The 72,089-nt window shown below is 36.7% G+C and overlaps 1 protein-coding gene across 2 annotated transcripts; it reads left to right on the plus strand.

Annotated features, from left to right (window-relative positions):
• The first annotated feature begins 4,237 nt into the window (after positions 1-4,237).
• On the plus strand, positions 4,238-39,364 carry FAM174A (family with sequence similarity 174 member A). 2 transcript variants are annotated; one of them, XM_019940751.3, is made up of 3 exons: positions 4,242-4,841; positions 26,449-26,583; positions 38,800-39,364. In XM_019940751.3, the coding sequence occupies exons 1-3, from the start codon at positions 4,402-4,404 to the stop codon at positions 38,801-38,803; spliced, it is 579 nt and encodes a 192-aa protein (XP_019796310.1). In that variant the 5' UTR covers positions 4,242-4,401; the 3' UTR covers positions 38,804-39,364. The 2 variants fall into 2 exon arrangements, with proteins under 2 accessions (XP_019796311.1, XP_019796310.1); XM_019940752.3 differs by lacking the exon at positions 38,800-39,364 and having other exon boundaries at positions 4,238-4,841; positions 26,449-26,587.
• Positions 39,365-72,089: the final 32,725 nt, after the last annotated feature.

Raw genomic sequence — 72,089 nt, forward strand, 5'->3', positions numbered from 1 at the left:
CCAGCACTGCTTAATGTCTAATCTCTCTGTTCTGCTCTTACCTCTGTAACAGCCAGTCTCTTATTAACTTTGTGTGGCTGTGTTTGGTGGTACTGCCCAGCTCTCAGTCAAGGGTGTGTGGGAAACCACCACATGAACTTCATGACCTCCACAGACTCCTTCTCTTAATGCCCTGGTCCACAGATCCCAACCACTTCAAAAGCCCAGAACTCTGACCTCTGCCTCTTCAGATAAGAGAGACTTGCACATTCTGATTGAACTCCAGGTTGATGCACTATAGCTGGGAAATCTTCCCCAGGCAGAGATCCAGGGAAACTGTGGGGCTCACCTTGTTTCTTTCCTCTCAGGAACCATAGCCCATTTACATGGTCATTTTCTTTTAGATATTTAACCCTAATATTTATTCATATTCCTACTTGGTTATGTGGTACCTACCGCAACAACACTGTTCCTTCTTATTCTTGAACTGTTGCTCTTTAGTTGTCCTCTGACATTCCAATTCTGCCTTCACGTTTGAGCTCTTTAGTACATTCTCTTGACTTCCTGGTTTTGTGATCAGTTTGTATTCTCTTTTCATATTGAACTCTTTTTCTTTTTGGACTTCAGGGTATAGACAGTCCCACCTGATGTGGAAATAAACTGCCACTTAAAGTATAAGAGACTCAATCTATCAGATGTCGCTATGAATGACCATTCCAGTTGAGCCAACCTCCTACCTTCCCTCTTCCTTAATGGGAGGGGAAGAGGGAAGGTAGGGAATTCTGACACCAGAGAACACTCATTTGAGCCTTGTTCTCTATTAGATAGAACTGAAAATGAAATGCCTATCAATATAAATTGTCTTCTTTTTTGTTGCTAACATAAACAAATTTTGTCAGGGACTAGAATATGCCCATTTTAACATTAAAGTTCCAAGATTCCCAGAAGCTAGAAGTGGCCATGTGACATACCTTCTCTCTCCAGTGAGGTGTGTGTCAGGGCATCAGGTGGGACTTTGGGTAACCAGTTGTTTTCACTGTTTAAAAAAAAAAAAAAGACATACATGGCTCCTCATTTCTCCTTATGCCCATTCCCTATCCCCTTTTCACTTACCCACAAGGTCAACTTAAATTAGTCAATCCCACCTTTACCAAAAACACAGGAGAAAAAATAAATGTTTATTTGCTGTATGCCACAGATATCTTTATAGTTACTGGCTATGCAGCATTAATCTAGCAATAGCTGATTGAGACAATAAGCTAGACTCAAATCATGGAAACCTAGAACTAGGAGAAGATAAAATGCAGCACGCAATAGCCCACCTCTGTTGCTAGACTGCCTGGGTTCACTGCCCAGCTCTATTGTTTTTACTCATGTTGATTTTTACCATTTTGATTATCCTTGATCTCAGTTTCCTTAATTATAAAACAGAATAATGGTTTAGTTTTAGTTTGTTCTTTTCTGGTAAGGACTAAACAAAGATAGTCATTTAACATTTGATAAAATGATATCTGGTACACAATAGATGCTTAATTAATATTCAAAATTATTATTCAATACTAGAGCAGGGAGGGAGGGTTAGATTTTACTTATCAGGCCAGTGGTATTTTACAGATTTCCACGGAAGACTGTTGTTCTGTCAGCTGGAGTGTTCCCTGATAAATTAGAATAATGGTGGTCTTTTCCTAGTATGCAGATTAATTTAAGTAAATTGATATAAATTACTTGTTCTAATAATTTTTCTCCCCTATATGTTTTTAAATCTCTAGTGATTGGCACAACTTGTTTGTGAGACAAATTAAAACATGTAAATGAACAAATATCGTTATTATTAATAGAAAAAATTCAGAAACACCAATTATACTTAGTTTGACAATCTGTCTTTTAAATAGACATGTGTGCCCCCAAATTGTCACTTTATATTATACAAGCAAAATACAATATTTTCTCCCAGGAAACTTGCTCTTAGTTCCTGTGATTGAATTGAAAATACTGTTTCATGACACTTTACAAATAATACAGTATTATGCAAAAAACACAATAATCTGCAGGTTTAAGATCTCTAGCAATATAAAAATAATCCCTTGTCAGAGGCAGGGAACAGAAAAGAGTTGATTAGTGACAGAGACATTAGGAAAATGGAGAAAATTTGACAACATTTGGACATAGGTGGTGAGAGAGAGAAGAGATTCTTAAACTTTAGTGCAAATAAAAATTACCCTGAGAGCTTAATAAAAATGCATACAGAGTCCATGTCCCCAATCCCAAAAATTCTGGCTTAGAATTTCTGGAATAGTGACCTAGAACCTGCATTTTTAACAAATCCCATTTCTGATTCTGATTCAGGTAGCTAAGAATCACATTTGGAGAAACACTAGAACATGATACACTCTAACTATTTGGAATCACTAGTTTAACTCTGCTATTTCAGAATTATTTAGCACTTTGCAGTTACTGGCAAGCAATGATGCCAGTGGAAAGCCAAGGATAAAGGATGACTCCAAGATTTTATGCCTGAACACCTGAGTGAAGAATAATGCCATTAATCAAGACAAGGAACACAATGGTAAAAATGAGATACTGTAAAGAAAGAAAGATGATGATGAACTTTTTTTGTTTTTTGATTGTTGAATATTGGACTTTTTTGAGGAGTGGAAGGGAGTGGCATTACATACTAACTCTCTTCCACATATGACTCTGAATAAGGTTGTGAATAAGGGAGAGAAGAAACCCAAGGAGCCACTTCATTACTGACAAATGCCCAGGTTGGAAGCTAAAATTAGGGTGTGTCACCGATGGTCTTCCTCACACTGGAACCCAGCATTAAGAGGCCTAGTCCCTGCAATTCTATGTGGCAGGAGCAACTGCATTGCTCTGCTACCCCCAAGCAGCTAGAAGACACTATCCTCTCCACCTTACCTACAATAGTCCTTTACACAATTTTTACTGTGGACTCTGTACTTGTCATTTATAACACACACTTCAGAATCAGAATGAATGCAAGTGTTTATTCTGTTATCTCCATTTGAACCTAAGTGCTAAGAGAGCAAGGATCATATCTTACTTGCCTACTATTCAATACTCAGACCCAGTGCTAAGAAAGGAGTAGAAAGTCTAAACAATTTGTTGAATGAATAAGTTTTTAAAAGAACAAATACTAACTTTGACTTCTGGTCTGGTGTGTGTTTGTATATGCTCAAACCAAAGTTCCATGTTACTGATGTCAAAGTTAAACAGGCAGGGCTTCCCTGGTGACGCAGTGGTTGAGAGTCCGCCTGCCGATTCAGGTGACACGGGTTCGTGCCCCGGTCCAGGAAGATCCCACATGCCGCGGAGCGGCTGGGCCCGGGAGCCATGGCCGCTGAGCCTGCGCGTCCGGAGCCTGTGCTCCGCAACGGGAGAGGCCACAACAGGGAGAGGTCCGCGTACCGCAAAAAAAAAAAAAAAAAAAAAAAAGTTAAACAGGCAAGGAAGACTTATCCAAGATTACTGCAATAGAGAAGAGGGGCCAGGACTCTGAGCTCAACTCACCAGAAAATAACAAAAAGCTTATGAGATTTTAAGAGTAGGGAGGCTCTTAGGCCAATTCTGTTTACTAATTAGCCTTACCCAAAGAAAAAGTAAAATTTTCTCGTAGCTTCGTGGCAGGAGGTAGTTTTACAAATTGAAACAAGATGCCTGCCTAAGTTAGGCTCCTACCCTTCCAAAGAGACTGGGGAATAGGGATATCTTCTTTGTTGACATTTTTCAAAAGGATGGCTCCTTGTTCCTTAAGAAAGACAGCCCTGGGTTGTAACACCGGCAAAATTTTTTTTAAAGATTTATATTTCAAAAATGCAGAGAATCAATGTACAGTTACAAGTTTTCTAACGTAAATGCCCTAAGGAAAGAGAGGTCAAGGACCTAGAGGCAGGAAGAAACCTGTCTAAAATTTGTACCTGAGCTGAGGGAAACGTCAAGGCGGTCTTAATAAATGATTAGCTGTGTTTCTGCAGTTCTGCACCAACGAACTCAAATTACGAGCTTCCAATCTCTTATGTTTTCTTCATGCCAAGAGCTGCTACACACTTTAAACACCTTTTTTTTTTGCTTACTTTCTTACTTGTGAGCCAACCAAGGATCTCTTCCCCGCGCCTCTGGCAGGGCGCGTGCGCAGATGGTCTTGCGCGCCTGACGTCACGGAACGCGCCAGCCCCGGCATGTTAGCAACCGAAAGCGTCCCTGGTAGCAGTGGCTGCTGAGATGTACGAACTTCCGGTTATCCCGGCAGCTGCAGCCGCTGACGCTTCTGCCACCTGCTGTGGCCGGGTCTTAGCCCGGGATTTGGTCACCCTTCCGTTCTTCACTGCGCCCATGGTCCCACCTGGAGCCAGGGCGGCGGGCCCGGCAGCTCCCACGTGGTGAGAGGGCGGTCCGGGGAAAATGAAGGCGACGCACTGTAGCTGCTGCCTCAGTCACCTGCTCGCCTCCGCCCTCCTGCTGTTGCTACTGCTGCCTGAGTTGAGAGGGCCCTTGGAGGTACTGCTGCAGGCGGCCGAGGCCGTGCCGGATCCCATGCCTCCGGATCGTGGGCCGCGAACCCTGCCACCTCTGCCGTCCGGCCCCACAGCTGCACAGTCCCCGGGCCGCGCTCCGGCCGAAGCCGAGGGACCACGGGGCGCCGAGGGCGTCAATAGCAGCACTCCCAGTGCGGGGCTTGCAGCCGAAGACCCAGGCGGGAAAGCGGGGGAAGAAGGCCCGGTGGGTGGCGTCCTCGCTGTGAGCCCCAACCCCGGCGACAAGCCCATGACCCAACGAGCCCTGACCGTGTTGATGGTGGTGAGTGGCGCGGTGCTGGTGTACTTCGTCGTCAGAACGGTCAGGTGAGGCGAAGCCTCGATGAGCCTCCCTCGCAGGCCTGAAATGGGCTATCTTTTGACCTGGCGTTGTCCTCTTCCCACCCCCAGTATCATGGGTGCCTGCCTGAGTGAAAGACTGTGAGGATGAATGTCTTAAAAGCCTGTGGTACCTTTGGGAGTATTTAAACCACCAAGTACTTGCTCCCTTTCATTTATAAGTTATAAATTAGTACCAAACCTCTAAATCAATCTTTATTTGAGTAAATTAATACTAATGCAGAATGACCTTATTATATGGGTACTTTATTTTATAAAATGTAAAAGAAGAAAAGTTCTTTTAGCAGTAGTTTCTTTTTTTTTTTTACATCTTTATTGGAGTATAATTGCTTTACAATGGTGTTAGTTTCTGCTTATAACAAAGTGAATCAGTTATACATATACATATGTTCCCATATCTCTTCCCTCTTGCGTCTCCCTCCCTCCCACCCTCCCTAGCCCACCCCTCTAGGTGGTCGCAAAGCACCAAGCTGATCTCACTGTGCTATGCGGCTGCTTCCCACTAGCTATTTTACATTTGGTAGTGTATATATGTCCATGAAACTCTCTCACTTTGTCACAGCTTACCTTTCCCCTTCCCCATATCCTCAAATCCATTCTCTAGTAGGTCTCTGTCTATTCCTGTCTTACCCCTAGGTTCTTCATGACATTTTTTTTTTTAGATTCCATATATATGTGTTAGCATATGGTATTTGTCTCTTTCTGACTTACTTAACTCTGTATGACAGACTCTAGGTCCATCCACCTCACTACAAATAACTCAATTTCGTTTCTTTTTATGGCTGAGTAATATTCCATTGTATATATGTGCCACATCTTCTTTATCCATTCATCTGTCAATGGACACTTAGGTTGTTTCCATCTCCTGGCTATTGTAAATAGAGCTGCAATGAACATTTTGGTACATGACTCTTTTAGAATTATGGTTTTCTCAGGGTATATGCCCAGTAGTGGGATTGCTGGGTCATACGGTAGTTCTATTTGTAGTTTTTTAAGGAACCTCCATACTGTTCTCCACAGTGGCTGTACCAATTCACATTCCCACCAGCAGTGCAAGAGTGTTCCATTTTCTCCACACCCTCTCCAGCATTTATTGTTTCTAGATTTTTTGATGATGGCCATTCTGACTGGTGTGAGATGATATCTCATTGTAGTTTTGATTTGCATTTCTCTAATGATTAAGGATGTTGAGCATTCTTTCATGTGTTTGTTGGCACTCTGTATATCTTCTTTGGAGAAATATCTATTTAGGTCTTCTGCCCATTTTTGGATTGGGTTGTTTGTTTTTCTGTTGTTGAGCTGCATGAACTGCTTGTAAATTTTGGAGATTAATCCTTTGTCAGTTGCTTCATTAGCAAGTGTTGTCTCCCATTCTGAGGGTTGTCTTTTCATCTTGTTTATGGTTTCCTTTGCTGTGCAAAAGCATTGAAGTTTCATTACGTCCCATATTTTTATTTTTGTTTTTATTTCCATTTCTCTAGGAGGTGGGTCAAAAAGGATCTTGCTGTGGTTTATGTCATAGAGTGTTCTGCCTATGATTTCCTCTAAGAGTTTGATAGTTTCTGGCCTTACATTTAGGTCTTTAATCCATTTTGAGCTTATTTTTGTGTATGGTGTTAGGGAGTGATCTAATCTCATACTTTTACATGTACCTGTCCAGTTTTCCCAGACCACTTATTGAAGAGGCTGTCTTTTCTCCACTGTACATTCCTGCCTCCTTTATCAAAGATAAGGTGACCATATGTGCGTGGGTTTATCTCTGGGCTTTCTATCCTGTTCCATTGATCTGTATTTCTACTTTTGTGCCAGTACCATACTGTCTTGATTACTGTAGCTTTGTAGTACAGTCTGAAGTCAGGGAGCCTGATTCCTCCAGTTCCTTTTTTCGTTCTCAAGATTGCTTTGGCTATTCGGGCTCTTTTGTGTTTCCATACAAATTGTGAAATTTTTTGTTCTAGTTCTGTGAAAAATGCCAGTGGTAGTTTGATAGGGATTGCATTGAATCTGTAGATTGCTTTGGGTAGTAGAGTCATTTTCACAATGTTGATTCTTCCAATCCAAGAACATGGTATATCTCTCCATCTATTTGTATCATCTTTAATTTCTTTCATCAGTGTCTTATAATTTTCTGCATACAGGTCTTTTGTCTCCTTAGGTAGGTTTATTCCTAGATATTTTATTCTTTCTTTGCAATGGTGAATGGGAGTCTTTTCTTGATTTCACATTCAGATTTTTCATTATTAGTGTATAGGAATGCCAGAGATTTCTGTGCATTAATTTTGTATCCTGCTACTTTACCAAATTCATTGATTAGCTCTAGTAGTTCTCTGGTAGCATCTTTAGGATTCTCTATGTATAGTATCTTGTCATCTGCAAACAGTGACAACTTTACTTCTTCTTTTCCAATTTGGATTCCTTTTATTTCCTTTTCTTCTCTGATTGCTGTGGCTTAAACTTCCAAAATTATGTTGAATAAGAGTGGTGAGAGGGGGCAACCTTGTCTTGTTCCTGATCTTACTGGAAATGCTTTCAGTTTTTCACCACTGAGGACGATGTTGGCTGTGGGTTTGTCATATATGGCCTTTATTATGTTGAGGAAAGTTCCCTCTATGCCTACTTTCTGCAGGGTTTTTATCATAAATCGGTGTTGACTTTTGTCGAAAGCTTTCTCTGCATCTATTGAGATGACCATATGGTTTTTCTCCTTCAGTTTCTTAATATGGTATATCACATTGATTCATTTGCTTATATTGAAGAATCCTTGAATTCCTGGAATAAACCCCACTTGATCATGGTGTATGATCCTCTTAATGTGCTGCTGGATTCTGTTTGCTAGTATTTTGTTGAGGATTTTTGCATCTATGTTCATCAGTGATATTGGCCTGTAGTTTTCTTTCTTTGTGACATCCTTGTCTGGTTTTGGTATCAGGGTGATGGTGGCCTCGTAGAATGAGTTTGGGATGTTCCTCCCTCTGCTATATTTTGGAAGACTTTGAGAAAGATAGGTGTTAGCTCTTCTCTAAATGTTTGATAGAATTCACCTGTGAAGCCATCTGGTCCTGGGCTTTTGTTTTTTGGAAGATTTTTAATCACAGTTTCAATTTCAGTGCTTGTGATTGGTCTGTTCATATTTTCTATTTCTTCTTGATTGAGTCTTGGCAGATTGTGCATTTCTAAGAATTTGTCCATTTCTTCCAGGTTGTCCATTTTATTGGCATAGAGTTGCTCCTAGTAATCTCTCATGATCTTTTGTATTTCTGCAGTGTCAGTTGTTACTTCTCCTTTTTCATTTCTAATTCTATTGATTTGAGTCTTCTTCCTTTTTTTCTTGATGAGTCTGGCTAATGGTTTATCTATTTTGTTTATCTTCTCAAAGAACCAGCTTTTAGATTTTTTGATCTTTGCTATCGTTTCCTTCATTTCTTTTTCATTTATTTCTGATCTGATCTTTATGATTTCTTTCCTTCTGCTAACTTTGGGGATTTTTTGTTCTTCTTTCTCTAATTGCTTGAGGTGCAATGTTTGGTTGTTTATTCGAGATGTTTCCTTTTTCATAAGGTAGGATTGTATTGCTACTTCCCTCTTAGAACTGTTTTTGCTGCATCCCATAGGTTTTGGGTCGTCGTGTCTCCATTGTCATTTGTTTCTAGGTATTTTTTTATTTCCTCTTTGATTTCTTCAGTGATCACTTCGTTATTAAGTAGTGTATTGTTTAGCCTCCATGTGTTTGTATTTTTTACAGATCTTTTCCTGTAATTGATATCTAGTCTCATAGTGCTGTGGAAGGAAAACATACTTGATACAATTTCAATTTTCTTAAATTTACCAAGGCTTGATTTGTGACCCAAGAGATGATCTATCCTGGAGAATGTTCCATGAGCACTTGAGAAAAATGTGTATTCTGTTGTTTTTGGATGGAATGTCCTATAAATATCAATTAAGTCCATCTTGTTTAATGTATCATTTAAAGCTTATGTTTCCTTATTTATTTTCATTTTGGATGATCTGTCCATTGGTGAAAGAGGGGTGTTAAAGTCCCCTACAATGAATGTGTTACTGTCGATTTCCCCTTTTATGGCTGTTAGTATTTGCCTTATGTATTGAGGTGCTCCTATGTTAGGTGCATAAATATTTACAATTATTATATCTTCTTCTTGGATTGATCCCTTGATCATTATGTATTGTCCTTCTTTGTCTCTTCTAATAGTCTTTATTTTAAAGTCTATTTTGTCTGATATGAGAATTGCTACTCCAGTTTTCTTTTGGTTTCCATTCGCATGGAATATCTTTTTCCATCCCCTCACTTTAAGTCTGTATGTGTCTCTAGGTCTGAAGTGGGTCTCTTGTAGACAGCATATATATGGGTCTTGTTTTTGTATCCATTCAGCCAGTCTATGTACTTTTGTTGGAGCATTTAATCCATTTACATTGAAGGTAATTATTGATATGTATGTTCCTATTCCCATTTTCTTAATTGTTTTGGGTTTGTTATTGTAGGTCTTTTCGTTCTCTTGTGTTTCCTGCCTAGAGAAGTTCCTTTAGCATTTCTTGTAAAGCTGGTTTGGTGGTGCTGAACTCTCTCAGCTTTTGCTTGTCTGTAAAGTTTTTAATTTCTCCATCAAATCTGAATGAGATCCTTGCTGGGTAGAGTAATCTTGGTTGTAGGTTTTTCCCATTCATCACTTTAAATATGTCCTGCCAGTCCCTTCTGGCTTGCAGAGTTTCTGCTGAAACATCAGCTGTTAACCTTTTGGGGGTTCCCTTGTGTGTTATTTGTTGTTTTTCCCTTGCTGCTTTTAATATGTTTTCTTTGTATTTAATTTTTGACAGTTTGATTAATATGTGTCTTGGCGTGTTTCTCCTTGGATTTATCCCGTACGGGACTTTCTGTGCTTCCTGGACTTGATTTACTATTTCCTTTCCCATGTTAGGGAAGTTTTCAACTATAATCTCTTCAAATATTTTCTCAGTCCCTTTCTTTTCCTCTTCTTTCTCTGGAACCCCTATAATTCGAATGTTTGTGCGTTTAATGTTGTCCCAGACTTCTCTGAGACTGTCCTCAGTTCTTTTCATTGTTTTTTCTTATTCTGCTCTGCAGTAGTTATTTCCACTATTTTATCTTGCAGGTCACTTATCCGTTCTTCTGCCTCAGTTATTCTGCTATTGATCCCTTCTAGAGTATTTTTAATTTCATTTATTTTGTTGTTCATCATTGCTTGTTTCCTCTTTAGTTTTTCTAGGTCCCTGTTAAATGTTTCTTGCATTTTCTCTATTCTATTTCCAAGATTTTGGATCATCTTTACTATCATTATTCTGAATTCTTTTTCAGGTAGACTGCCTATTTCCTCTTCATTTTTTAGGTCTGGTGCATTTTTATCTTGCTCCTTCTTCTGCTGTGTGTTTTTCTTTCTTCTCATTTTGCTTATGTTACTGTGTTTGGGTTCTCCTTTTTGCGGGCTGCAGGTTCGTCGTTCCCATTGTTTTTGGTGTCTGTCCCCAGTGGGTAAAGTTGGTTCAGTGGGTTGTGTAGGCTTCCTGGTGGAGGGGACTAGTGCCTGTGTTCTGGTGGATGAGGCTGGATCCTGTCTTTATGGTGAGCAGGTCCACATCTGGTGGTGTGTTTTGGGGTGTCTGTGGACTTATTATGATTTTAGGCAGCCTCTCTGTTAATGGGTGGGGTTGTGTTCCTGTCTTGCTAGTTGTTTGGCATAGGGTGTCCAGCACTGTAGTTTGCTGGTCATTGAATGAAGCTGGGTGTTGGTGTTGAGATGGAGATCTCTGGGAGATTTTCGCCATTTGATATTACGTGGAGCTGGGAGGCTGCAGCACCAAGAGCCTTTCATCCACATGGCTCAGAATAAAAGGGAGAAAAAGTAGAAAGAAACAAAGAAAGAAAGAAAGGAAGGGAGGAAAGATGGAGATAAAAGAAAATAAAATAAAGTAAGATAAAATAAAATAAATATTTTATTTAAAATAAATATTTTAGTAAAATAATTATTAAGAAAAATTTTTTTTTCAAAAAGTAAATAAAAATACGGACGGAAAGAACCCTAGGACAAGTGGTGAAAGCAAAGCTATAGAGACGAAATCTCACACAGAAGCATACACATACACACTCACAAAAAGAGGAAAAAGGGAAAAAATAATAAATCTTGCTCTCAAAGTCCACCTCCTCAATTTGGGATGATTCGTTGTCTATTCAGATATTCCACAGATGCAGGGTATGTCAGGTTGATTGTGGAGCTTTAATCCACTGCTCCTGAGGCTGCTGGGAGAGATTTCCCTTTCTCTTCTTTGTTCGCACAGCTCCCGGGGCTCAGCTTTGGATTTGGCCCCGCCTCTGCATATAGGTCACTGGAGGGCGTCTGTTCTTCGCTCAGACAGGACGGGGTTAAGGGAGCCGCTGATTCGGGGGCTCTGGCTCACTCAGGCCGGGGGGGAGGGAGGGGCACGATGCGGGGCAAACCTGCGCTGGCAGAGGCCGACGTGATGTTGCATCAGCCTGAGGCGCGCCATGCGTTCTCCCGGGGAAGTTGTCCCTGGATCCCGGGACCCTGGCAGTGGCGGGCTGCACAGCCTCCCAGGAGGGGGGTGTGGATAGTGACCTGTGGTTGCACACAGTCTTCTTGGTGGCAGCAGCAGCAGCCTTAGCGTCTCGTGCCCGTCTCTGGGGTCCGCACTGTTAGCCGCGGCTCGCGCCAGTCTTTGGAGCTCCTTTAAGCAAGGCTCTTAATCCCCTCTCCTCGCGCACCAGGAAACAAAGAGGGAAGAAAAAGTCTCTTGCCTCTTCGGCAGGTCCAGACTTTTCCCCGAACTACCTCTCGGCTAGGCTAGCCGTGGTGCACTAACCCCCTGCAGGCTGTGTTAACGCCGCCAACCCCAGTCGTCTCCCTGAGCTCCGACCTCTCCCTGAAGCCCGAGCCTCAGCTCCCAGCCCCGCCCGCCCCAGCGGGTGAGCAGACAAGCCTCTGGGGCTAGTGAGTGCCAGTCGGCACTGATCCTCTTTGCGGGAATCTCTCTGCTTTGCCCTCCGCACCCCTGTTGCTGTGCTCTCCTCCGCGGCTCCGAAGCTTCCCCCCTCTGCCACCCGCAGTCTCCGCCCGCAAAGGGGCTTCCCAGTGTGCGGAAACCTTTCCTCCTTCACAGCTCCCTCCCACTGGTGCAGGTCCCGTCCCTATCCTTTTGTCTCTGTTTATTCTTTTTTCTTTTGCCCTATCCAGGTACGTGGGGAGTTTCTTGCCTTTTGGGAGGTCTGAAGTCTTCTGCCAGCGTTCAGTAGGTGTTCTGTAGGAGTTGTTCCACGTGTAGCTGTATTTCTGATATATCTGTGGGGAGGAAGGTGATCTCCACATCTTACTCTTCCGCCATCTTCCCCCTCCACCACCTTAGTAATTCAGTTGTACCATATGAAATTTCTTACATTCCACCTTTTTTAACCGGGAATACTGACAATTTTGTATGATTCACTCTTTGTCATAGCCCCTATTAGAAACATCTAGCATTCTTTTGCATGGCACTAAATATTTCAATGCGAAGTGTTACCGGTTGCATGATTAGATGGAAAACTGATACCTATGCGGGGGGGATGTCATAAATATGATCCTGTTTTAATATTGGTACATATGTTTAATATCCTAACTATCCTATCCTGATTTTAAATTTACGAAAATTTGAATTAGTAAATGGATAAATTTGATATCTTACACACAAAAAACCTTTGCAAAGTGAATTCATCTATAAATCTAAGTCATTCAAAAGTTGAAACTTACAAATGAATAGTTTTTTTAGCCTATTCTTACTACAGAATGTTAGATTATAGAATTACTTAAATTTCAGATTTGGTACAGATATGGACATGTAAATGACATCTTTCACTTTATGTATGATGAAACTGACCTAGAAGACTAAAGTGGTTTAATTTGTGTCCCATGGAGTCTATTGACCATCTATGATTGTAAAATCCATTGTTTGCTTTGTTTGACTTTTTTTCCCATTAACGTGATGTCTGTGTCCTAAGACTATGATCAACCTTTAGATGAAGTAGACCAGGTCTTTATGTTGTACCAGGTTATGAGTAAAAGTAGAAGGCTGTCACTTATTTTTCTACTCCTCTTAATGCCTTATCAAGTAGAAAAGGAATTATATAATTCAATTAGTGACACTTGTTACTGTTGTAAGTAACTTCCACTTGATACATTCCACTGTTACTGAAGTAAAGTTATTTTATGGCATCAACCATGATATTAAAATATTTCAACTATGTAGTAAGACTGATTTGGAAATCTATAATAAAACCTCTTTAACTAGGTTAGTTGTGTACCACCTCTCTGAAGAGCTGACATGCAGAGCCAAGACCTCACTGCTAAAAGGAGCCAGCCAAGAGAAGAGCTGAGGAAGCACTGTGTAGTTTCCTCCTGTATAAATACAGTAGAGGGTAGGTTTATAGGAAGGCACTGGTTTGTTTTCTAAACCATTTCACATTTTTTCCTGTAACTGCCTACCCTCTACTATTTCATATATTTCTTTAAGTGGATTTATTTAAACTGAAAGTTTCCTTTTAAACATATCTATTTATTATTTTGTGAACAGAAAACCAACATCCCTTGGCTTAAATAACTGATTGAAGAAGTACAATGTAAGCCAGTGGTAGACATGTGGTCCAGGGAACCCTGGAGGGTGGGAGGGTTCTCTGAGACCTCTTCAGGGGATCTGCAAGATCAAAACTATTTTCAAAATAATACATTCTAAGTTTATAGGGCACAAGAAGTTCATTGATACAGTTTCAAATTGCACATTGCAACTAGCTTTTAAGAAACTACTTCTTGTTGAGTTTTGGTGTACTATCAAAATAGCATAAACACCAGTATCTGAAAACACTATTAAAATGCACCTCCCTTTTCCAAGCTCATATCTACATGAACCTGGATTTTCTTTATATCCTTCAACCAAACAACACATTGCAAATGATTGAAGGCAGAAGCAGATATGAAAATCTAGCTGTTTTCTATTTTCTCTCTTTTCATTTTCTATCTAGTTCTATCCATTTAAGCCAGACATTAAAGGGATTTGAAAAAATCTAAATCTATGCCAATTTTCATTTTTCTGTTTTCTTTTTGATAATGTATTTTTCACAAAAAAACTATGTTAATATGTAGTGGATTTATTCTAATTTTAAAAAGCAAATGATATTTTAAAGTTTTCTTAGGTTTAATTAACATATTAATAATCCACATAATTGATATATATATATAATCCACATATTTATAAGCTCTTTGGGGTCCTGAATAATTTTTAAGAACGGAAAGGAATTTTAAGATCAAAACATTTGAGAACCACTGGTGGAAACAATATTATTTGAGTTATATACTGTTGGTTCACAAAACCCAGCAAATCCAGGCCCACTTTCTATTAAAGAGGAAGTTAGAAAATGAGGTGTTACAGACATATTACCACTAAACTGAGACTTTCTTCTTGATATAAAGAAATATTAGAAGAAAATTGAAGCAGTAATTACTTTCCCCACTATATAATTGTTAGTTAATGGTATCTGTATATTTTCTATAAATATCCAGAGTATCCTAAGTGTTATGTTTCATATACATATAAATAATGGGTCTGATGATAACTTTTTGGGGATGATCTTTTTTCATTTTGCTTCCGCCTTATGTATAATCTTATATATAATTTTTTATCGCCATTGATTTTCTATCTTCATTTCTGTAAAGCTCAGAAGGGTACAGTCTTTTCAGTCTGATTCTGTTGGATGACTCACTAATATTGTGTGTTAACAGCCAAATTCTGAACCTATGGCTAAGAAAAACTGGACTCTTTAACCAGCATCTAGCACATTCATTTAGTCCAAGTCCTAAATTTAGTTGGCCACCTGATGTCCAAAGCTTGACTGATGCTTACAATGTCTGGGCAATGTTCAGAACTTATGCTTTTTGCTTCCAGATTATGGGATGAAAACTATTCATTTTGGTGAATGCCCATTTTGACCCCCCAACTTCCAAAATAGTTGTGACAACAAAGCAGCATTATTTATTTGTGCCAAGGGGGAAGAATGGGCCAAAATCATCATTTCATTAACTGATATGTGAAAACACAGAATATTTTACTTGTAAAGTAGTTGAAGTCCATGAAATGTCCATATTGTTTTACTTTAATCTAATTCAGTTATAATGAATGTGTAACTAGAGATAACTTTCACTTTGAGTCTGGAAATATTCCAAATAACAATTAGATTCTCTCTGTAGAAATTGAAATATATATAGAGAGAAGGAACAGAGTAGGCTTCCTAAGATTAATACATAGTCTTTATGAGAAGAGGCTGTCTCATTCTCTATTATATCCCCAGTGCTGAACGTTATGTACAAAATAGGGTAGGCACTGAGTCAGTAGTTGCCTAATGAATGAGCGTTCTTAGTTCTTGTCGGGGATCAGTGTGAGTCTGGGGAAGACTCAAAAACATGAGAACAAAGGCTATTTACTTATATTTTCTTTTTTTTTTTTTTTTTTTTTGCGGTATGCGGGCCTTTCACTGTTGTGGCCTCTCTCGTTGCGAAGCATAGGCTCCGGACGTGCAGGCCCAGCGGCCATGGCTCACAGGCCCAGCCGCTCTGCAGCATGTGGGATCTTCCCAGACGGGGGCACAAACTCGTGTCCCCTGCATCGGCAGGCGGACTTCCAACCACTGCGCCACCAGGGAAGCCCTACTTATCATTTTTTATCCAAGGCTAAGTACAGTGTTTGCACTCAGACATTTAGTAAATGAACTAAGTTTGATTAGACTGAGAAAATAAATGTTTGGGTAGGGAAAACAATTATTTTATTACGTTTTTCAAAAGAAATAACATTCCCCATCTTTCTCCTCCTGTACACTTTTCCTTTCATGCTTCATTCTAATATTAAAGGAATATTAGATTACTGCTTCTATCAGTTACTATTTTAGTTAAACAGATAGAACAAGCCTGGCTAACTTAAACTAATGGGGATTTACTGGAAGAATGTTGAGATCTCAGAAAGTTAAAGAGAAACTGGAGAATCGGTTCTGGGAACAGGCAGAAACTAAGTCAGCTTAGGAGACAAGACATCAAAATACCACACAGGTTTCTTTGCAGGAACATACCATTGTATAGATACGCAGTAGTTTTCAGTTTCTTTGTCCCTCAGCTTAGGAATCAAATTCCATGGAAGGAGAAATAAATTAAGTCTCTCTATTGGCAGAGGTGGTGGGAATCTTAATTATCATCTCACCAGACAGTTTATTGTGGTAGAGATACTACCAATAAAGGAATATGGGTGCAAAAAGAAAAGAATACTATCACCGAAACAACATATTTACACCTCCCTGATCCATCTTTGCTCTAGGAATCAAGGAGGAATATGAACTATTCATACCCACCTTGCTAGATATTTCTTAGCCTAGCGGTTTAAAATGCCTATGGGTGGCATTTGAGCCTATGGGTGGCTCAAAAAGTGTCATGCAATTTGACCAGCAGTCTGTAAGGTCACTAATCACCTCCAAGCTACCAAATGTTCTTTATTCTACCAGAAGGGTCTTTATTCTGAATAGCTCTACTGCATTTGTTACCAATCATTTAATTCTTGAGTAATTTTCCTCTATTGACTTCTGATCCTTTTTACTATTTTAACCCCTTTTCAGTATAGTCTTATGGGAAGTCAGACTTTCTGAGTTCTAATCCCAAGAGCTGTGTACTCTTGAGTAAGTTACACAGCAGCTCTAAAGTTCAGCTCAGGTTTTGTAAAATAGAGAAAATGATAGTATTTACCAGAACGGATTGTTTCAAGGACCTATACCAAGTACTTAGCACAGTTCCTGGCACATAATAACTGCTCAATGAATTTTACTAGTGATAATGATTATTATTTTTCTTATCACTCTTTTCTGGTCTTTTCCATGGATCTTTTCCATTTTCTCTTATAATAAGGACAAAAATCTAGGCTTCTGAGAGTGCTTCTTTTTATTTATTTATTTGTAATTGAATGAAAGAGTCCTTAAATTCTATAGTGATTTACAATTTTCAGAAGTTTCACACAGATGATTTCGTGCTTCTAAAGCTATCTCTTTAGTCTGTTCTTCTACATATGATAATGGGGTTTTCTGTATTTAAACAATATTTATCATGTGCAGTTCTGGGAGATAAAAGTAATGAGGTGAATTTGTTGGGGAATTTGGGCCAGGGTAGTGCTCCCCCACCTTTTTCGTGCCATGCCACACTTAGAAATTGATATTCATGTAGGGTAAATGCTTGAGACTATTTGCTCTGATCTCTGTCTACGTTGGACCCTGTTAGCTACTCCAAAGGGCTAAGGAGATCTTTGTTTTGGCACATCAGTAAACCATTTGCGTGTATGACACAGTCGTTGGGAAGTGTTTATAGAATGGTGCTGAATATGGACTATGTGAAGAAGTAGTTGGACAAGTTATCATATGGGCCACCTTTAAATCCAGATTCTTAAAATGAAGAGAATCATATGGAAACATACAAGTGGGTGATGGAACACTGGTAACCTAACTCAGAGAAGCTAGGATGCTCAACACCCTTATCAGTTAGGAGGTTTTTACCTGTGAGTAATAGAATATCCAATTAAACGTGACTTTAACATAGGGACATGTTTTGTAGTTGTTTCTTATCATGAATATGAGCAGGCTTAGGCTTAGTTCAGTGACTTTGTGAGATTATCAAGGATTCTGGCTTTTTCTTTCCTTGTCTCACCATGGGTTGGCTACCTCAGCTTTAAGCATTATGTTCCCACACAACAGTATCTCAAATAGGAAAGAGGGCAGGGGGCCTGAAAAGAGGCCTTCTCTTCCTATGTTCTTTTTTTATCAAGGAGAAAAATCTTTCCCAGAAACCCCACTACTTGAGTTAACCCCTTCTGTCTCATTTGTCTGAACTGCTTCATCTACTTAGCCCTAGACAATGACTGGCAAAAGGGAAATTATATTTTCATGATTGGTTGCACCAATTATTATGATCATTATATATCTCTTAGGGCTGGGCTCAATTGCTGTCTAACCAAAATCTTGGTACTGTTAAGGCAGAAGAGAGTTTCCTTTAGGATAAACAAAAAGCAGATACTGTTACAGTGATCAAAACTAAGAGAGGCCTAACCAGAACATCATAAATGTACTTATTATTGTAAGTAGCTACCAAGTCATTACTTTTTACCATGAAAGGATGAACCCGAAAATGCAATTCACTTAAAACAATATATCCAGACTGGTATAAGGCAAGATCATTGTATAAGGGATCAGAAGACTGTTTGGTAGCTAATTTTGGACGTTGGTTAGAATTACTTTGAATCATTAGGAAGACAGTATAGCTTAATGTTTAAGAACCTAGACTTGAGAATCAACCTGCTTGTATTTGGATCCTAGCTCTACCATTTACTGTCCCAAATTTAATTTTTCCTGAGCTTTGACTTTCTATGTTTAGAATGAGGATACTTATAGGATTGTTGTGAGGATTACATCAGGTAATGCTTGCAAGCTGCTTAGCTCAATGCCTGACATATGTGCACACTCGGTAAATAGTAATATTCTTAGTGAAATTTTTCTGTATCTAGAATTGCTATTGTAATATATTTGGGGTTTTTTTACAGTATTTTCTGTAAAAAAATGTATTTCCCCCATACCATACTCTGTGGTGTTTGACCTCTTAAACTATAATCAGCAAGAGGTTAGGTCTGACAAGGCTAGAGATGGGGTGGGAGCAAGGAGAAAAAAGGAGGTTGTAAGAGAAATCTGCTAGAATGTTGGTCATAGAGCCAGTCAAAGGTGAGGCGGGATGAATCTTAGAGGCGCTGGTTTGTAAATAAGACTTTAAAGTCGGTTGGGGAATAAACCCATGCTGAACTGTTAGAGGTGGAGGTCAGGAGAATTATCAGTCTTCACATCCCAAATTCTAGGGCCTAAAAGAGAACACTAGGAAATCTATATAAAGACAAAGAGGAAAGATGACAAGGGAGCTATGTGCTGTGCACCTTCATGTAGGATACTTCATAGCTAAGCTATATGACATTTACTTAAGGTTTACTTCACCTGGGGGTATCTACCAGAATACCATCAAATGGGAGACAGATCTAAACACAAGAACTGATCGTACATGCTGAATTACAGGGAGCTTGTTTAGAAAAGGGGTCTATCAGAGAAAGCAACATTCCAATAACCTAAACATAGATAAACATGCATTTGATCTTTTCTTTTTTAACTTTTAGGTATTAGCAGTGAACACGGGAGATGAAGAGTGGCAGGATACCTTGCTGGGGAATCTTCTATTTAGTGCTGCACTTGGTCAAGCTTGTGATAGTGACAGAGCCTGGTAACTTATAAGCCAAAAGAGAGGACCCAAGAATAATTATGAAAAGAAGCCAAAAAGATTCAAAAGTTCTGTAGTCTATCAACTTGGAGTCAATAACTTATGACAGCACCATTGCTTTACACTAAAGTGGTATAATTACAATGATCCTTGAGAGATCAAAAAGAGGAGAATTAACTCATTTTATCCTATATATTAAGGCATGGATAGCTCTAGTGTTGGATATGGCTCCATGTAGAATGCTGAGATTTTAAAAGAAAAACAATAGTTTGGCTTTTGAAAGGATAAACTTCAATTATTTAGTGTGTAAATGAAGAATAACTACCTGTTATAATATGGTAAATTTACATACCCAAAAGATAAAAATGAAACTCCACAGCACAGGATACAAGTTGAATATTGGTGGTTCTAATTGAGGTAGCATATGAGAATCACCTGGGCTAAAGCAGGTAGGCTAATCTACCTAAAACATCCTAAATGAGTATCTTAGAGGTCCTGGAGTGAATGCATGTTTAATATGCTTAATTATTCTAGCAGTGTGTGTGTGTGTGTGTGTGTGTGTGTGTGTGTGTGTGTGTGTGTGTGTGTGTGTGTGTGTTGTGTGTGTGTGTGTGTGTGTGTGTGTTGTGTGTGTTGTGTGTGTCCTGAGCCAGGGGGCTATTATCCAAATTACAATATAAAAATTGGCTAGATCCCTTAGGTTTTGCTGTGGTATGGTTCTGGAGATGGTGTTCTTTCTGGCTTCTCTTGTACCAGAGGTGATGATTTGCATATAAAATTGTAGGTGTCTTTGTTATACAGAGAAAATGCAAGACCTATTGCGAATCTGAATATTTCAGTTAAATAATTTAACAGATATTTATTAGGCATATGCTTTTTTTTTTTTGCGGTACCGCTGCGGCCTCTCCCAGACGTGCAGGCTCAGCGGCCATGGCCCACAGGCCCAGCCGCTCCACGGCATGCAGGATCCTCCCAGAACAGGGCACAAACCCACGTCCCCTGCATCGCCAGGCAGAGCCCCAACCAGTGCACCACCAGGGAAGCCCTAGGCATATGCTTTATGCCAGTCCTTGTGTGCTGTAGGCAGAGGGATAAGAACAGATCTATTTCCTGTTCCCATGAAATTAATGGTCTAATAGAGAAGATAAAAAGTTACAAAAATAAGTGTGCAAGTACATCTTTGATAAGTTCTTCAAAGGATATGTGTATGGGTGGTATGGAAGCCAATAATAGGTGCTTGTGACCTAGGCGGGTAGATTAGGGAAGGCTTCCTTGTAAAATGAATAGGCAGTACCACAGCAATATTGTGGTGCCAATGTCAGAGAAAGCATAGCTATTATGAGGGAATGAGGGAAGGCTTTGTCAATGGAGTATAGAAAGTGAAGTAGAATGTAGAGTCAAGAGCAAGGTGAGGCTAGAGAGAAAAGTATGAGCCATCCTGTGTTGAACTTTATAGGCCTTATTACAGAATCATTTACTGCCAAGCAGTAGGAAACCACTGGTAATTTTAGAGGGGAGATTGCTGAGTGACCAGAGTAGACAGAGGTAGACAGTTATAAAGCTATTTTAATAATTAAGGCCATAGATAGTAGCAGTGGTAAGCACTATAAGTGAACTTCAGTGATTCTTAGGAAGTTCAGTCAATTGGACTTTGTGATTGTGGCAGCCGTGGAAGTACACTGATCAAACCTCCCTTTAAGAGACCCTGCTGTGGGGATAGCCTCTAGTTTCCACAGCTTTGGATCTGTCACAACATCCATGCCAGTGCCATGATTCCTAAACCTGCTTCCAGCCAATGATTGAATGTAGCCAAATCTGGTCATCGTGACTGAAAGAGGACTCCCTTCTCTAATAGGCAACCTTTGCTTAAGGACATACCATTGGTCTGGTCAAAACTTTCTCAGAATTGCATTGCACTGGTACTGCTGTTCCTATCCTGTCATCCTTCCTTTCTACTCTCACAGGTGTCAGACCTGTATCACCCTCTGTAGGATTTCCTCCTCGTCTCCAGCTTCCTCCCTCTTTATCCTTCAGAAGCATTTCCCCTGATAAATCTTCTGCATACTGTATTAGTTTGCCAGGGCTGCTATAACAAAGTACCACAAACTAGGTGAACTTAACAAAATTTTACCACGTCACAGTTTTGGAGGCTAGACATTCGAAATCAAGGTATTGGCAGTGTCGGTTTCTTCTGAGAGTTATGAGGGAGTGACTGAATGTTTACGTCCCCCCCCCCACCAAATTCATATGTGACTGTACTTGAAGATAAAGCCTGTGAGGAGGCAAAAAAGGTTCAATGAGGTCATAGGGGAGGGGCCCTCTCTAATAGAGCTGATCCCTTATAAGGAAAGGAAAAGACTCCAGATTGCTCTCTTTCTCTTCCTTTACACCTGAAGAAGAGATCATGTGAGCACACAGTGAAATGACAGCTGCCTACAAGCCAAGGGAAGACGCCTCAGAATGAAACCTATCTTGCAGGTACCTTTATCTTAGACTTCCCAGCCGCAAGAATGGTGATAAATAAATTTCTGTTGTTTAAGCCATCAAGACTATGGTATTTTGTTATGACAAACTGAGCAGACTAATACAGAGAAGGTTCTGTTCCAGGTCTCTCTCCTTGGCTTTTAGATGGGCCAGCTTCATGATCACTTGGTGTTCTCTCTGTATCCATATCTGTCTCCAAATTTCATCTTTTTGTAAGGACACTGGTCATGTTGGAGTAGGGCTCATGCTGATGACTTCATTTTAACTTGACTGACTCTGTGAAGACCCTGTTTTCAAACAACATCACATTCTGAGCGACTAAGGATTAGGATTTAAACATATGAATTTTCAGGGGACACAATTCAACTCATAACATACTCATCTCTTGCTGGTGTCTGCTTCTTGAAAAACGTGATTAGGTTTGGTGAATGGGAGATGAAGATGAGAGAGATTCCAGATAAAATAATTTTTACTGTGTGTTATATATTGGGTTGAATTTCTTCATGAATATCATAGACAACTAAAATTGTGGCTCACCAATTTTTATTTAGTTATGTCTCAGTGCAAAAAAAAATGAGTTCCAAAACCATTCTTGATCAGTAATTCACTTTTCTTGCCAAAAAAAGTCAAGGCAAACAAATTCTGTATCATTAGTCGTACCTTTATTAAGATTTACTCTGCTTTATCGTTGTACCTAATCATATAGGAGAGTGTATGTCTATAAAATATACACTAAATACTATATTCCTCAGTCAGTTTTGAATGCGTAATAGAAGAAATTAAGAAATAATATTACTTATATAATTCCTTACTTAATAATACCCTACAGGCATTCAGTTAAAACAAGAAAATCAGATCGGTACAGCAAGTTACAGCAGGTTACACTGATTGGTTTTCTCCCTTTCACAGAGTAGTAAAATGAAATGGAGTTTTATTCTGTTGTGTTTATTTTATGTGGCACCATACATTTTTACATAAAATTTTATCAACCTTACTTAGTAGTTTAGTTTTATTTTTCTACTGTAGCTTTTACATGTTATTTAAACAGAAATAATTCTTACCGACCTGAGTATAATGGAACATAGAGGAATCTGCATCTATCTTAGATAGCTATTTGAATAATAACTTGAATACCTGGAAGGTATCTAATCAAGATCATTTACCTGTGATTGCCATGTGATGAATGAATATAATTCAATATAATAATAAACCATATTGCTATTTTCTTTTGCCTTCTTAGGCTTCCATATTTTCCTCTCTACACATTTATAGATAAAGTCCCAATTTTTTTGTTAACTGAAGAGCCAACAAAATATTTTTTCATGTTGCAGTTATGCGTTTACTATGTCTGGTAGAAAACTGTGCATATCTATGATTATATGTATGTAGTTATTAACATACTTGGACAAATTGGGCATCATGAGCTTAATGAAAACATTAATTTGTAGGATAAGAGCCATAGCTGTTAAAATTGCATGAATTTTAAATCCTCCTCTCTTTTGTTTAAAAATAATGTACACTGCATATTAAAAAATGGAAGTAGCCTTTTTACTTAAAGTTTCAGTATATTTTTATGTGTATTGCATTTTTCACTTCATATTTATTAGTATTTTAAGTAGGCGGTTCATTGAATCACCCCAATAATTTTAAAGCTTTATAAGTGTTTCTGGCTTTCCCTGAGAAAAATCACTGCATATGGATGTGTTTTATTATATTTGATGTTTTTATGGCCATAAAGCTGTCATGGCCATGCAGCCATCACCGCCTATATCCTTGGACTTAGGAAAGACATTCTTAGGGAAGTTGCATTTCAAGTTTAAATTCTATTTAACAATATATAGTTTTTTATTTGACTTATTCTTGTATGAATTAGTGACGTTTACTAAAATACTAAATTCATTTTAACTGAACAGCATTCCCCTATTTATTTGGTGCCTGAGAGTACACAGTCTTTGCATATGAAGTAGGTTCTTATTAAAGAGTTTGGATTCAGAAAGTGGTATTTATATACACGTTAAAAGACAGTAGAAGCTGAAATAAATGATAAAGTGCTCACACCAATGCAGTCAAATGTTTAAACAGAAAGAGAAAACAGTGTTATTGGGCAGATTAGATTAGCCACTCATTGAAAGATTGGAAAATCATTCAAGGTATGATGATGACCTTGGAAGTGGAGAAGAGTGTCAGCTGAGATGTCAAAAGTCCTTAAACTCTATGTTCATATCATTTCCTTTTTAAAGACTTGGCAAGGTATGCTGTGACTGACAATGACTTGGTTATTAACATATTGACTATTTGATATGTAATATGTGACTTGAAAGAATCTAGTTTATTTCCAAAAATAATTTCACATGACTGAAATGCCAGAATGTTTGGAAGCCATATGGTTTAGAAAGTTGAGCAACAGACTGGCAAAAGGGAAGAGAAGAAATTATGACTCTGAATATTCTTAACTTAAGCTGCCAAGTGGCTTCACTCATTCTTATGTATTCACTTTTTAAAATCAAAGCAATGCGTGCAAATGTTATTAAATCACGTGGTTCAAAAAGACCAATAGTGAATTATAATTCCCCTGTACCTTTCTATTCCTACTTCCAGTGTCAGTACTTCTATCATTTCTGTTCTTAGTTCTTCTGTGAATTACTTTCATAAGTCTAAATCAGAGATTGGCAAACTGACCCATAGGCCATATCCAGTCTGCTGACCTGTTTTTCTAAGGCCTATGAGCCAAGAATGTGTCTTACATTTTTAAAGCGTTGTAAAAAATCAAAATAATAACTGAAGAAGTTAAGATGAATGTGTGACAGAGACCATATGTGATGTACAGTGCCTAAAATATTTACTGCCTGATCCTTTACAGAAAAAAGTTTAGATTTCTGGTCTACATAAGGTATGTGTGGATGTGTATGTTTATCAGCATACACACATATTCAATGCATAGAAACATGCACACATATATATACTTGTAAATTTAACAACTAAACACATGTAATTTTTCACTATATAAAGACAGGCTTATACTTCATACCATCACCAGTTCTACCTCATTTTTGCCAGTTATTAGTATTAACTCTTTCACTGGTTATATTTGTAGCTCTAAATACTATACTTAAACCTCGGTTTCCTTTTCTACCATCTTTGGGTGGGCACATAGAATAGATTTTTAGGCAGTAATTAGTGGAAATTATCTTGGTTTTTACCTAAAGTTAGTAATATTTTGTAAATTTTGATCACTCAGCCAGGTACTTTATACCCAGAAGCTAGCACAATGCCTGATGCTTAGTAAGACTCAAATATTTCTTAGTAAGGCTCAAATATATATACACACACGGGACAGTTTGTCTCCTAGGGGTCCCCACTATCATTTTTACAGAGGCTCGTATTGCTCTATACTTGGTGCTATAGTTGTAGTATTTCTTATCACACTTATTACCTCACACAAAGTGAATCAGAATTTAAGTAAACTTATTTGTTATTACTTGCTATCTTCTGTTTTGTTTTTAAACTCCCATAGATACTTGTGTGAAACATTTTTCTGTATTTTTCTGTATAGAAACATTTTTCTGTGTATAGAGTTGAGGTTGTTACGTTGGAGGTGATATAGGCATTGATTTCAGGGTCAGATTTGGATCACTGAACTAGAATATGATGTCACTCAGACCCTCAACAAATATTTAAGGAGAATCTTAATCAGACACTGTGCTACAAAGTAGTAATACAGTGCTGAACATGATAAGTATGGCTTCTCCCCTCATGCAACTTAGTGGGAGAGACAGGCAAATAAACACTCAAATAAATACATACGTAGCACACATAAATGCAAACTGAGATAAATAATTAGAAGGAAAAGAACAAGTTATTTGAGAGAGAAGGAGACAGTAGGGTTCTAAATCATGAGACGCCTTCATATATATACAGATAATAGTTAAATATTAAAATATTTTCTCTCCTCTAGAGCAGTAGTTCTCAAACTTTAGTTTGCATCAAACTCACAAGGAGTGGTTGTTCAAACACTGGTTTCTGGGCCCCAAATTCAAAGTTTCTTACTCACTAGGTCCGGGTGGGCATGAGGATTTGCATTTCTAATAAGCCCCTAGATGACTGTGATTCTGCTGATCCAGAGAACCACACTTCAAGAACCATTGATCTAGGATAGTGGCTTTCAGTACATTGGAGACACTTGTAGAACGTTAATAAGCTATTGATGTCTAGTTCCTATCCCTGGAAATTATAATTTAATTGTATAGCGATACGGCCCGAGTAAGGAGCTTTTTAAAATACCCTAGGTGATTCTGATATGCAGCCAGGAGTGTACGCTACCTAGTCTAGAATTTGAGTGCATATATACATACAGTTTCATAGTGGGGCAGAAAGTACCTAACGCTGCACAGTGGTAAGGCATGGAGGAGATGGGGAGAAGGCTGGAACATAAGCCTTCAGTAAAAATATTGTACCAGAACTAAGACTTGAGGGATTATCTGTCAACATTATACGTTGACAGAAAGAGAAGAAGGTATGTCAGACAGAAGAAATGGTGATGGCACACAAACATACAGGAGTAGCTTTTGTTTAATTGATAATCCTAGGTGGTAAATTGGTTTCGTTTCTGAAATGCAACCATTCTGATATTGAATGCCTCCAATGTCAGAAACTGGGATAATTTATTTTTAGTTTACAAGTAAGTATAAAGATCATGTATACCATATTCAAATAATTTTTATTCATTAATATGTTCTATTTAATAGGATGAGAAGAAGAAACCGAAAGACTAGGAGATACGGAGTTTTGGACACTAACATAGAAAACATGGAATTGACACCTTTAGAACAAGATGATGAGGATGATGATAACACACTGTTTGATGTCAATCATCCTCGAAGGTAAGTGTTGAGCAGTTTAATTCCATGAGTCAGGAGGTACTTTGACAAGTAAACTGAAAAAATAAAGTAGAATTTCATTTAACAGTTTGTATCCTAAATGATTATTTTCAGTTCTATTTAATGAAGTTCTTTGTGATACCCAACAAATAGCTCACATTCGCATTGCTTTGCTAAAAGAGATGTAAACAATAGAATATCATCCCCCAAAGAAATCATTATTGTAAATCTCCTTGAAGAGCTTGGTCCTTTTAACTGCTGCATAATAATAATTCTGTGTGTGTGTGTGTGTGTGTGTGTGTGTGTGTGTGTGTGTGCGTGTGTGTGTGTGTGTGTGTGAGAGAGAGAGAGAGAGACAGGGAGGGAGGGAGGGAGGGAGGGAGATTAGTAAACTTGATTTTCTTTTTGCATTCTGAAAATATTTTGGTTTTAGTCTGGGTTATTCTATTTGTAAACAGTGTTTTTGGCAGAATTGTGGGACTAATCGTCAGTGGTCTGACAGTGTGGCTATAACGTCTATTCTCAGATCTATTCTCACTGAGTGTTAAGACCTTTCCTAAAAGGTTTGGATAAACAAAGTTATATGGATATAGACTAGTTTCAATGCAAATAGAATGAGGAAAGGAGGCAATAAAGGTTCCACTCAATAGGGAAAGACATGTTGAAATAGAGGAGGAAATTAGTTGGATGAAGGAAAACTGGAGTCCAGAATCAGGTGCATATAGAAAGAGTACAGAAATCTGGGGGTTAAAAAAAAGACTCAACAAAAAATGGGCTATTAAATCAAATACATATGAGCTTTTAGTTGCTGGTAATTCATTCATTTAATAAAAATACATTCATGAAATGCCATAAAATAGTATTAGAGACCTGATATATAAACATGAACAAAACAACTGTATTTGTTCATTAGGGATTCAGTCTCTTAGTGAAAATAAACATGAATAGAATACATAAAAATTTTTTATTTAGAATATTCTAAAGTTTATTTAGAACATTCAAATATACCCCCTGAAAGACCTTAAATTGCCTATAAAGTATTGTACAATGCCCATTAAGTCTAATATTGCCAGTTGTTGACTGCTTCTTTAGGTGTGAACCTGATGAAGTTGCCTGCATGCATTTAGGAGCCACTGTGTGTAATAGATACTTATCTTTACACACTAGAATGACAGTAATTGTGAAATACAGTTGGGAACTGAGACTGACTGAGGGAACACCTCACCATTTCTCTCATCTTGGGCTCACCCTACAGAAGGTGCTCATTGAGGAGGATGGGGGGTGAAGTCTCACTTTTTATATAATTATTTTCCTTTAATTTTCAGCAAAGTTTTTATAGTATTTAAAGAGTGTGGTATTTGTAGTATTTTAAAAAGCTAAATGCATACAAGGTACCTCTTCTGTACGTACACACACAGAAAGGGAACACAAAAAAGGAAGCTGTTGACTTAGGAAGTCGGGGTTGTTTCCAAAGAGGAACTGAATTTGAAGCCCAGTTTGTCTATTTTAAGTGTGCTTGACAGTCAGAAGCAACCACCCAGAGCTTAGTAGTTGTGAAAAATGATAGTTGTTCAGAATGTAAGCAGCAGAAAATGTCTGGAATGCAGCCTGCTGTGTGTGCACATGTATTTATACATGAAAGGTGTTATACCTGGGGATCAGCTGTGACAAGTCATGGGGATGGGCAAGGTCTTTTTTTTTTTAGCAAAATAGGAAGAATTTTTTTTTTTTTTTTTTGCGGTACGCGGGCCTCTCACTGTTGTGGCCTCTCCTGTTGCGGAGCACAGGCCCCGGACGCACAGGCTCAGTGGCCGTGGCTCATGGGCCCAGCCGCTCCGCGGCATGTGGGATCTTCCCGGACCAGGGCACGAACCTGTGTCCCCTGCATCGGCAGGCGGACTCTCAACCACTGCGCCACCAGGGAAGCCCAGAAGAATTTTGTAGTCTTTTAAGGAGTTTGGTAGTGCCCTGCTATCATTGGAGAACTATTGATGCCGCTTGACTGAAATATATGTAATCAGATAACGAGATCTGTGCTGTAGTAGTGGGGAAAGTGGCCTAGGAGTGATGAAGAGGGACAGAACTACGGAAGGTAGGAGGGGCATAAAGAAGGGGACAGTTTCCATGAGATATAGTTACCTGTAGCCATCTTTTATTCTGTATTTTGCTTCATCACAGACCTTTCTCCCATATTTATCCCTCTCTTATGCCCTGCTTCTCATGAATCTTGCATTCCATTAGGCAGGTAGACATTCATCAGAGTTACATAAACAGAGAAAGAATAAGAATAGGGTGGTGTGAGAACCAATAGTGGGGGCACAGAACACTTAACCAAAAACACATGGTCCAGAAAAGCCTCTTGGAAGTGACATGTAAACTGAGACTTGAGACATGAGTAAAAATTAGCTAAATGAAAGGTGGATACAGGGGCAGGAGTTGGAGACAGAACTGCAGTCACAAAGTACCAGAAGCAAAAAAAAAAAAAAAAAAAAAGTACCAGAAGCAAAAGAGTATAGTATAGTGTATTCAAGAAACTCAAAGAAGTTAAATATATGCTATATTAATATGTGTGAAATAAATGAATGGGTGGATGAATGATTTTTGAGCTTTGAATGCAAAAGGAAGAGGGTAAGGCAGAAGAAAGAGTCAGAAGGCAGGCTGTGATCCATGTTAATCAGTTAGAAATTATTCTACAGGTTACAAAGAGACACTTGGAAAATTTTAAGACAGGGAAAACAATCAAAGCTATAGTTCGAAGATTACTGTGCATGAATTGGAGAAGAGTAAGATAAGGAGTAAGGTGACCAGGAAGAAGACCCGTTAGATGGTACACGTACATGGGGTGGCCTGTGCTAGGTGATAGCAAGAGAAGTAGAGAGGAGTGAATTATTCAAGAGGCTTTGAAAGGTATTATCAACAAGATTTAGGTATTGTGTTTGGGGGGTGAAAGAGAGAGAAATGGTAATAATGGAGAAGCAGTTTTGGGAGTAATGATAATGATAATTATCAGTGATAATTGATAGTGAAATCAGCTTGAATTTTTTAGTATTATGATACCATTTACTTAAAAAACTTAGAATAAACTTTAACGTACATATGTCTAGATTAAGTAAGGAGAACAGCACACTGTTAAGTGTACTTACCTATTCATTCATTCATTCATCCAATAAATGAATGATGTAGCAGCTAGTTTATACAGCAACTATTTAATGCCTGGCACTAGTCTAGGTGCTTGGAACACATTAAAGCAACAGAATAGAAAAGACAAATTTTTTAAATCCTGACTTTGTGAAGCTTAGCTTCTAGTGGGGAAGAGGTGAGATTGGGGGGTTGACAGTTCATTTTCATTTTTACTTTTCCTTCTATATACTTCTATGTTATTTGATTTTTTTTTCTTCAAAGAGCATATGTTCATACATTACTTAAAAAGAAAAAACTTTCTGTCTGGGAATAATTTCAAATCTACAGAAAAGTTATAGGAATAAAAATAGTACAAAGAGTATCCTAAACTTTTTATCTAGAATCACCTTTCCTTTACATTTTACTTTATTTGTTCTCTTGTGTTCTCTCTTTCCTCACATAATATAGATATGGAAGATTGCATCCCTCTCATTTTATATTTAAGTGATGTTCTGGTATTTCCTTACAATTAGATTCAGAGTATGCATTCTTGGTGGAAATACTACATAGATCTTTCTACATCCTTCTCAGGATATTGTATCTGGAGACACATAGTGTCCATCTGTCCTTCAGTAGCAGTGGTAATTGTGATGTACCTCTTCAAGGTTTTGTCTAATTTCTCTAGTATGCACTGTTTTTTTCCCCTTTGCAACTAATAAATAGACATTTTAAAATCATGAAAATATTTTGCTTATCATCAACATTTCCCCTTAGGTTTAGTACCCATTTGTCATGATTCTTGCCTGATCTAATCTTCACTATGATAGTTGCAAAATAATGATTTTCCAACCACAACATTTCCTCCATATTTACCATTCAGCATGGACACTGTACTGTAAGCAAGAGCTTACCCTCATTTCTTCTTTTTCTACCTATCCGTGTGCCTATCTAACTATCTATCTATCTATCTACTTACCTATCTATCTACTTATTGACATTATGGAATCATGATTTTCTCTTTTTTCAAAGGTTTATAATTCACTGATGTACTTGCCAGTGGGAGCCTCTTCAAGCTGGCTTCTGTGCACTTGTGATTTGCTCCCTTTTTTTTTTTAAGCACTTCCTTACATTTTGGCCTAACAAGGTGTTCCAGGCTCATTTTGTACCTACCCTGCTACAGCCATGGAATCAACCATTTCTCCAAGGAGGCTTAGTTCCTTTGGGTACTAGGTGAGCTCTTTGTTACTGGGCGTCCTTGCTTCTTGGCCCTGTCAGCAGACAAGCTTATGAAATGTATACATAAGCGCACATGCGCGCACACACACACACACACACACACACTCGTGCACACTTATACATGCATATTTGCATATATGTGCATACTTTAGATATTATTACTTCACACCTCCCATTCTACCATTCCAGTCCATCCCCACTGGGTTCTTTCTTGCCTTCTTCCTTTTCCATAGTGGCATTTTTCTTGTTCATTGTGTTAAGAATGTCTCCCAGCAACATCCTGGCTCCCAGCAACATCAATATGTTTACTTCTTTGCTCAATCTTATAATAAAACTAATATAGTTTCAGAATTGCTTTGCCTAGAGCACTACAATAAACAAATCTACCAAGAAGAGTTTAGGATTTGTTTGCAGTTTTCTCCTCAGAGCCTCATCCTGCCCAGGACTGAGGGTAGTCAGATACAGTAAGTAATTTGGCTTAGTTCTTTTTTTTCTCCCCTCTTCTATGTGGTTGTAATAGTCATTTGAAATATAATTTAAGTCATTTGCTTGCTTCTGTTTTAGATTTATTCTGTCCTTCCCATTTTTATTGTTTTTTTTAAATATGAAAAACACTAACATGCTTCCAAAAGTAAAAACTATACCAAAAAATTTTAAGAATATACACCCACTCACTCTCTGGCACACTCAGAGAAGTAGCACTCCCTCATATCCCTTCCACTCCATTCTTCCCATCTCACCCATTGTAGATAATCAACTTCATTATTTTCTGGTTTGTCCTCCTGTGGTTCTTTTGATGAAAGTTGGTTGGAATATGTTGTTTCTTATGTTTCTCTTCTTTCTTACACAAGAGGTAGCATATAGTGTATATTCTTTTATATTTTTTGGTTGCACTTAATAGTATCTCTTGTAAGTCATGCTACATAAGTTCATAGAGATTTTATTTTTCACAGCTACATAATACTCCATGTTGTGTATGTATCATGATTTATTGAATCAGTTGCCTATGCTCTGATGTTTAGGTAGTTTTCAATGATTTTGCAATTACAAATTATACTGCAATGAATAAACCTGCACATACATATTTTTATATTATTGGAGGTATATGCTCAGGGTAAATTTATAGGAGTGGGATTATTATCAAAGGGTGTGAGGTCAGTTTTAACCATGAGTATTGGAGGTGCCTATGATATCCCAGAGGACATAGCAAATTGGATGGATTCATTTTTTCACTAAGAGCAATGATAGACTATCTGCCATGTATCCCCAGGTACTCTACTAAGCTCTGGGGATACAGTGGTGAACAAAAATGGACAAAATGCCCAGCCTCATGTCGTTAACAACAGATATACATACATAGGCCAGAAATACAGAACAAAGAAGTCTGAGCTAGACTTAGGATTCCCAATTATTGTTTTTTGACCTTGCTAAAACCAGAGGTAATGCTCTTCTCTAAGCCCGACCTACTTTTGCACCTTTTAAAATGAGCAATAAGATGGATATTTCAGGGTGCCAAGAAGCAAAGACCAGTTTTTCTATTCCCCTTTTATTTTCTTCTTCAAACAGCATTAAATAACACCTACACTGATTTTAGATCTCTCTGTGATTTTTTTTCAAGGTCTATGCACACATCGACCTCTTTTTCTGTCTCTCACTTTGAGAAAGGTAGACTCATTTCTTTTCTAGTAATGGACAGAAGTTTCAGAGAAGTGTGGACAGAGGTGTGTTTGTATTCCTATTACCTTCTGTAACTTAGAGATTATTTTCTGTTGAGATATACAGTCCAAACTCTATTACTTCATTTGAAGTAGATTCAATGGGCAGGACTTTCTCTGATCTTCCAATGTTGGTATTAGATATTAAACATGCATTATGCCATCAATTTATTCAACATTTCAAATTTATCTTGTGGGAAAGATGCACAGATCTTCCTCAACTTACAATGGGGACATGTCCTGATAAAGCCAGTGTAAACTGATGATATCGTAAGTCGGAAATGCATTTAATAAACCAAACTTAACTGAACATCATAGCTTAGCCTGGCCTACCTTAAATGTGCTCAGAGCACTTATATCAGCCTATAGTTGGGCAAAATCATCTAACACAAAGCCTGTTTTATAATAAAGTGTTGAATATCTCATGTAATTTATTGAGTACCACACTGAAAGTGAAAAACAGATGGGTTGTATGAGTACAAAATGGTTTTAAGTGTATCATTTGTTTACCCTCGTGATCACATGGCTGATTGGGAAGCATGGTTCCCTGCCACTGCCCCGCATCACAAAAGAGGAAAGATAATACTAGCCTGAGAATAGATCTAATTCAAAATTTGAAGTATGGTTTCAGCTGAATGCATATTATTTTCACACCATGATAAAGTCAAAAAAAAATTGTTAAGTCAAACCATCATAAGTTGGGGACTATCTGTATAGATCCTATTGTAACTCACTTTAATAACAGCTGATAATCATGGTTAATGCCATTTGTTGCTCTCAATAAAAGGGAAAAATCAATACTTATATGGAGAGTGTATCACAAGGTCTTCGTAGGCCCTGAAAGAGGATTTTCAGGAAGGGCTTCCCAGAGCAGTCATATAAATGGTAGAAAAAAGCAAAGGAATGTATGACAGTGGTAGAGAGAATGTCTTTAAGAGGGATAAAATCAGGCAGGGGTCCTATCACTGAGCCAGGGGGAAACCTGGACAGAGTGGGGTAGCAGAACTATAATAGGTGTAATTATAATAATCACTTGATAGTAAATACCTGCCTTAGTGCAGGATGTACCAGACACTGTGCTAGGCTCCTTAACAATGAAATCATCAAGACCATCTTGCAGGGTAGTTTCTATTGCTCTCACTTTAAAGATAGGAAAACTGGGGCTTCCCAGGTGGCGCAGTGGTTGAGAGTCCGCCTGTTGATGAAGGGGACACGGGTTCATGCCCCGGTCTGGGAAGATCCCACATGCCGCGGAGTGGAGCGGCTGGGCCCATGGGCCAGGCCACTGAGCCTGCGCATCCGGAGCCTGTGCTCTGCAGGGGAAAAGATAGGAAAACTGAGGCTCAGAGCGTTTAAGTAATCTAGGCTTCTCTTCCTGCTGAAATCTCATTTCATTTTTCAAATATTTATTTGATTTATACCCATAAAAAGAATAATTCTAAAGTCTGTTCATTCTGTCTTCTGTACAAGCACTCGCTATTGTTCATTTTTCAAAGGGGACCCCCAAAATTAGGAATATAAATATTATTATTTGCCTGCCTTGCCAACTGCAGTGCAGAATCATATTAGTCTACTAGTATAACTGCTGGTGATTCTTGTTGGATCATGTCTTACTGATGGTTCTTTCATTGTTTAAGTGCTTTCTAAAATTAGTTCATCTTCATTTTCCAAATTCTATCCACAAAATAACGGGAAGCAAGTCATTTCCAGAGAGGTAAATTAATTTCCTTGCTTAAAATTTCATCACAGTATAAAACTATCCTTTTGTAGTCAGCTCTTTCTGAGAGGGGTATTTTTAATGTGGCTTTTAGTACATAAAAATTTTAATAGTAATTGTTGGTGGCTAGAATTTGGAGTACTTATTTTTAACTTTCTTTGCATTAGATTGAACCATATGAAACTGCTAGTATATGGTTTAACCTAAATTTCCTGAAGGAAGTTTATTATTTCATGTAATAAGATATAACAGGTAGGGCCAACTCCAGGCACAGTACATCAGGGCTCTTGGCTTCTGTTCTTTGTGATCCCTTTGACTCTGACCATCTTCAGGTGCGGGCTTCATTCTGAGGCCAATAATAGGATGGTGCCAGCAGTTCCTATAATCATGCCCAGAATAGTAATTTTCAGTGGAAGTTAGGGACCAGCTATCTTGTGTCTCCTTCTTAGGAATGAGAATAGTTTCCCCAGAAACTCTGTTTAACAGAGTTTTGTTTTTGTTTTTCATATCATTGGTTATGTGATCATTCCTAAACTAAACACTTGCAAGAAAAATGGAAGTACCATGATTAGTTCAGAATTATTATCTGGGGTTGAATGGATATTGAGGAGTTAACCATCCTTACCACTAGATTTAAGCATGGAGGTTAATACAGTCAAATTGGGAAAATTTGTAGGTATGTGGAAAAAAATAGCTCAAACAGTTTAGTTAATATGACTTCTCTTGAATTTGCTATTGATATCCTAATTTTGTATATTAGAGGTAATTTCTTTTGTTTGGTTACTGAAACATTTTGTGCAAAGGAATTATAAAACTGAAAACCAAATATCAATTCTTTAACAATTGTGTAGGACGTTTTAGCTCTCTCAGATAGAAAAACTGATGAGTAATCAGAGACAGCTGTATATTAACTAAAAATTACCTTCATTTTTCTTTAAAAAAATGTTGGAAGTAAATACTCATAAGCAGTCTCAAAAATGCAGTTTAAAACAGTGCTTTACAACACAAAACAAGTGGAAAAAATACCTTGTTATTCTGTTTGATTTCTGCTGAACAGTAAAGTTATTATTATTATTTTATATTGAGGTACACTAAAGGACATTTTGGCAATCTTGGTAGCAGCTTCTAAAAGCTAGTACTGCTATCACTTCAAGGCTATTCTAGTGATTTCTGCCAAGTATGTAATTTTAAAAACTCTATATTTGCTTTTTAGCTACTTCCATTCTGCTTCATTAAATTTAGTATTGTATTGTATGTGTTCATTACATTTGTGCTCAATGTTACTTAGCTACAAAGTATTTTCTGGTTATTAACATCAGCATATCACAGTCAGGAAGCAGATTTGATATAAGTGTGTTAACCAGAAACTCTCATTAAGAAGATCTTATTCAAACAGTTATCAATTTGAAAATAGTTCTAATTTCTAAATCACTACTTTCAATGTGGAGCATAACATTTTATCAGAATAAACACTAAGGTTATTCAAAGTAAATAGAATATGTATAGGAATATGTCAAAGTACTAATGCTTATTTTAGATAGAAATTGGTATTTAAGGATGTCCAGTGTGTGTTACTAGTAGGATAGTCTGTAGTTTACCCATTTAAAGGGAACTATGCTGTCTTTGTCATTATTTAAACAGGTAATAAAAGAGAACCTTCATGTAGGGTTTTGGGGGTTTTTGTATGTTTTACTTTTTTGTGGACATTGAGCCTTAGAAGAAAATTTGCCTTGCTCCATTCATCATCACAGTGTCCTTATTGGTTAAGAACATGAATAATTTGTGTATTATTTCAACAAATGATATGTAACATTAAATTCTGTTTGGTAATGCTGTTTTCTCATCTCAGCACATGGTCTAGAGTTGCCCTGTCTAATATGATAGCCGCTAGCCATATGTGGCTCTTCAACATTTGAAATTTGACTAGTGTGACTGAGGAGCTGAATGTTTAATTTTATTGGGTTTTAACTAATTGAAATTTTAATTTAAATTGCCAGATTGCTATTGTGTTGGACAGTACAGACCTAGAGCAAAAGTGTTTGACTGATCTGGTCTAAACTAATTCTGTCAAATGGAAACTTACAGAACAGTTGAATCACAAGTTTCTGTTCATATAGCAGTTGATCTATTTAATAAAATGTTTACTTACTGCTTTGGTTCAGGATTTATATTCTGCCGTGATAGTCTGGATTGCAGACTCTCTGAGGTATATAGTGGGATAGTTGGGCGTGGGACGCAGAGCATAGCCACCTGTAAGGCTGATTTATGTGAATGGGGTTGCAGGACAGTACAGGGACAAGGACCTCAAGTTTATGGACAGAAAAAGTCCTAAACACAATTATTAAGGCATTAACCTTTCCCATCATTCTCAGATAGTGTTCATTCTTTAAAATCCAAAGATATTATCTCTTCTTTAAAAGGACCAGGGAGGAAAAAAAACTCCAGTAATCTAATATTTGCAAATGTATTCAAATGAACAAAGAATAACAATACTCTTGACTACACTAGGACAGTTTTTCCTTTCAAACTTGATTTGGTTTAATAGCCATTTTGATAGTTTAAGATTTTCCCAGTGAGCTCTTAGTTTGTCCTTGAAAATGTCTTTTTTTATTGTATCATTGCATAATGTGTAGAGACAGAACATTCTTGAAGCTTGAAAAATACTCACACTGAGGTTTCCATAAAATATATTGATACTACAGACTTGCTTTACCTCATAGAAAAACGTGGTAAAAATATTTAACATGAGATTTACCCTCTCAAATTTTTAGTTACATAATACACTATGGTTAACCTTAGGTGCAATGTTATTTAACAGGTCTCTAGAACTTATTCATCTTGCACAACTGAAACTTCATACCCTTTAGAGTAGCAATTCCCCATTTCCCTTTCCCCTCAGTCCCTGCTTTCTGCTTCTGTTAGATTGACTATTTCTTGCTACAAGTAGTAGAGAACCTAGAATTACAGAGACTCGAAAGTCTTTTCCTATCATAAGAAGTATGCAGGAGTTGACTCCTGGCATCTATTCAATGGCAGTTTGATTACAGGATCTCTACATCTATGCAGTTTTCCCAAATCTTTTCTGATGTTTGTTTTATCGTGGTTATATGGCTGCTTCCATTTTAGCCATCACATCTGTATTCCAGAAAACAAAATAGTGAGAGGCAAGAACCCAAGCCACGTCTGTCTCTTTATCAGGAAATCAAAATTTCTCAGAACTCTCCCCTTCCCCCCAACAGACTGCCACCCTACTTTGCTCACAAAAAAATCAGTATTTTTATTAGCAAACAAAAAGGAGATAATAAATATTGAGCAGACAGCTTATAATATGTCACTCTGGCTATTCAGAGTATTTTCTGAAGGTTAAATTTGGCAACTGGCAAAAGAGAAATGTTGGGTTTGGAGTTGGGGGTCACTAAATGTAGGCATGAATTCTGAGGAATTATTTATTGTTCATGAGTAGCAGGTTTTTTAATGACCTTCAATATATATTTTTAAAAAGCTTAAATTTACCCTCAATTTAAAATTTATTAGAATCTCATTAGCTTGTAATAATCTAATCATTTAGAGGTCTATTATAGATTGCTTACTAAAGATTCAGACAAAACAATAAGTTGGAAGAGAGTATTACTCATTCTCATAGGTATCTCCAGTGAAGTTCTATGTGTTAATGATGATTATAAAGGACGGTTTATTAAGTTAGTAAAATCTGCACACCTTTGGCTTTGGTTGGACTACGTGCTTTTGGTTGTAATGGCTCTTATTAGCAGAAGTTTCTTGGAATCTATGGTTTGGATTAAGTAGCAGTAGAGCCTGATGTATAATTAGAATTAAAGTCTATAAAAATATGTGATGAAAATATAGCCTCATATTACCATAAACTAGTCAATAAGGTAAGAAAATGGGCAAATTTGCCCATTATATAGTTTAGAGAAAACTTATATTCTGTATGGATAAATTTTGTAACTGTATTATAAATATTAAAAGCATTTTTTATTTGTTTCATTGAATATACTTCCAGGCCTGCAACTTCAATTAATCCTCATTTCTGAAGGTTTAGACATAGGATCAGTTAAGAATTGTGTTTATAGAAACTATACATAAATAACTACATTGTATACTTAAGTCAACTAAAGTTGTTTATGAATATTATATAAGGATATAACTTTAGTATGACTATGAAATAGCCTTTAATTACCCACAATAACTATATATAAAATTCCTTTGAAAAAGTTAGAATTATAATTTGAAGAATATTATCTGATATAATTAATATAGACAAAGTAATCATGTGTTTTATTGGTGCCATTCATTATCATTTCCTTAGATACTTTCATTATCTTCTGTCATTTCAAATCTTTGGGAGTATTTTTAAATGTGTTTAAATTTGTTCCAGGATGGGCATTTATAGTATTTTTATTTTCCTTGCAGATAAAAATGTGCCTTTTGATGAGAGGACTTCATCTTTCTACAATGAAGAGCAGAATTTCTATGTTTAAGGAATAAAAAGCCACTTTATCAATGGGGGGGTATTTAAGTTACATCTATTATGATAACCTTTAATTAATTTCTTGTTGCAATAAATACTGTATCATTTTGTTATGTATTTCTCTGTGTAGAAGTGCTCTTAATGGGCTCAGAGTTGTTGGGAATAAATTGTACCATAATAGAAATTTGAAAATTACTTTAAAGCAGGGTATTTTCTGATCAGTTTTTCTTTCTTGCTTACCTTATTATTGTAAACTGTTTACATACTAATCAGTTAATTTTTTTTTTTTTTTGGCCAGTTAAGGTTTGGTTTTGTTTTGTTTTTTTTCCTGGAACTATAATTCCCAACAAACAACTGGTGTGTAAAAACAATTTAAAAATTTCTTTACCAAGATGTATTTCCCATTTTTGTGGGGAAAAGAAGCCAAATTTATTACTTTGCATTTGGGTTTTTTGAATATTAAAAATGTCTGAGTTGTATGCAAAACAATAAATATGATTTAAAATACTTTTAAAGTGGTACACAATGTGTTTACAAGATAAACACAACACTATAGAATTACATATTAACATATGTATTTTATTTGATTTCTAGAAAAATCTGTCAAAAAGAGTTACTGTATTTTAGCAACTTCCTTGTTAAATTATGATACTACTTTGATTAGATATTTCAGAAACCAGTGAATTTCAAAGCCATTTAATATATTTACAGTATTGTGAGAGAGAGAAAAGTAACGGTGAAAACATTCCCATCACATTATGACATAGAAGAGTAAGGAATTAAAGTATGTGTATAGACCTTGGAGTCAGACAGACCTAGATACAGAGACTGACTTCATTATCTTCTGAACATGTATTTAACACTATTGAGCTTCAGTTTTTCACATTCTAAAAATTAGAGGAGAACTTAAAAGTATGGGTCACAAACTCCTTTGCCAAGAGGGGCCATGGAGGTAATTTAAATGTGTGTGTCAGGATAGGCTAGTCATATAGTAGTAACAGATGGTCCCCAAATCACAGTGGACTAACAGCAAAGATTTATTTCTCATTACCCTGCCCATTTGTTATGGACTGTGATTCTGCTCTTCATTGTCTTTTCTCCAGGGCCAAGGCTGATGGAGAAACCTCTGCCTGGAATACTGCCTCGTAGCTAAATGTCCAGATGTGGTGAACTGCATGCTAGTTCACAAGCTTCTGCCCTAAAGTGATATATTTCATTTCCATCTACATTTTATTGGCCAAAACAAACCCTGGAGCCACTCTAGAGCTCAGCAAGGCAAGGTTAGGTAATCCTCTAGCAATGAGGTAAGTTGGAGTATTTGGCCACTTAAAATGCCAACTGAGTTGGCATTTTACCTACATGCTAACTGGCAACTTTATAAGAAATATATAGTTTCTCTAGGTTACTACTTTAAAAAGAATATCTTTTAACTGAATGTGAAATTCTGACATGTTGGTTAAAAACGCTCTTATTTCATTACTTTCATATAGTCATTCCTGAACTGCAAATCTATTTTAATCATCATCATAAGTCACACTTTGATTAAAGTGCCAGATAGTACAAAAAATTTTATTTAGCTATGTAAATAAATTTTCATTAGATGTGTAACAAGCATGCTGATAAAATGGTTAGGATTTTCACCTACAAAGCTAAATACACATTATAAAATAGCTGGTGATATCTTGATGTTTGAAAACATGTTAACTATTCTCCTTTCCCTTTTGTACCTCCTTTTGGCTGTTTTATTAGTAAGAGTCTAACCAAAATTAGAGATCAATGGAAACTAGTGTAATTGCATTCACAGCTCAGGAGGGGAGTAAATGGAGGGAAAGAATAGGTTTGGAGTATATAGCTGTTCTACACTTGATCTGGAAGCCTGACCAACCACTGCATGTGGCTAGAAAATCAAGTCACTTCTTTCTGCCTAATTTCTCATAATTATAATTATTAGGTAAGTAACTACTACTGTGAAATCAAATCCTTGGGTTGGGTACTCAACCTACACCTTATCAGCTTCTTGCTGGTTCTGGAGTTTAGTTGTTTACCAAGGATATAATCTATTACCTTTAATCAACTATCCTCTTTTTTTTCTTTCTTTTTTTTCTCTTTTAATTTTAGTTTTATTCGTATTTGCTTATTCAATATAGTTTTACCTAATTTACTTTCTAAAGTGAAGCAATAAAGGAAAAATTGTTTCATGTTGTAAGGTAAAAGAACTTGTAAGAAAAATTATTGAAGGGATGAGTGTAGTTAAAATAATCCATTTCATAAACATGTGTGATTGGAATACTTATTTCCCCAATACTCCTCAGCCTGTCCCAGCACTTTCAAGGATGGCTTTCATAAACAGCTTTATCCTCAGTGACTTATAAAAATCCAGCAAAAATTATTCTCAGTACAGATGCTATGCTTGACTTACTAAGATAGATGTTTGATAGTCCCTGTAATTTCACATCAGTCCCTACATCAGAAGTTGAACATTTTTAAATCCACAGTCTATAATATATTTTGCCTGCCTGTATCAATAGCATGTTACAAGGCAAGAGGTAAAGGCAGAAGGGAAGAAGATAGAAGAGGGACCTTCCCCAAAACTTTCATGTCTGGCTGGTTAAGAAACAATGGATGCTGCGTATTTCATTAAAAGATCCTATTATAGAGCATAGTATAGGATCTCTAGCCAGGTTTCTGGCTCTATTTTTCATCTGACTCTAAATATATGTGTTTTTACTTGGATTTCTCTCCATTCTAATTATACAGGTTCCTTCAATACTCATGTCATCAGGGATGAGGCAGAATTAGGGAGTTTTTCTCAAATAGGCATTTGAAGCAAAGTAAGCAAACATCTCTGATAGTTATTCCTCTTAATCTGCCAGGGTCCTTTTTAGGGCAACCTGGCCCCATACCTATTTTCATTACTTAAAAATGAAATAGGAATATATTTTATCCTTTGACTCTGTTCACCCACTAGCCTGAAGAAAGTTCTTTACATAGGGTGATTAGGCTGTTTTTTTGTTTTGTTTTTTAATCCTTTATCTCCAAAACAGGAAGGATGGCAATCTTTAAGCTTCAGACTTTAGCTCTTATCTCTTTGTTTTACGTATATTTCCCACTGACTCTGTTGTTACTCTTCATCTGTGCATGGTCTAATCTCCCTTCCTAAAATTCCAACTGTATTTTACCCAGTAGGCTTCATGTGGGCTAATAGCTTCTTGTGGATAAATGACCTAAATTTTAGGTAAACAAGCACCAGTGTAGTCAAGGAGGTCCAAGAAGCCTGCAGATTTACTTGTTTCTAAGCAACAAACATGTGACCTTTAATTAGATGCCCTTGGCTTGTCAAATTTGCATTACACCATGCCCAGAGCTATGGATTTAACAAATCCTAAGATCTGAGGTAAAATCAATAGGTGTAGGCTTTCAGAGAAGATAAACTCTATATCATTTCTGTTGATAATTATTTCTTTCTTGGAATATGGCAAGCTGGGCTTCAAAAAGTAATCATCCCAATTCTCTGGCTCATCTTTTCTAATGGATTTCAATATTCTGTTTTCAAGATATGGATAAGTGAATTTAATTTCACAATATCCCATAGTTTTGAGTTTTTTTCTTTTTTCAACTTTCTGGTAAAATAGACTTTGAGGGGTAGATCAATCAAACTTATTTTTAGCATCCATAAAGGTCCACTGTTTACTGTTCCTGAATTAGTTGCCTATCAAGGTACTTAACATTATTCCTAGAAAAAAACCCACTCTGGATATCTGTTCGCAGTTTTATTTACTTTTAACTCCTTTATGATGTACACAGTATAAAAAACAAATATATCTGGGGACCTGAAAGTCAAAACTATTAGCAGGACCAAAGGGACTCTTTATAGAAGTGTTAAAGAGTGAGATTTCTTTTCTGCAGAAAGTATGATGGTTCCTAGCCTATGGAAATTTTAAAAACTATATACATGTGCTGATCCCACACTGAAGAATTCATGTTATATCAGCATAGGGAGTGGCCTAAGTATCTGTACAATTAGAAAGCTCCATAAAAGATTCTGTTGTAATCTCAGATTGAGATCCTCTACCAGTCTGAAGATTAACCACATCATGATTAAGAGCAGAGCTTCAGAGACTAACAGATTTGTACTGTATTCTGGCTCCATCATTTTCCTCAACTTGGTTGTCTTCCGTATTTCGTTTTCCACAGTCTCTTATTCTCCACATATAACTAACAGTTCAGACTAACAACACAAGTGTGCTAAATGCTTTAGACTTGTTAATTCATTCAGTCCTCACAATAGCTCTTTCAGATTATTATTTTCATTTTGCAGACAAATATACTGAGGCTCAGAAAATTTGAAGAATTTGCTCCAAATCAAACAGCTATAAAGTAGCAGAATGGCCTACTGAATATGAGTTTAAGAAATTTATTTTTACTAATGTAAATCTCAGTTTCTAAAGAAAGGATAAGGTTGTTTATAAATGTATATACAATAAAAAGATAAAATAAATTTGAGGAGTTGAGGAAATTGAGGCACAGGGAGACAAACAGTAGGAAAATAAGGTCATACTATGATTTTATTGCCTCACATCTATGCTCTGAAATTCCATACATTTGTTATAAAGGTGTCATAAATGTCACTCAGTGTCACTCTGTTGCTAGTACAGAGACCAGAGGGAAAGTCAGCCTTAGCATTTCCCTCACCTCCTGTATCTAAATCAACACCATGTTCATATATACATACAGTCCAAGAGGACACTTGGCAGTACCCAATCTAATTTTTTTCCAAGTTAAAATTATTGGACATATACTCTATGGGCTTGATCATTAGTATATTAGTTTGCCATTTTTGTTGTGAAATGAACAGAAATGTTCTAAGAGAAAACCCTTACTTTGTTACTGGTTACTATCTCAGCCAATCTCCAGATTGAATTAGAGTCTCCTATCTAGGTACATATCCTAACTAGGCTCTTCAGTTTTCTTAAGAAAATGCTAACTCTATCTCCACATCAGCATTTGTGTCTATCTTTAATTATATGCAATACTTATACTGCTGGATTTTATCAGACTGATTTATCAACAGCTTAGTAGCAAGAAGGTTTTTATAAAGATTGATAGTAGAAATCACTGGCCACCACTTTCTCTATATTCTGAATTTTATTCTTAGATTAATTTGGACTGCCAACAACTGTAAAACTTCATTGTTTTTCATTTTGTAGAATTGCTTTGGACTGTCTGGCATTATGAGAGAGATGTTATAAAAATATATAGCTGTGAAAGATATGTCATATTTAACTTGTTAACAATGAGTAAATTGTATACTGCATCACACCATATCTTTTTTTTTACAAGGATCTATGAGAGATATTTACTTCAATTCAGTGTCAGAAATGTTTGGGTTCCCATTGAACAGCTAGTTTGATTTTTTATTTTATATACTCTGGCAATTTTGTAGCTGTGTGACTGATTCTTTTTCTTTGCCCACAAAACTCAAAGCTGAACCAGCAGCCTCTGTTTAGCGAAGTACAACACCTTATGGTATCATTTTGTGTATTCACCTCATCCCTGGAGTATGTTTGTGTACATGGCTGTGTGTAACCAAAAGCCCAAATAGGAGATTCTTTTTCCTAATGTGTTGAAGTCAGGAAGTTTGTGGTTGATAGTGCTTCATTTATAGCTCAAGGAATTCAGGGTCAAGGTCTCTAAAAATGTTTTGGTATTTCCTTCATGGGCTTAAGATGATTGTTCCAGCTGTAGGCATCATTCCTTTGTTTGCAAAAGGAAGGAGGAAAAGACCAGAAGAAACATGGCTGGTCCTGATAAGAGGTGTTCCTACCGTCTATGATTTCACATCAAACCTCCTCAAAACTTAGTAGCTTAAAACAATTTATCATCATCACATACGCTTCTGTGTATTGACTAGGCTCAACTGACTGTCCTTACTTGGGATATCTCATGTGACTGCAGTCAGACTGTGCCTGGTGCTGGAGGCATCTGAAGGCTTAACTGGGCTCAGAGTCCAAGGTGACTCGCTCACGTGGCTCAGTTGATGCTGACTGATGGCCAGGAACTCAGCTGAAATGCCTACATATGGCTTTGGCTTCTCATAGCCTGGCAGCTGGGTTCTGAGAGCGAACATCCCAAGAGTAAGTGTTAAAAATGAAAGCTGCAAGACTTTTAATGACCTGGTCTCAGGTGTTTTTGAATATTGCTTCTGACACATATTCTGGTCAAGAAAATAACTAAAGTGTCCTCAGATTCAAGGGGAGGAAATTACAGCCTACCTTGTCATGTGAGGAGCAGCATGTGTGGGTATGGAGACAAGGGATCAGTGGAGACCATTTCTGAAGACTACCTACCACAGTCTGTTCTCTTGCTACCAGTATTCATGTTCGTTCATTCCACATGCAAAATAGACTTATTCCTCTACAATATCTCCCAAGTTGTATTCCATTATGAGATTGGTTTAAAGTGTAGGATCCGTCATTTAAATGATGTTCAGGGGATGATGAGGGTCCAGTTTCTCAAGCATGATTTTTCTCTAATGGAAGATCTTGGAACTAAAGAGACAAGTTATCTGCTCAGTAAACTCAGTAAGTTATCTACTCAACACAATATTACAATGGTGATACAAGGGTATGAAATTTGCAAAGCAAACAACAACTCCGATTTTAAAAGGGAGCGGGGTCTGACAGGAGGCACATAGCAGTCACTCATCCACAAGAAGTCTGAAATCTAGCTGAGCACATGTCACCAGTTCCTTGATTGAGGCTGAGTCCTGCTTCCTGAGAATGAGTCTGACACTTGGGTCTGCCTTCTAGTTTTCTGGCTATGCTCTCTAGCACTTCCCTTCTTTTCATTTAGAACTGGCCTATGTTTGCTGCTGAGTAGCTTTCTCAGCCTACTTGCTGCTTTTAGAAGGTTGGAGTCCCCAAGGGCTCTTTTTTATTGTGAATTGCTTCTAATCCTTTCAGTCCAGTTTTATTAGGGTTCACTCTATTAGACAAAAGCCATCCCCACAATTCTTTTTCTTTTATTTTAGGCTGAAAGACTCAATAGTGTGGAATTATATCCTTAATATTCTTAGGAGCCCTATTTTCTGTAAGACACTCTGTGATATTCATAGAAGCTTTTTTGTTTTGGTTAAGGCCCTACCAGAAATGTTTCTGAGGTGTCAGTAAAGTGTGCTCTAAAGGCACCATTGAACTGAAATTTATTCTCCTGTTACGTGTTATTAGAAATATTCTGGGTTTGAGTTTTGCCCTGAAGACATTTCTTGTTTTGAGAAACCTCGTGCTGCCTACAAAGACTGGAGATGATAAACAGTTCTATTTCTGAGCCCAATAAATCCTATCTCTTTTCTTTTCCCTCTAAATTCTTCTATAAAACACTGAATATTGTCCTTTTTAGCTCATTCTTTCTCTATCTGTATCTTATCCTATTCATCTAACAGAAAACAATTGGCACTTTCAACATTCTTCCTGGAAATCTCCTTTGCCTGATATATCAGTTCATTAGGACCATTTTCTATTTTCTACATTACTGGAGCATGTCGTTACTAAACTTTGTCTAACTAAAAGGTTTCATATGACCTGGTTTCAAAAATTCCTGACCGTCACTCCTGCTATATCCTATCAGTCAAATCAGTCACACAAAAAATAGGAGTTATAATGAGGAAGAAGGGAATGGGTATTTTGTAGGGAACTAACAACATTTGCTATCTTGAATAGAGCCACCTCTTTTCCAATGAAGACATCTCAAACTCTCTTCTAGTTGCTGCATCCAAATCAAAGTTTAAGATATGTAATCTTGATGATAGGTAATTTCACCAGCAGGGCCATCTGTAGTTCCTGGCTGTCTGGCAATTTATTAACTAAAAGGTAAACTGTCCCCAAAATAGGCACAATGTTGGAGAAAGTATAGATTAACAATTATGAAACCTTCCATTTGGAAAAAGATAGGATTAAGAAAATACAGAGAAGTAACATCCATAGACATTTTCAAATTCTGCTGATAAGAATAGCAAGGACTCCCTGAACTAGTGGCAGAGTAAGCTCTGGGTCAGCCAATCTTGTACTCATTCCATTTTTATGGTCCCTGGCTCTGCTGAGATGCTGCACAGATCTGATACTTCAGGCTGTTGTACTTTTCAAAAGCAATTGCCTATTATTGTGTGTTGGGGGAGACTGGGAATTGTTTCATACCTTTTTTAGTGGAGCAATGACAGTCACAAGATTTTGCAATCCAGACTTGGTGTTTGGTCACCTACTGTTTTGTCCGAAAGTTAGGAGATTACCTGTGTCCAGTCAGTATCCTGTAGATTTAACTGTAGCTAAAGATCTTACCTAGTGAAGGTTTTTAATCTTGAATATTCTCTTTACTGAATAGCCTTTACATTCTGCCCATTCCCCCTCCCTTAACTTAATGGTCATTGCCTTGGAGTAATTTAAAATAATGTATATGGGGTAAGGCCAAATCCTTAATCGCATTTTTGCCTTCATACTAGTTGCATTTGCCTGGCTGCCTACCAGTTTTATCTCTTGCTAAGGTTGCTGCTTTGCTGCCATTGCGATGGCTTCTATTTAGGGTGTGAAATATGTTTGTTTGTTTGTTTCTAGGCCCCAAATTAGGGGATTCTCTGCCAATATAGATGTTAGACTGTAGGAAGAGAGTGTTTCTCTTACGAAAGTGGCCTTTCCTTCCATCTGTGCTTCCAAGCTATCTACCTCTCACCTGGGTTCATCTAGCTCTTGTAGAATTTTCTTAAAGGTGGCAATAGAGCTAGCACTAGCCAACATTCCAATCAGTCCTCACTCTTTCCAACAGTACAGCCTCAGTCAGTGTATAGTTTGATTCAACAAAGTTCATCAGATAACAATTTGACCAAATATTTTCCATTGTATCTGAAGTGTGACCAATTTTCCAGTGTCAAGTATCTAAGAGTTGACTTTTCATCTTTCCACTTTCTCCATTAAGTCAAGTCCATATTTTAGTCCCTGTTACTTATTTGTAGTAACAATTACTGAATCAGTCGCAGTGCTTGTGTGCAGAACAATGCATTTTAAATAATTTAATTAGCAATAGTTAGTTCATAAAATCCCCAGAAGAGCCAGAGAAAAAACTGTTCACAGAGAAACATTACTGCTACCATGGCTTGTCACCTAACACTTATAACACTAGGAACTTGATAACAGAAACTTCTCCAGCTGCCCCAGAAAAACATACCTCTGATTATACATGCCAGAAGATCAGATCTCCCTGCCCGAAGGCTGACTCATTTTGCTTCATTCTATTGCCAAACTTCTGCTTGGTATCGCAAAGCAGTCTGGGGATTGTAGTTTTTAGCTTTACAGCCTCTATTTTACAGAAAAGCAAGCTAAAAAGGATGCAAGTGGATGTGTAGAATCTGCCACACCTGTTTGTTCTGTTTTTTTATTTTTGGCTGCGTTGGGTCTTCGTTGCTGCACGCGGGCTTCTCATTGCGGTGGCGTCTCTTGTTGCGGAGCACCGGGTCTAGGCACGTGGGCTGCAGTAGTTGTGGCTCGCTGGCTTCAGTAGTTGTGGCTCGCAGGCTCCAGAGCGCAGGCTCAGTAGTTGTGGCACACGGGCTTAGTTGCTTCGCGGCATGTGGGATCTTCCTGGAACCCGTGTCCCCTGCATTGGCAGGCAGATTCTTAACCACTGCGCCACCAGGGAAGCCCTGCCACACCTGTTTTTTATTGTATTTTCCTTCCTGGTTAAGCAACATAGCAGAGTGGCAAATGCAACACAGTAGGTTCAATACTCAGAGTTCATATGCCACAGGCTGTGTGCCCCTGGGTATTACTTAATTTTTATAAACTTTAGTATCCCTATTTTGAAAAACTGGGATAATAATACATCATAAGCTTACTGTGACAACCATATAGGAATAGTACAAGTACTAGTTATTTGCATAGTATCTACATGAAACCAATTCTCACTAATAGTTGTAATTCTCAAGAATAGTAATACTTATTGCTGTTATAGATTATTTTCACTTTGAAGCAATCTCCCAAGTTTTTATTCAATTTGAAGTTTTTCTATATTTATTTTGAAAAGGGACTTCAGGGATTTGAAGTTTCTTTTTGAAATGAGATATGGCTTAAATATAAATAATTCTGAGTATTAAAATATTTTTAAAGTTGCATGAAAATTTAAGACTTAGCAGTTAGAAAGTATCTCAGGATTTTTCTGGGAGAGCTATAAAGGTCTTATGTAAACAAGTTTATCAGCTCACATTTCTCTTTGGGCCATGGATAACTTTATTGAGTCTATTGAGTCAATATTTAGTCACTAATTCCACAAAATTTTGTTAAGCACTTACTATGTGCTAGTCACTTTGCCTAAAGGTGAAAAGACTGACAAGATCTCCACTCACATAGAGTTTATATTCCAATAAGGGAGACAGACAATATACCAGTAAACAAACATGGGTAAAATGATTACTGATTTTGATAAGTCCTGTGAAAGAAATACCTAGTTGCTATGTTAGACAAGTGTTGGTAGGGGCAGGGTAAGCTACTTAGCATGGAATTTAAGAAATGCATCCCAAAGAGGGTACATTTAAAATGAGACCTAAAGGAATGAAAAGAGACAGATGTGTGAAAAAATGGTGGGAAAGCATTCCAGGGAATTACAATGTCAAGTTCCCTAAATGGAAACTAATTCGAACCATTATAGAAACTGAGAGAACACCAGGCTGCCTGGGTTTAACGAGTTAGAAGAGACTAGTGCAAAGTTAGAAAGCCAACATGGGCCGGATTATGCAGAGTTATAAAGGCCTGGCAAGAAGTTTGGATTTTATTATAACTGCGATGCAAATGGGAAGCTATGGAAAGGTTTTTAAAGTAGAGAAGTTGTCTCATCTAATTTGTGTTTAAAAAGATCCCTCTGGCTGTTAGATAGAAACTAGACTGGAGTGAAGTAAGAGAAAATTGGAGAAACTAGTTAGGAGGCTTTTGAAATAAGTAGGTGGTGTATGGGACTAAGGTGGTGAGAAATGAAATGGATTAAGTAAAGGATACTTGATATGATTTAGACATATAAACCAACTGGACCTATTGATAGATTGGAGGGGGAGATAAAAAAAGGAGAAGTCAAAATGAATCCCAGGTTTTTTGCCTTAGTAATTGCGTCGGTTGTAGTATTGTAACTGAGATACGGAAAATTAACAGAAGATTAGGTTTGAAGTAAGTATTTTGTGGGGGAGGGGGAGGTGACCAATATTGACCAAATCAATATTTTCATTTTGCTCATGTTGACCTTAAGATTTCAATGAGATGGGCAAGTAAGGATCTCAAGTAGACAGTTGGGTCTGGGTCAGGAACACAGAGGTAGTAAAATATGAATTTGAGTATTGCCAAAATGCAATGATATCTAAATCCATGACTCTTGGTTGGAGATAAAAATGTTGTGCATTATCGACATAAAGAAGATACTTATTTTGGGGTGGAAAATGAAATTACCTAGGGAGATTATATAAATTTAGAGAATAAAAGTCATAAGATCACAGTCCAAGGAACCTCAATGTACAAAGTTTGTAAAGAGTTCTGTTATGCATGTTCTTAGATTACAGACTGCAGAAAAAGAGTCAGTATGTTTCTGTGCAAGTAATATTTGATTTTGAAAAAGTCTTAGAGATGGATGAGGTCACCAGTCACCTAGGGAGAGTGTATAGATTTAGAAGAGTAGAGGGCCCCAGACTGAGCTCAGAGAAACTTCAACTTTCAAAGGTTTAGTGGAGAAGGATACACAAAAGAATTTTTTTAAAAGAGAAAAACCATGAGTTAGTGACACAATGGCTGAGAAAGGAAAATGGAAAATACTTTAGGAGAGATGGAGTGGTTAACTGAATCAGATACTTCTGAAAGTTTTAATAACATGACATAGAAGTATATAATGAGTTTAGGAACATGAAATTTATTGGTGGCTTTACTAGATTCCTATCAATTAAATGATGGAGACTTAAGCCAGAAAAAGTAAGTTTAATCCTGAGTTTGAGATCAAGTAGTTACAATATAGAAAACAAGAGTGAAGAAATGGAACCTAGAGAAGGAACCAAAGTCCTTTAGAAAGCAAGGATTATGGGGATCTTGAATTCAATGGGGGAGGCTTGATATTTTATAGGAGCACAAAATTTTCTTTAGATGCAACAAGAGGGAAGGGGAAGTTGAACACAGACACTGATAGGATTGAAAAATTAGTCATGAAAAAATGAGAGATTGCACATTTGATTTTGATAACATAATCAGTAAGAACAGAGCTAAGAAAATGATAAGGAAATCTTTTTAAAAAAGGCAGGGGCGAGATGGTATAAAATAGCAATTTGAGCCAGTAGAAAAGCAAAATTACTAAGAATGATATGGGATTGCTCAGTGCTCAGTGGTACGTAATGTCTATTCAAAGTTATTGATCATAATTTGAAAGGAAAACCAGGTATCTTGATTACTTAATAGTTATTATTTCAGGTTTCTCAGAATATTTTTGACCACAAACGACAAAATCCCAAATAAACCAGTAAGGAAGATTTATTTTCTCAATAAAAAAGTCTCAACATTGCATTGGTCCAGGGTCCATTAAATCAGTGGTTTATAGTAACCAAAGCTCATTCAACTTCCCTGGCTAGTCTCCAAATGTTGGCATTTTCTATGACTAGCTCCCTCATGGATACAAAATGGCTGCCCCAGTTTTAGGAGCCATATGCAGACATCTAGGCAAAAAAAGATGTACCATAACACCACTATCTCTTTGTAAGAGTTTCCACTGTTTCTGGAAACCACTTAGAAAACTTTCTTTTATTGGCCGAAGTTCTGTCATATTTTCAAGCTTCAGCCACTCCCCAGCAAGAGGAATGGGTAAACATGGTAGCTTGGTCTAGTCAGAACCTACATCTGGGATTGAGTCAGCCTTTCCTAAATTACCTGCTCATGAAGAATAGTATGGTGATAATAATAATAGTAGTAATAATAAATAGACTTCTTTTTGAAAGGGAATGGGGAATGACTGTTGTGTAGGCACTAAGCTGTTTATGTTATAATTGGGTATAACTAAGTTTAGGTTCTGCCAAGTGAATGCAAAAGAAAAAATGGAAGACAAGGCATTTGGGAGTATTTGCAAGTGAAGATTAAAATGATTAACAATGGGATCTAAGCTGGACAGTGAGAGAAAAGAAAACATGACAGTCTTGATGGACTGTGAGAAAGTGAAGAGATCAATGGGTTGGTGATCTCAAAGAAATTAAAATATTGTGGAAGTGGTGGGAATATTAAAAACAACTTTCCAGATGGAAAATGTTTTGAGGTTGTGAGATATTTGAAATTATGATTGTGAGGTTGGTAGACTTTCTGGTATTAATTCTGGTTAATCTTTTGATATTTATCTTGTGATGGGATGTGGTTTTTAAAAATGGGTCAGGGGCTTCCCTGGTGGCGCAGTGGTTGAGAGTCCGCCTGCCGATGCAGTGGACACGGGTTCGTTCCCCAGTCTGGGAAGATCCCACATGCCGCGGAGCGGCTAGGCCTGTGAGCCATGACCGCTGAGCCTGCGCGTCCGGAGCCTGTGCTCCGCAACGGGAGAGGCCACAACAGTGAGAGGCCTGCGTACCACAAAAAAAAAAAAAACAGTGGGTCATAGGGCCCAAGACTATTTCTTCTATAGGTTACAAAAGTTGGGCTTAAAGACAGGTTTCAACTATTAAAAAATAGAGATCACTACTGAAATGCAGTTCCTTAAGATTTTCGTGGTATCTCAGTTAATGGTGGGGAATAACTAGATACTTCATGGGAGAATACTAAAAATAAAAGGATATATAGTTTATCATATATAGGATGTATGCAAAATATTTATCTTTTGTAGACATAAAAACGATATGGTATAAAAAGGAACAACCTTGGAGTTAACTGTAGTTTGTCACCGATGCATTGCCATTAAATAACAAATACCGTTGTCCAAAATTTTGGGTTAAAGAAAATTAGACACAATGAGGGATGATATTTGATATGACGGATATCAGGAAGGGACCTTTAACAAGCTGTGTTCCTTAGTGGAGACCTAGATTTTATTTTCTTTTCATTTCTTTCTTTTGTCTTTGTACCCAGGCAGCATGCTTTTTGTCCTCAGCATGCTCCCTTGCAGAGTGCTTACCCATGGATATGAGCTGAAGCAACATGAAAACCCGCCAAGGCTGCTGTTTGAATCAGGCTCTGTGTTGCAGCTGTGTCTCACCATCGAAGCTGGCGGACTAACATGATTTAGGTTTATGTGTCCACGGTTAGCAGGCCTTGTTTTAGGCAAAAATATCTATCGGCTGAGCTTCAGGGTTCATAAACACAGCTGTCCCCTACTTGGAGGCTTGCTTTTCTTTCTTTTTTCTCTTTACCCAAAAAGCTTAAAGCTATTATTGCCTTCAAAGCTTAGGAAAAAGTCAGCCTCGTTGGGTAGGCCAGCTCTTGTGTGCATCAGTTAAATTCTATGCCAAGATGCATTAATTATTTATAAATGCTGGGTTTTAAAATGCTTCACTCTGAAAAAAAGATACCCATTTCTACTCCTACTATTCTTAGATCTTCAAAGTAAGTAAATGACACAGGAAAAATTAAAGCAAGGATAAATCTTCTAAAACCCAAGAATTTTCAAAGGGTACTTTCCATATAGAAAAACCAAATAGAAAACAGATTTATCTCAACTAAAGCACAGATTTCCTGAATTCACCTTGTCATTATTAACATTTATATAATTGCTTTTAATCTCTTTTACTTTTGGAAACTTCAGTACATTCTATTCAACTCATCAACGATTTAATGATCACTTACTACATGGAGCACACTGGGCTGATACATTGGGAAATAAAAATGATAGTTATTTGCCCAGCACTCAAGTAGCTTAGATTATATATAGTGCTTTAAAAGAAATCAAATCCAGTAACTTTTAGTTGCATAAGCCCTCTAGATTTTGTTTTAAATATATTAAGACATAGTTCACAACAGAAATTTCTATACTAAATTTTTTCTAAATGTACACACACAGGCATCTTCAGAGATTCAAACTCATCCTTTCTTGATACTTCTTTCCATTACTCTCATTTACCTCATTATTTCCCAGAGTTTTTTCTTTTTTATAACATCTTTATTGGAGAATAATTGCTTGACATTGTTGTGTTACTTGCTGCTATAGAACAAAGTGAATCAGCTATACATATACATATATCCCCATATCCCCTCCCTCTTGCATCTCCCTCCCACCCTCCCTATCCCACCCTTCTAGGTGGACACAAATCACAGAGCTGATCTCCCTGTGCTATGCGGCTGCTTCCCAATAGCTATCTGTTTTACATTTGGTAGTGTATATATATCAATGCCAATCTCACACTTCGTCCCAGCTTACCCTTCCCCCACCCCACATCCTCAAGTCCATTCTCCATGTCAGTGTATTTATTCCTGCCCAACCCCTAGGTTCTTCAGAAACTTTTCTTTTCTGATTCCATATATATGTGTTAGCATATGGTATTTGTTTTTCTCTTTCTGACTTACTTCACTCTGTATGACAGACTCTAGGTCCATCCACCTCACTACAAATAACTCAATTTTGTTTCTTTTTATGGCTGAGTAATATTCCATTGTATATATGTGCCATATCTTCTTTATCCATTCATCTGTTAATGGACACTTAGGTTGCTTCCACATCCTGGATATTGTAAACAGAGCTGCAATGAACATTGTGGTACAAGACTCTTTTTGAATTATGGTGTTCTCAGGGTATATGCCTAGTAGTGGGATTTCTGGGTCATATGGTAGTTCTATTTTTAGTTTTTTAAGGAACATCCATACTGTTCTACATAGTGGCTGTATCAATTTACATTCCCACCAACAGTGCAAGAGGGTTCCCTTTTCTCCAAAACCTCTCCAGCATTTACTATTTGTAGATATTTTGATGATGGCCATTCTGACCAGTGTGAAGTGATACCTCATTGTACTTTTGATTTGCATTTCTCTAATGATTAGTGATGTTGAGCATCATTTCATGTGTTTGTTGGCAATCTGAATATCTTCTTTAGAGAAATTTCTATTTAGGTCTTCTACCCATTTTTAGATTGGGTTGTTTGTTTTTGTGATATTGAGCTACATGAGCTGCCTGTATATTTTGGAGATTAATGCTTTGTCAGTTGCTTCATTTGCAAATGTTTTCTCCCATTCTGAGGGTTGTCTTTTCGTCTTGTTTATGGTGTCCTTGATGTGCAAAAGCTTTTAAGTGTCACTAGGTCACATTTGTTTATTTTTGTTTTTATTTCCATTTCTCTAGGAGGAGGGTCAAAAAGGATCTTGCTGTGATTTATGTCATAGCATAAATATGAGTGAAAACATAGGCAGAGTGTTCTGCCTATGTTTCCTCTAAGAGTTTTAGAGTGTCTGGACTTACATTTAGGTCTTTAATCCATTTTGAGTTTATTTGTGTGTATCATGTTGGGAAGTGTTCTAATTTCATTGTTTTACATGTAGCTGTCCAGTTTTGCCAGCACCACTTATTGAAGAGGCTGTCTTTTCTCCATTGTATACTCTTGCCTCCTTCATCAAAGTTAAGTTGACCATATGTGCATGGGTTTATCTCTGGGCTTTCTATCCTGTACCATTAATCTATATTTCTGTTTTTGTGACAGTACCATACTGTCTTGATTACAGTAGCTTTGTAGTATAGTCTAAAGTCAGGGAGCCTGATTCGTCCAGCTTCGTTTTTCTTTCTCAAGATTTCTTTGGCTATTCGGGGTCTTTTGTGTTTCCATACACATTATGAAAATTTTTGTTCTAGTTCTGTGAAAAATGCCATTAGTAGTTTCATAGGGATTACATTGAACATGTAGATTGCTTTGGGTAGTATTGTCATTTTTACAATGTTGATTCTTCCAATCCAAGAACATGATATATCACTCCATCTTTTTGTTTCCTCTTTAGTTTCTTTCATCAGTGTCTTATAGTTTTCTGCATACAGGTCTTTTGCCTCCTTAGGTAGGTTTATTCCTAGGAATTTTATTCTTTTTGTTGCAGTGGTAAATAGGAGTGTTTTCTTAATTTCTCTTTGAGATTTTTCATCATTAGCGTATACGAATGCAAGAGATTTCTGTGCATTAACTTTCTATCCTGCTACTTTACCAAATTCATTGATTAGCTCTAGTAGTTTTCTGGTAGCACCTTTAGGATTCTGTATGTATAGCATCATGTCTTCTGCAGTGACAGTTTTACTTCTTCCTTTCTGATTTGGATTCTTTTATTTTTTCTTCTCTGATTGCTGTGGCTAAAACTTCCAAAAATATGTTGAATAATAGTGGTGACAGTGGGCAACCTTGTCTTGTTCCTGCTCTTAGTGGAAATGGTTTCAGTTTTTCACCACTGAGAATGATGTTGGCTGTGGGTTTGTCATACATGGCCTTTATTCTATTGAGGTAAGTTCCCTCTATGCTTACTTTCTGGAGGGTTTTTAATCATAAATGGGTGTTGAATTTTGTCGAAAGCTTTTTCTGCATCTATTGAGATGATCATATGGTTTTTCTCCTTCAATTTGTTAATATGGTGTATCACATTGATTGATTTGCGTGTATTGAAGAATCCTTGCATTCTTGGGATAAACCCCACTTGATCATGGTATAGGATCCTTTTAATGTGTTGTTGTATTCGCTTTCCTAGTGTTTTGTTGAGGATTTTTGCATCTGTGTTTATCAGTGATATTTGCATGTAGTTTTCTTTTTTTGTGACATCTTTGTCGGGTTTTGGTAACAGGGCGATGGTGACCTCGTAGATTGAGTTTGGGAGTGTTCCTCCATCTGCTATATTTTGGAAGCATTTGGGAAGGACAGGTGTTAGCTCTTCTCTAAATGTTTGAGAGAATTTGGCTGTGAAGCCGTTTTGCCCTGGGTTTTTGTTTATTGGAAGATTTTTAATCACAGTTTAAATTTCAGTACTTGTGATTGGTCTGTTTATATTTTCTAGTTCTTCCTGGTTCAGTCTTGGAAGGTTGTGTTTTTCTAAGAATTTGTCCATTCCTTCCAGATTGTCCATTTTGTTGGCATATAGTTGCTGTAGCAATCTCTCATAATCCTTTGTATTTCTCCAGTGTCAGTTGTTACTTCTTCATTTCTAATCTTGTTGATCTGAGTCCTCTCCCTTTTTTTTGTGATGAGTCTGGCTAATGGTTTATCAATTTTGTTTATCTTCTCAAAGAACAAGGTTTTAGTCTTATTGATCTTTGCTATCATTTCCTTCATTTCTTTTTCATTTATTTCTGATCTGATCTTTATGATTTCTTTCCTTCTGCTAACTTTGGGGTGTTTTTTTTCTTCTTTCTCTAATAGCTTTAGGTGTAAGGTTAGGTTTTTTATTTAGATGTTTGTTGTTTCTTGAGGTAGGACTGTATTGCTGTAAACTTCCCTCTTAGAACTGCTTTTGCTGCATCCCATAGGTTTTGGGTCATCGTGTTTTCATTGTCATTTGTCTCTAGGTATTTTTTGATTTCCTCTTTGATTTCTTCAGTGATCTCTTGATTATTTAGTAGCATATTGTTTAGCCTCCATGTGTTTGAATTTTTTACAGTTTTTTTCCTGTAATTGATATCTAGTCTCAGTGTTGTGGTCAGAACAGATACTTGATATGATTTCAATTTTCTTAAATTTACCAAGGCTTCATTTGTGATTCAAGATATGATCTATCCTGTAGAATGTTCCATTAGCACTTGAGAAGAAAGTGTATTCTGTTGTTTTAGGATAGAATGTCCTATAAATATCAATTAAGTCCATCTTGTTTAATGTGGCATTTAAAGCTTGTGTTTCCTTTTTATTTTCATTTTGGTTGATCTGTCCATTGGTGTAAGTGGGGTATTAAAGTCCCCTACTATGATTGTGTACTGTCAATTTCCCCTTTTATGGTTGTTAGCATTTGCCTTATGTATTGAAGTGCTCCTCTGTTAGGTACATAAATATTTACAATTGTTACATCTTCTTCGTGGATTGATCCCTTGATCATTATGTAGTATCCTTCTTTGTCTCCTGTAATAGTCTTTATTTTAAAGTCTATTTTGTCTGATATGAGAATTGCTACTCCAGCTTTCTTTTGATTTCCATTTGCATGGAATCTTTTTCCATCCCGTCACTTTTAGTCTATATGTTTCTGTAGGTCTCAAGTGCGTCTCTTGTTGACAGCATATATATGGGTCTTGTTTTGGTATCCATTCAGCCAGTCTATGTCTTTGGTTGGAGCATTTAATCCATTTACATTTAAGGTAATTGTCGATATGTATGTTCCTATTCCCATTTTGTTAATTGTTTGGGGTCTATTATTGTAGGTCTTTTCCTTCTCTTGTGTTGCCTGCCTAGAGAAGTTCCTTTACCATTTGTTGTAAAGCTGGTTTTGTTGTGCTGAATTCTCTTAGCTTTTGCTTGTCTGTAATGGTTTTAATTTCTCCATTGAATCTGATTGAGATCCTTGCTGGTTAGAGTAATCTTGGTTGTAGGTTTTTCCCTTTTATCACTTTAAATATGTCCTGCCACTCCCTTCTGGCTTGCAGAGTTTCTGCTGAAAGATCAGCTGTTAACCTTATGGGGATTCCCTTGTATGTTATTTGTTGCTTTTCCCTTGCTGCTTTTAATATTTCTTCTTTGTATTTAATTTTTGATAGTTTGATTAATATGTGTCTTGGCGTGTTTCTCCTTGGATTTATCCTGTACGGGACATTCTGTGCTTCCTGGATTTGATTAACTATTTCACTTCCTATATTAGGGAAGTTTTCAACTATAATCTCTTCAAATATTTTCTCAGTCCCCTTTTTTTCTCCTCTTCTTCTGGGACGCCTATAGTTCAAATATGGTGCGTTTAATTTTGTCCCAGAGGTCTCTGAGACTGTCCTCAGTTCTTTTCATTCTTTTTTCTTTATTCTTCTCTGCAGTAGTTATTTCCACTATTTTATTTTCCAGGTCACTTATCCATTATTCTGCCTCAGTTAGTCTGTTATTGATTCTTTCCAGAGAATTTTTAATTTCATTTATTGTGCTGTTCATCACTGTTTGTTTGCTTTTTAGTTCTTCTAGGTCTTTGTTAAATGTTTCTTTATTTTCTCCATTTTATTTCCAAGATCTTGGATCACCTTTACTATCATTACTCTGAATTCTCTTTCAGGTAGACTTCCTATTTCCTCTTCATTTGTTAGGTCTGTGGGTTTTTATCTTGCTCCTTCATCTGCTGTGTATTTCTCTGTCTTCTCATTTTGCTTAACTTATGGTGTTTGGGGTTTCCTTTTTGCAGGCTGCGTGTTCATATTTCCTGTTGTTTTTGGTGTCTGCCCCCAGTGGGTATGGTTGGTTCAGTGGGTTGTGTAGCCTTCCTGGTGGAGGGATCTGTTGCCTGTGTTCTGGTGGATGAGGCTGGATCTTATCTTTCTGGTGGGCAGGACCATGTCCAGTGGTGTATTTTGGGTTGTCTGTGACCTGATTATGATTTTAGCCAGCCTCTCTGCTAATGGGTGGGGTTGTGTTCCTGTCTTGCTACTTTCGCATGGGGTGTTCAGCACTGGAGCTTGCTGGTCATTGAGTGGAGCTGAGTCTTAGCGTTCGGACAGAGATCTCTGGGAGAGCTCTCACCAATTGATATTACGTGCACCTGGGAGATCTCTGGTGGTCCAATATCCTGAACTCAGAGCTCCCACCTCAGAGGCTCAGGCCTGACCACAAGCCGGAACTCCAAGACCCTGTCAGGCACATGGCCAGGTACTTGGGGATTTTCTTGCCGTTTCAGAAGTCTGAGGTCTTCTGCCAGCATTCAGTAGGTATTCTGTAGGAGTTGTTCCACATGTAGATATATTTTTCATGTATTTATGGGGGCGATGATGATCTCCACATCTTACTCCTCCACCATCTTGCTGGTCCTCCCATAAAATCTAGAATCTGGAGTGGCTGCCTCTTTCTTCTATCTCTCCTTGCCCTCCTTGTACAGTGGTCCAGTTTCAGATTTCACCTGGGAAGCTCCTAAGTTTTCCCGCCAACACTGCTCCCTAAAAGCCTCCGCTGACTCCCTCCCATAGAGTTTTGTAAGGAATGTATGTTGGAAAAATTTTTCTCTACTGCTTCTTTGCTCAGTTTGTTTCTTCCCTTTATATTCATTGAATTTTTCATACCATCATTAACTTAGTGCACTTCACACATTTCATTGCTTTGCTGATCTATCAGGTCATTAACAGAACCATGAGGAAGTTAAATAATTTACTGGTTTGCTTGAAAGAGCCCAAGTTTTCCAGCACTTGGAGCATAATGGAAGAGCCATCTGTTTGTGAAACATATGCCAGATGAAGCAGCAGGCTCAAGATCCCAGATTCCAGTCATAGACTGAAGTAAATAAGCATAGGTATTGTTTTTGTGCCAGAAACCATAGAATGAACAGATCAGAATCTAAATGATATCTTAATTATATGTTTTTAAATACACTGCCAGTTAACACCAACTCTATTTTCACTATGAAAGTCTAATATTACCTTCAGAAGTTTAGCTTTTTATCCTGTCTTCTGACATTAAAATATTCATCATAAAAATTTTGGAAAATGCAATTTCAGAGCCTACAAATCTAAAATAACCTGATGTCCTATCCCTGTAACATACTGTATATGCACAGACATGCACTCAAACATGCAAATGTGTAAATATACATATATGAACTATAGTATAAGCAGTTATTTTTAAATTAAAAAAAATTAATCTATGTTCAGCTTAGCCAATAATTTTTAACATAATTATTTTTACAGACTGCATATATTCTATTTTGTGGAATAGTGTAATTTATTTAATCAAACCCTATTGTCAATCATTTATTTCATTTCTGATTTTTATAAAGAACTCTAAAATAAATGTCTTTGTATATACATTGCTGCATGGATTTCACTGTTTAGGATAAATTATAGAAGTCATGATGTTAGATTAAGTACACAAGTATAACTGCTCTCACTTCTACAAATACATAGAAATAGTTTTTAAGGTTAAAACAGTATCACAGTGCTAAAAAAAAATACATGAACAAGAAATATTTTGGAAGTCAAAGTAGGAAGTGAAGCTCTATAGTCTAAGAGATTCTGGGCTCAGAAGCAGGAGTTGAGCCTAGAACTTCAACCCTTGCATATAAACAGAGGCCTCACAGCTCATGCTTGAGTCATAAAGCCAGTCTAGATACAAGAAAGTAGTTAGTAAAGTTTTGCCCACTTGTAGGAGAAACAAACTGTTTGTACGTGGTGGAGGGAGTAAAAAGAGGTCACAGTACAACTTGGATCCTGGCCAAACCATATGCTGGTTTTTAAGACAGAGATGCTGTTGTCTAGAGTTCTCAACACATTTGGATGACCTGTTTCTGAGCTTTGGATCCCTTGGGGCTCGGCTGAGATGAACTCAGAAAATACTGCACAAAGAGGACTGATCTGGTGACCAAAAGAGAAATATTCCAATGCAAGATGAGTTTTCAAATTAAGATTTGCTAACTTAAAGGACAAGAAGTTTAGTTCTTTCTCACATAACAGTACAGAGTGGGAATTTTAGTTTGGCGCTGACTTTACACATGTAATTGTTCAGTGACCTGGACTTGTACATGTTGTTCCATCTTTAGTAGCTGGCTTCAAAAATTGTTCTTATCACCATCTTGAAGGCCACAGGAAAGTGGAAAGAGCATGGGGCATCGTGGACAGGAGGTTTATGAGCCACATGTGGAAGTGGCACATGATGCTTTTATTCAAAATCTGCTAGTGGACATCTAGGAGTCTCACACTGTAATGAATTATGGAGTAAAAGCCTGTGGTTATTATCAATAACAGACTAATATAAAAATTAAAATATTGGAATTAAAATATAATAGTTGATATAGTAAATCTAATAGAAAAGCTCTACAGTAAACTAGGCACATCAAAACATATAATTAGAAATGTAAAACTGAGAAAATCACTCAGAATTCTAGAACAGAGAGATAGAAGAAAACAAGGGTGTAACTTAATTTATAGGGGCAGCACAGAGAGGCAAGTGGGGAGAGATACAATTCAAAGTTATAATGGCTAAAACTTGAGAACTGAAGAAAGTGGAGCATATTAAATTAACAAATAATAAAAAAGCAGAATAAAAACTAAAAGATACACTTCATACATTCTAATAAAGCTACCTAATACCAAGGACAAATAGAAAAAGCTCAGAACTACCAAAGAAAAAATCATGTTTACAAACAACTAAAGAAAAAAAAATTGAATGTAGCAGACCTCATCTATAATAAAAAAAAGACAATTATATTTTTGTCTGAAGACAATAGAATTATATTTTTTAATGGAAATGTAATTTTGTTATAAACCTAGAATTCTCTGCCTAGCTAATTTTTTACTCAAAAGTGAAAATAAAATAAATACCTGTATAAGCAATACATGATTAGGAGTTTAGTAGTTGTGGGAAGTTTAGGAGAAAAACGATTAAAAGATACACTTCAACAAGAAATAAAAGGAACCCAGAAGAAAGGAATGGAAAGTGAGAAGAAATGGTGAAAAAACTAATTGATAAACCAAGTTGTTAAGTACAAATAAGGTAAATTTATAAGAAGAAGATGGGAAAAAGAGGAGTATGGGGAGGAGGTGAAATTTATTTATGTGCTGACTTTGAACTTTGTCAGAAAACATATAAAGTTAATAAGTTTGTTCAACATTTATGGCTAATCAATGAAATTAGAAATAAAATGTATCACTTAATAATGAGTAATGGGGGAAAGGAGGAACTTAATTCAAAAAGGGTAAAAGGAGAACAAAGCAAAGGCAGCATGGTATATATACAAGATTGCAAAAGTGAAACCGAATACACACTAGTATTAATATCAACAATAAAGATAGAAGGAATAAACTTATTGTTTATGGGACACAAAGATTGGAATTATATAAATATAACTGCTCATTAAAAGAGACACATCCATATTTTAAAAATATAAAGAGGAGAAAATAAAAGGGTGGAAAAGGATTTACTAGACCACTAATAATAGAAAAGTAGCATTATGTGAAAAATAGAACTTAAGGCAAATTAATTAAATGGGATATAACTAAAGAAGGTTACTTAATGTTAAGAGGAAGATCATCAATCATAATGTTGTATGTACTTAAAGCATAGACCTGAAAAATACAAAGTAAAATCTGAGATAATTAAAGGAGAAAAAAAAATTAACAACCATGTCAGGTTTTCTATATCCATTTCTAGAAACAAAGTAAAAGGTCAAAAATACCAATTTTTTCCTTCCTTGGCCATACTATAGTAGATTGGTGATATGAAAGACGCCCTAACTTCAAAACAACTGGATCATAGATATAACACACTCTGTAAAGCACTGCTGGTTTCATGTGAGGTAGTAGTGATCTCCAAGGAAAACCCCTCCCAAACAAGTGAGCAAACAAGACAAGAATTGGTGCTAGAGGTTCAGGCAACAAGTAGAGGTACAATGGATATCACCAGCATAAAAGCTGTTGAACCCTTAGCTTTGGACTAGAATCAAGGTGGAGGAACTGAGGCTAGGACTTAGTGAAACCTCTTACCTGAAAATGGTTAGAATGCCACCCATGTGGGTGGTGCTTCCCAGCTACTAAAAAGAAGCAGAAGCAAATCTTATCTTGAGGAAGGCTTTCACAATTTAGGGCCACAGGACTCCCACAGATTAAAATAAAGCAATGAGCTCACAATCAAAAATTTAAAAAAATATAGACATTGTCAAGACAACATGTGTAACAGTCATAGAAATAAAGTATCATAGTTAGATTACTAAGGACTGAACAAAAAGTAATTTAGAGGACTTAGGAGACTGTGTGCAAAATATCAAAAGGGAAAAAAGACAATCACAAAGATGAACAAAAAATAAGTGATTAATAGAAATGTATAGGCAAATTTGAAAGAAAAATGGAAGTGATAGAAATGGAAAAAAATAATTTTAGGACTAGAAAATCAACAATATGTTAAGCAGCAGAATACACATAGCTAACACAAGAAAAAATATCTTGAAGAAATTACCTAGTTCTGAAGTTCTAGACATTTTTTGAAAGTATAGCTAACAGAATTTGCTCATGAGTTGGAGACAGTTTATAAAAGGAAGAAAGGGTTCAAGAATAACTCCAAATTGTTTTGCTCTAGCAAATGGAGAAATGGAATTGCATTTAACTGAGATAGAGTCAGTTTGAAGGAGGATTGACTATCAGTATTTCATTTTAAGATATGTTAAATTTGATATGTCTATTAGCCATCGTTTTTGTGAGTAGGCAATCAGTCTGAAGGTCAGAAAGAGGTCCTGACTACAGATATACACTTAGGAGCCATCAGCCTATAGGTGGTGTTTAAAGTATGAGATGAGACATGATTGCAAAGGGCATAAATGTAGCAAAGATTGAGAAGAGAGAAATTTTAAAGATCATGTCTTGGAGGACTCCAACACCAAGAGATGACAAGAACAGATGGAGGGAAAGGAATCTGAAACTTTTGAATAGGCATAATTATATGGATAGAAATGTTCTGTGCTGAGAAGAGTAATATTCTAGTCAGAAAATCTTGAGTTTGAATTTGGGCTTCATTCTAACAGGGTAGTTGGCCTTGGGCAAGTTACTTAAGTAGTCACTCTAAGGAATTCATTACTGGTTCTTCACATAACTAGACAGGTCCAGCTATGGTTTAGATCCAATTTAAATGTCACTGTCCCAAAGAGGTGTCCCATTTTTACCCATAATTCAGCCCAGTTATTCCCTATTACCATGTCTCGTTTATTTCATTTGCTTAATCCCAGTATAAAATTAGCTTATGCATTTACTTATTTATATTAATTGCAAGTATGTCTCCTTCCCTCTCACCACCAACACAGAAATGTACACTGCATGTGGGTAAGTTTTTTGACTAATTCATTACTTTGTATTCAACTCCTGGCATGATGCCTAGCACACAGAACAGAATTAATAAATAACCATGAAATTAATGAACATATTTCCAGGAATGAGAAACACTGAACTGAAAACTTGCTTCCTAAAGGACACTCCACTGGCTATGCAAATTAATTTAGATTCTTAGAATTAAATATTTAGTATGTTGCTTAAATGTGTTCCTCAATTTTCTGAAAGAAAGCAATTTTATATTTTTAGAAGTGCATTTCTTGTGAATTATTTGTGTAAACCATATCCTTTCTAGCCACATCTATTTGTACCCATAAGTCCAGGCATTTTAAAACATTGGGCAAAAACTTGCCTACTATCCACAAAGGAGAACAACAATTCCAGAGGGATTACTGGAGGAATTCTCCCTCTCTCAAAACACAGACACATGTATATGCGCACGCACACACACACATGCACACAAACCATAGTCTTCTTTTGCATTCTGAAACATGCCACAGATGGATAGGTTTAGATTATTTTTCTACTTATGTTGGATTTCCACATGCCTTTAGTATTGAAATGTATTACATGCACCACCATGTCTAAATTCCTAAGTTCTTTGAATTATCCCTATCTCCTGGCCCCTTTTGCCACATATATTCAGAACTAGAATTTGCTTTCATTTAACATATAGCTATAATAAGGAATCTCTTTCTGTGATCTCTTCTGTTTATGCTTATCAGTCTCTGTAAGTACAGGGGAAAGGAACAGTAACAACTTTTGAATAATGGGATTTCATGAAATTACAGATGGAAATATGTGCATTTTATTTTTATAAGAGTTTGTAAAGCAGGAATTTTATGAAGCTATCATAATCAGAAAGCACTAAGTTATTTTTTGAAAAAGACAATTCTCACAGAAAATCAAAACGTTCTCATGGAGAAACTGTGCAGTTTTTTAGCAAAGATTGTAAATGACATTTGCAGCTTGCTAAGCGACCACCCAATCACGTAAGTTATTTAAAGACCACCATTTGACTTTTACAGCCAAATAAACTCTGTGAGCACTCGTGCTCTCTTTCATGTCAGTGCCATGGATTTATGATCTCCATCCCAGAGTAAGAGAGCTTTTTAATTTGCCCATGAATTTAAGCATCTTTGGCTGTACTGTTTATTAGAAATAAAGTCAGCAAGAATGAAGAATCTTTAAGAGTTTCCTTCTGGAATCTCCTTTGAACAGATGTTACTTTCATTTTTTAAACCTGTATCAATGATTTTTTCTTATTTTTACTTTAAATTATTTGTTAAAGTGATTATAATTATTATAAATGTGACATTATTAAAGAGTTTATAATTTCCATTGAAAATATGTCACCAGTTAAATATGTATTTAATTCATCTTCCTTTACAGCAACGGGTTTTTATTAATTAGTATTTGTACCAGTAGGAAATATATAAATAACTTTGAATTTCTCCTATAAGTACCTGTTAAACATTGTATAATTTAGGTAGCAAAGTTTATAATTTTTTATTTTTGGCAAAGTAAAAATTACAAGTAAAACCCCTCATATTTATCATAAAACTGATTTATGTATTTTAGAGATCATTTATTTCCTGAATGTAGTCAATACAATAATTTCACGTTTATTTAACATTTATATAGTATTATAACTATTTTGCCTTATATTGTTATATAAATGTAAATTTTTCTTATGTTTCCTCTTTTTTTTAGTGTCACAAAGAATTCACAGACTTTTATTTATTCGTTGTTTTACCTTCAAGTGCAGTCACTTGTAATGTGTTAATTGGCCAGTGGGAGCCCTTCCAAGCTGATTTTATGTCATTTGGACAACTTCCGCATTTGGCTTGCACAACAAAAGTCCCGGACTCACATTTTGTTTTCTCTCTTCTGATTTTGGAATGTGTCTAAGAGCCCTAGTTTATTTTATCAGGGTATGTGGAAACCAAGATCCAGGTTTCTGGGTTTTAGGGGTACAATTGCTACTGGAGTGTCGTGATCTTTCAGTGACCTAAAAAGCATAAGTTCATGTTGACATGTCTAACTTAAATTTAACATGGCAGAATTTTTAACTTTGCTGATTTTATAATTTTGCCTCTTTTCTCTTACATGAAAAATCTCAGTCACTGATATTAATAGCATATTTATTTGCTCGAGCTTTCAATTTGAATATAATTATTTCAAAATTACAATACCAATATATATGTTTTTTACCAACCAATATTTTTACTGACAATACATCTAGTAAGAGAAGTTTAAGATTTCTTTGCAATTTTTTTTATCCTAAAAGAATATTTTACTAATGATGTACAGTCTGAATTGTGCTCAAAAGCTACATGTTTTCTTCCTGTGGTTATGGTACCAATTTGATATACAGTAGGTTTCACTCAAGTTACTCCAAGTCCACTCTCCCTACTTCCCACATTAGTGTTCCTCCTCCATTCTCACCTTGCCAATATCTAGCTCAGATAGTCTTGATTATTTGCTTTCTGTTCTCATATGACACTGGTGAGTGTTATTGAGGGGATAATGTAACCATTCTTGTTAAGTTCAATATATGTTGGTGTTTTTGACCTGAACTGACCCCTTACTCACTTTTTATAATTATTTATATTAATCTATAGTTGGTTTCCTATCATGATTCCTAGTAGTCCCTCCTAAAATTTCCCCTCTTTATGGCTTCAATGAACTTCTTATGTACAAAAATCACCTTGTTTTGTTTTATCAAGATAAAGCCAACAGTGTGATTAATATTTTGAGTCTATACATTCAGGAATTTGAAATTATTTTTTCTCCTGAATTAATCCTCTTTCCTGAATGTTTAGAGATTTTAATGGGATCTGCCAGTTTAATGTCAAGGCTACAGTGCTAGCTGGAATTTCCTAGGTCACCCAACAAGTTGCTTAATAAATGGGCTGAATCAACATGTGCAAGTGTGGTAGACATTGCCTCCAAAACCCTGAAGAGAGCAATCAAGCACTGAAGTTCTTTCTTAGCGACAGGAGGGACACAGCGTAATGATTTGCTTTACACTTTAGAGGGTATATACTGGCATTACCCAGACCACTGACTGACTAAAATCTTCACCAACAGCAGGTTCCTGAATTTTTATATTTCGTTTCTCACATCCTGGTATGTTTCTTTCTAAGGCATGAAGAATACTTATTACTTTTTGCTTCTCATTTCTGATTAATATGAGGTCATTAATACAGAGGGCTACAGTTACGTTCTGTGTAATATCCAGATAATTGAGCCTCTTTTGGACTGTAATATGTTAGCAAGACAGTAAAACCAGGTATCTTAGAATGGTACCAGGTACCAGGTATCTTAGAACGGGTTTCCCTTGAAGCGGATTCTAAGATGAGGATTTGAGTATAATAGTTTATTTGGGAAGTTCAGAAACCACTGGCAGGGATTGAAGATGCAGTTCAAAGGAGGAAAAGTAGTTAAGATCCATTTCAAGTTGAGGCTACTTGAGCTTAATCCCACAGGGAAATTATGGGGGGAAACCAAACAAGATAAGTGGCTTCCAGGCCCTCCTACAAAAAGAATTATAGTATCCTCATCAATTTCCCAGTCAGGAGATTTCCCTGGTCGTCCAGTGGTTAAGAATCCACCTTCTAATGCAGGGGGCATGGGTTCCATCACTGGTCGGGGAACTAAGATCCTACATGCCACGTGGTGTGGCCAAAAGATTAAAAAAAAAAAAAAAGTAAAATATAAAGAAAAAGTAAATTTCCCAGTCATACTCAGATACACTCTGGATGTGTGACAGGACCCCTGTTACAATATTCATGAGTATATTTAAATGTTCGGATTCATCATTAACTAAGAAGAAAAGTGGCATCCCACTGTAATTTCTTTACTGTATTAGTAAGCACATTTACCAATACATATTTTTAAATAGATACATAATACAAAACTTCTTTCCTTAGAATTGTTTATATTTTATGGCAAAAATCTTGCTAAATTTACTTGCAGAATGTTTTATATTGTGTTGATAAAGTAATTATAATCAATAATTTTTGTAATATATTACATGAATTTAATTTAATCTTTGATTTTCATTCATTTGTATAAACATTATATTTGCACACTCAACTTTTTGTGGGTATGTAGTCACCTAGTATGTGTTAAAAGTCATAAAATATGTGTGTATGTGGGGATGTATACTTTAAAATATAAGGTCCCTTACTTCATAATATATCTTTTAAGTTAATTCTCTCACTATTCATAAAACATGGCAGGTCAATGAAACTGGATCATGTGGGATAAAAGGCTCAAAGGATAACATTGAACAGATTTGCAGCAATTTCACCATATTTGGCAGCATAGTTTAATGAAAGCGCTTTTTAAGCCACTCACATATTGTTTTAAATCCCAGTGACATTACTTCAACTTTGCACCTTAATTTATTAAGCTGCAAAATTGAAAAGCTTTTGTCTACATATCTAGGTTGTTGTAGGATGAAATGAGATTATATATACTTTTACCTTTAACTAAATCTTTACTTACCTTCATCTCCTTTCAGCATGTGCTCTTGAGACTATTCCTTTTCTTTCTTTTCCTTTCCTTCATTGAGTGAGCAAATTATGAATGAATGAATTGAATGAATGAATAAACAAGGGAATTTTAAAGGATTTAGCAAGAAAAATCCCAGAAGTAGTCACTCTAAAATTACAAAAGAAAAATTCAGGGTACCATGAGAGAGAATAACAGGAAAGTATAAACCATATATTAAATGTAAATTTTGACCAGTGTGTTATAGAGGGCTCTCCAAGGAAGTGATTTTACTCTAAAACCAAAGGGATATAGACATTTGGCATAAAAAGGTGGATTAAAGAGAATTCTAGGAAGATTTAATTGTATGAGCAATACTCTAAGATGTATCCGTTACATCTCAATAAAATTGTTTTTAAAATAAATAATATTCTATTATGGATTAGTATAAAAGACAAGGGAAAGGAAGTTTTAAAGAATAAAGCCCAGATCACTGTCTAGAAGAACCTGAAGGAGTTCAAATACTGTCAAATAAGATGTAAAGAAGCACATTTTGGGTGGGGAGAGATCATGGAGTCTTCAATGTCAAAAGGAAAAAGAGAGTGAGGAGGGAGTGGGAAACCTGAATGCTTCTGATAGGGCAAAATATAAGAATAGAAAAGTGTTCATTAGATATGCCAACGCTGAGATGATCTGAGCAGCAACAGTTTTAGTATAAAGATAAGGAAAGACAGTTTTAAAGTGAGTAATAGATTAGTAGGCAAAGCCAATACTGTTTGAGGACTTCAATTTTAGCGTTGGGATTATCTACATTATTGGCAAAATAGTCAAGGATTTCCCCACCAAACTCCTCCATAATGAGCCCATCCCATAGACATCAGGCATGGCCATAAGGTTTGCTTTGTCCAATGAAATGTGAGTGGAAGTGAAGCCTCCTATTTTCAGGCAGAACAATTAAGAGTCATTTGATGGTTCTTCCATGGCTCCTCTGCCCTGCCATTAACTTGACATGCATAGACTGGGGCTGCTCCATTAGCTTGGGTCCTTGAGAGAAAGAAGAACAACCCAAGATGGATATAGGACATGAGACTTCAGGATAAACTAGTGAAAGATATTTACAAGACAATACTGTTGATTTTCCTATCTTAATTTAATCTTGATGATATGTAATTATAGTACAGCCATTTGCTATAGGGAAAAAATGTGTAACAGGAGATAAAAATGAAACCTGTGAAATACGTAGAGTGGTATTTCTAATGTTTAACAGGTTGAAAAGAGGTAATAATATGAACATGTTAAAATAGGATCATACAAGATACATATAGTATGTGTACATATATAATTATAATATGTAATAATGATATGATATTGATAATACATAATGATCCAACACAATTTAAGTTATTCTTAAATGACTCTGTGGAAAGTATACAATGAAGAGATTTACCTGTTTTTCTAACATGCTCTGCCTATGTCTGGTTTTTCTATTATTGCTTGGTCCCCAGGAACTAACAATGAGGCACAGGACATTATCAAATTTTGCTTATTACATAATTTGATTATATGTGAATTCAAGTATGTGTAAATTAGTCTAAATAGCAACTTACTTTTAAGATAAGCACATATTTTCTCACTTCTCTATTTCCCAAGCCCATGTGATATATCACTGCTTATCACTAACACATTATTAAAATTGAAGCCTAATTGTGTTTTACTGTGAGAAAATTGACTATGGAGATTTATACTTGTTGATAACTTATTTCTTGTTTAAAAATGTCAAATACTTTCCATTGGAAGCATTTTTAAGGCAAACACTACGTTTTATTCAGAAGTGCTGTAACTTACTAAAAAAAATTCTATGTAACCTTTCTTCGATTTAATGTACAATATTTCCAAAATTGTGACTCTATAAAGCTGACATATCTTAGTGTTCCAGTTTTCTTCCCCATCAGTGACTTTCCTATCATACTCACTCAGTTACCAAGTTCTTTTTAGTTTTTCAATAATGTAGTCAGTAGTGCAAGCTTAACTACTTATTAGAAAATCAAGCTATGTTCTTTTTCACTTCATACATCATCACCAGCAATAAAAATCCTGAGATCAGGATATTTCTGGCAGCATTTTGACACTGCATTAGGTGGAAAAAATCCAACTCGCTTTTTAGAAGTTCACAGTTCAGCATTGATGATAATAGTGCAGCTCTTTTTTCTTCTGTGAAATAAGCAGACCTGATTTCTATGGCTTACCTGGCTGAATGTGTGTGCAGTGAAAATGTGCTATTTGAAGTCTGACAGAAACTTTTCTGAGTATAGTTCTCCTTTTCAAGTAATGTACTTTATTGAAGATGATAGAACTTGCAATGCTGTTAGAGATCATGGAGAATTTTGGTGTATAAAAATTGAATAGTCTAAACTTGCTATATGTAAGAATTTTAAGTTTCAGTTCTTTCATTTTATTTGATAAGTAGGACAAAGTTTTCTGTCCCCCTCACCCACTCTGTTTCTTTCTCTTCTCACCTCTGGTTGAAAAACCTGTTTTGTTGTTGTTTAGAATAATCATATTAAAATCTGTTCATATGAGCAAGAAAATATTTTAATAGGTTTCTACAAGAGGGTAGTTATGGTTTCCACTTCCCACATTGCCCCAAGGATAGGATCAGGATGTGGGTTAAGGGATAAAAGTGAGGAGGGCAGAAGGACAGAAAACAACAGGAGAAACTAAAGGAGGAAACTAGGCAATAACTAAGAGATTCTTGGGGCCTGTCCTTGAATCTGTACAGATTGAAAGGTAACCCAAGGGGAAATTAATGTTTTGCCTAAATCTATGGAAATAA

Source organism: Tursiops truncatus, chromosome 3 (assembly GCF_011762595.2).
Source record: "Tursiops truncatus isolate mTurTru1 chromosome 3, mTurTru1.mat.Y, whole genome shotgun sequence".
NCBI classification, from domain to species: domain Eukaryota; kingdom Metazoa; phylum Chordata; class Mammalia; order Artiodactyla; family Delphinidae; genus Tursiops; species Tursiops truncatus.

Excerpts from the sequence above, each read along its gene's own strand:
- FAM174A (XM_019940752.3), top strand. The coding sequence starts at position 4,402 with ATGAAGGCGACGCACTGTAGCTGCTGCCTCAGTCACCTGCTCGCCTCC. Across the intron at positions 4,842-26,448 it reads TTCGTCGTCAGAACGGTCAG|GATGAGAAGAAGAAACCGAA; the intron begins GTGAGGCGAAGC and ends TCTATTTAATAG.